Here is a 60,948-nt window from a genome sequence, read left to right on the forward strand (position 1 = left end):
CCACGCGAGCAGATGAAGCGCGCTCACAGCCCACAAAGGTCTGTTCACCGCTTCGACCGTAACACCGAGCTCAGTTTGCTCGTAAAGCCGAGGTGAAGCCGAGATGAGCCAAGGTGAGCCTCTAACTCCAGGGATGAACTAGATGAACACACAACATTTCAATTTTCATTTTAAAACAGATCTTCAGGCTCGTTGTGTTTGCTCGCCTCTCACAAAACACGTCATTTGCTTCTTTTGCTAAATCTACAAAAAAATGAAAAAACACAGTTTGACCTGAAATAGTGGCACCAACAGCTGTTAGCTGGAAACTTACCTGATCTCAGCGTGGTGTGCAGTGTGTATCTGACAGTCACGTCTTTAAGAAACGGGGAGCAAAGACCTGACGGTCGACAGGAGGAGGTCAGGAGGAGGACAGGAGGAGGTCTGGGACAGGAGGAGGTCTGGGACAGGAGGAGGTCAGGAAGACGACAGGAGGAGGTCAGGAGGAGGATAGGAGTACGACAGGATAGTAGGAGCAAAGACCTGACGGTGATCAGCTGATCGTCGACTGAAGCCTCATCAGCAACGGTCAGGAAGACATTTTTACTGAAGAGAGACAGGAGGAGGACAGGAGGAGGACAGGAGGAGGTCAGGAGGACGACGGGAGGAGGTCAGGAGGAGGACAGGTGGAGGACAGGTGGAGGACAGGAGGAGGTCAGGTGGAGGACAGGAGGAGGTCAGGAGGAAGACAGGAGGAGGACAGGTGGAGGACAGGAGGAGGTCAGGAGGAAGACAGGAGGACAACAGGAGGATGACAGGTGGAGGATAGGAGGAGGAGAGGGGAAGGACGACGGGAGGAGGTCTGGAGAAGGTCAGGAGGAGATCGGGAGGAGGACAGGAAGAGGTTAGGAGGAGGTCAGGAGAAGGTCTGGAGGAGGTCAGGAAGAGGACAGGAGGAGGTTAGGAGGAGGTCTGGGACAGGAGGAGGTCAGGAAGACGACAGGAGGAGGTCAGGAGGAGGATAGGAGTACGACAGGATAGTAGGAGCAAAGACCTGACGGTGATCAGCTGATCGTCGACTGAAGCCTCATCAGCAACGGTCAGGAAGACGTTTTTACTGAAGAGAGACAGGAGGAGGACAGGAGGAGGAGAGGTGGAGGACAGGAGGAGGTCAGGAGGACGACGGGAGGAGGTCAGGAGGAGGACAGGAGGAGGTCAGGAGGACGACGGGAGGAGGTCAGGAGGAGGACAGGAGGAGGACAGGAGGAGGTCAGGAGGACGACGGGAGGAGGTCAGGAGGAGGAGAGGAGGAGGACAGGAGGAGGTCAGGAGGACGACGGGAGGAGGTCAGGAGGAGGACAGGAGGAGGACAGGTGGAGGACAGGAGGAGGTCAGGAGGAAGACAGGAGGACAACAGGAGGATGACAGGTGGAGGACAGGAGGAGGAGAGGTGGAGGACAGGAGGAGGTCGGGAGGAGGACAGGAGGAGGACAGGTGGAGGACAGGAGGAGGTCAGGAGGAAGACAGGAGGACAACAGGAGGATGACAGGTGGAGGACAGGAGGAGGAGAGGGGGAGGACGACGGGAGGAGGTCTGGAGAAGGACAGGAGGAGATCGGGAGGAGGACAGGAAGAGGTTAGGAGGAGGTCAGGAGAAGGTCTGGAGGAGGTCAGGAGGAGGTCAGGAGGAGGTTAGGAGGAGGTCTGGGACAGGAGAAGGTCAGGAGGAGTAGGACAGGAGGAGGTCTGGGACAGGAGGAGGTCAGGAAGACGACAGGAGGAGGTCAGGAGGAGGATAGGAGTACGACAGGATAGTAGGAGCAAAGACCTGACGGTGATCAGCTGATCGTCGACTGAAGCCTCATCAGCAACGGTCAGGAAGACGTTTTTACTGAAGAGAGACAGGAGGAGGACAGGAGGAGGAGAGGTGGAGGACAGGAGGAGGTCAGGAGGACGACGGGAGGAGGTCAGGAGGAGGACAGGAGGAGGACAGGAGGAGGTCAGGAGGACGACGGGAGGAGGTCAGGAGGAGGAGAGGAGGAGGACAGGAGGAGGTCAGGAGGACGACGGGAGGAGGTCAGGAGGAGGACAGGAGGAGGACAGGTGGAGGACAGGAGGAGGTCAGGAGGAAGACAGGAGGACAACAGGAGGATGACAGGTGGAGGACAGGAGGAGGAGAGGGGAAGGATGATGGGAGGAGGTCTGGAGAAGGACAGGAGGAGATCGGGAGGAGGACAGGAAGAGGTTAGGAGGAGGTCAGGAGAAGGTCAGGAGGAAGACAGGAGGACAACAGGAGGATGACAGGTGGAGGATAGGAGGAGGAGAGGGGGAGGTCTGGAGGAGGAGAGGGGAAGGACGACGGGAGGAGGTCTGGAGAAGGACAGGAGGAGATCGGGAGGAGGACAGGAAGAGGTTAGGAGGAGGTCAGGAGAAGGTCAGGAGGAGGACAGGAGGAGGTTAGGAGGAGGTCTGGGACAGGAGGAGGTCAGGAAGACGACAGGAGGAGGTCAGGAGGAGGATAGGAGGACGACAGGATAGTAGGAGCAAAGACCTGACGGTGATCAGCTGATCGTCGACTGAAACCTCATCAGCAACGGTCAGGAAGACGTTTTTACTGAAGAGAGACAGGAGGAGGACAGGAGGAGGACAGGAGGAGGACAGGAGGAGGTCAGGAGGACGACGGGAGGAGGTCAGGAGGAGGACAGGAGGAGGACAGGTGTAGGACAGGAGGAGGTCAGGAGGAAGACAGGAGGACAACAGGAGGATGACAGGTGGAGGACAGGAAGAGGTCAGGAGGACGACAGGAGGAGGACAGGAAGAGGTCAGGAGGACAACAGGAGGAGGACAGGAAGAGGTCAGGAGGAAGACAGGAGGAGGACAGGAAGAGGTCAGGAGGACGACAGGAGGAGGTCAGGAGGAGGACAGGAGGAGGACAGGAGTAGGTCTGGGACAGGAGGAGGTCAGGAGGAGGACAGGTGGAGGACAGGAGGAGGTCAGGAGGAGGAGAGGAGGAGGACAGGAGGAGGTCAGGAGGAGGACAGGTGGAGGACAGGAGGAGGTCAGGAGGAGGAGAGGAGGAGGACAGGAGGAGGTCAGGAGGACGACAGGAGGAGGTCAGGAGGAGGACAGGAGTAGGTCTGGGACAGGAGGAGGTCAGGAGGAGGACAGGTGGAGGACAGGAGGAGGTCAGGAGGAAGACAGGAGGAGGACAGGAAGAGGTCAGGAGGACGACAGGAGGAGGACAGGAAGAGGTCAGGAGGACAACAGGAGGAGGACAGGAAGAGGTCAGGAGGAAGACAGGAGGAGGACAGGAAGAGGTCAGGAGGACGACAGGAGGAGGTCAGGAGGAGGACAGGAGGAGGACAGGTGGAGGACAGGAGGAGGTCAGGAGGAAGACAGGAAGACAACAGGAGGATGACAGGTGGAGGACAGGAGGAGGTCAGGAGGAAGACAGGAAGACAACAGGAGGATGACAGGTGGAGGACAGGAGGACGACGGGAGGAGGTCAGGTGAGGTCAGGAGGAGGACAGGAGGAGGTCAGGAGGAGGAGAGGGGGAGGTCTGGAGGAGGAGAGGGGAAGGACGACGGGAGGAGGTCTGGAGAAGGTCAGGAGGAGATCAGGAGGAGGACAGGAAGAGGTTAGGAGGAGGTCAGGAGAAGGTCAGGAGGAGGACAGGAGGAGGTCTGGAGGAGGACAGGAGGAGGACAGGAGGAGGTCAGGAGGACGACGGGAGGAGGTCAGGAGGAGGAGAGGAGGAGGACAGGAGGAGGTCAGGAGGACGACAGGAGGAGGTCAGGAGGAGGTCAGGAGGAGGACAGGAGTAGGTCTGGGACAGGAGGAGGTCAGGAGGAGGATAGGAGGAGGTAAGAAAGACGACAGGAGGAGGTCAGGAGGAGGACAGGAGGAGGACAGGATTAGGTCTGGAGGAGGTCAAGAGGAGGACAGGAGGAGATCTGGAGGGGGACAGGAGGAGATCGGGAGGAGGACAGGAGGAAGTATGGAGGAGGACAGGAGGAGGTCTCTGACAGGAGGAGGTTAGGAGGAGGACAGAGGAGGTCTGGGACAGGAGGACGACAGGAGGAGGTCAGGAGGACAACGGGAGGAGGTCAGGAGGAGGACAGGAGGAGGACAGGAGGAGGTCAGGAGAAAATCAGGAGGAGCTAACTGGAGGGGTCAGGAGGAGATCGGGAGGAGGACGGGAGGAGGACAGGAGGAGGACAGGAGATGCTGCTTCAGACTGAAGTCGGTCATAGCGAATATTCACTTGGATTTTTAAAAACTGCATTTTTGTCCAATGTGCTGTTTTTCAGTCTCTGCCCTTTTTTCCTTTTTCATTCAAAATCTGCAGAAATTAAGATTTTAACGATTTATTTATTTATTTTTTCTTTTCAACAAATTTAAAGTGAAACAACACAAAACACTGCAAACCACAACACAATAAAATATAAATTAAAATATGCAAAACAAAAAGAAGATGCACATTCTCTGTCATATAGATCTGGGATGATTTTTTGGGGAGATTGTTTTCCTGCTTGGAATTGCATGCATAGGATCCGCAGCTGAAAATAATTGTGGATGATACCTTACCTTTGTTAGCCATTCCTCGCCGTCGGTCCCCTGACCGTGGTCGGGATACGCAAGGGGAGATGCTTACTCCAGGGCCGAAGTTTTGTCCTCCTTCAGGGTTAACTCCCTTCACTTTTGTGGAGTAGTGAGGCAGGCAGAAATCAGCCGAGACACCCGGGAGTACTGAAGAGATGAGGCTTTAATAACGGTACTGCACATTTCAAAACACACTGCATAGGCTGTAGCCTGTTAGAACGCTGCTCTCGGTCGCCGCCTCTACCCGTGACATTCTTTTTCGCTCACCGCGTTTCCTCACACGCATGCTCACACACACATCGCATACACTCCTCACACAGCACCCAGCCACACACACGCCGGCAGTTCCTGCAACACTACCCCCACTCTGGATGGCAATTAAACAATAGTTCCACTCCAGCATTGTAATGCACAAAATAAAACATTTCAAGTGCTGTAAAGTAGAAAAGAAATTACACAACTGTAACTATTACATGGCGACTATATATAATAAGAATAACTAACTTATCCTAGCATCTAGGAAGGCACAAATACAAATGGATAAGTGCATGTAGATAACCCCGTAGGTTCTTCAGATACTTTACTCCCCCTTTTTTAATGTAAACACTGGCACAATGAAAAATATAGCTCTCTTAAACCATTGTAGCTAACACTGTAGGAGGCTGAAACGATTTAAACTTGAACTGAATCTTCAGTCCTACTTGGAACTGTCCATGGTAGATAAACCAAGCTAAGTAACCCACACCCCATACCGGTCTGGTGCTCTGCGCCGACGAGTTGGTCACTGAAACTGTTGGCCCAGATGGTCTGGCTCACCCACCACACCCCCACCATTCTCGTCGTTCACTTCAAAGATCCGGCTCTAAGAGACTTTTCGTTCGCGACCGACACATCACTGGTGTGTGCGCGCGCGTGTGTGTGTGTTAAACCCATGCAGTGAGGATTCAGAGCAGAGAGTCAGAGTTCAGGTCCACACCCAGCACACGCTGGCCTCTATGCTTAATTACACGGTGGGACTTTGCACGCTGCTCAGCGCCTCTGTGTGAGGAAATGTTCCCGCAAACAGAAACTTTTGAAACGTGCGCAGAGCACGGCTCACTTTTACAAACACCAACCTTAGAGTCCAAAATGATGTGCGTCAGAAATGCTTTGATTCGCTTCCAGGTTCTAATTCTCATTCACAGCAGGACAGCTACAAAGTGCACACACATGGCCAGAGTCCAAGCTAGCACGTTCGACTTAATCAAGGCCGGGTGGAGGGATTAGCCCTTTTTCTTAAACTGGGTTTGATCTCATGCACAAACGTTTGATGTGAACACAGGGTTCAGTTTCCTGGAGTTTCTCTGTTCTGAAAGGGTTCAGTTTTGGCTCTGGAGGTGTCGCTGTGCTGCAGCCACACGACAGAGGCTGTCAGGCAAATCAGTGCATGTTTGCTTATGTCCTGGTAGTTCCTCACACTCTGGTGGTCAAAGACAGAACTGAAAGCTGCTCCTGAGTTAAACCCTAAGCTATAAAGATACATTTATCATTTCTTATACTGTAACAGTCCATATAAACCTTTGATGGGCTGTTGCTGTTTGAAGCAGCCCCTAAATGACCAAAACAAACGTTCTTCTTTATTTTCTGGCTGTTTGCAGCCCTCTAGTGGTTGTACGTGGAACTTCAGCTGAAAGTGTAGACATTTAAACCACTAATCCTTTTCCCGAAAAACGAACGTGCAGATAAACACTGACGTTCAGGCTTGATGTAAGCGCACATTATTCATGACCTCTCCGCCATATTGGTTAGTTAAATGCCTTAGCAGTGACCAATGACTCCTGGTTAGCCGTCCTGACAGCAGACTCTGATAAGCACCCAGAGTCTTGCAGGCCTTGGGATCTGGTCTCATATGAGCAGCTTTTATGACATAATTATAGATCATGTGGTGTGAAGTCAGGGAGGGGTCAGGGCTGCATGCCCCATCAGCAAACAAACCCAGCAGCAGTGACACACGGTCCGCTTGAGTTTCTCCACGTAACATGAAAGATGCTCAGCCTGTGAGTGTCTGACTTCATCAGAGGGTCTCTGCACTTGATTTTCATGCTAACATCATGCTTACATCATTTACACTTAGCATTTATCAGCCAGTCAGCGACTGCACGGAAACCTCCGATTGCTAAGGAAAAATGTGAATTCTCCACCTGGTTGCTGGAAGCGGTCACAGGGAGGTTTAGTGCTTCTCCAGCCAGCTGGAGAATCCTTATTTTTCCGGGCCGACCTGTCCGGTCTCTAGGCCTGTCCAACAGCTGACGTCACCTGGTTAGTGGTGAAAACCTAAATTTAAGAAGCACTGCTCATGAGAAGAAAATGTTTAAGATCACTTTGATTTGGAGGGGGCGGGGTTTATAACTTTTACCCCAACCTGCCACCAGAGGGCGATTGCCATGGTGTCCATCTTTATATACAGTCTGTGTTTTCAAGTTTACCCAGTCAGGAATAAGGAGAGCCGCTGGGTGAGTTTGCCCTCCTCGGTGACTGTCAGGCTCCTCCTGCTCTTCCTGAGCACAAACACTTGTAGTTATGCAACAGGCAGAAGTCTGTCTGTGAACGCCATCTGCTGTGGTAAACACAAACAGAGCAGCTCACATTTCCAGCGTGCAGCGCTCTGACACGCTGGGATTTTTCCACAGCTCTTCCCATCTGCTAAACTGGGCTGTAACACACCTCCATAATGGTTTTCAGGCAGTTCACGGAGGACTGGCACTGAAAGTCAAAGAGTCTGGAACTTTCCACCACAAAATGGGTGAAAATGAGCTCAGCGGGTTTTTTGGGTTTGACGTCAGTCCCTCGTCCTGTCTCCGTTTCCTCTCCTGGTCTCTGTTCCAGCACCTTAACTCTGCATCAGGGAACGTGTTTTGCTTTCGGATGATTTGCACGCTTGTTGCAGGCTTCGTGATGACTTGTGTGTTTAAGGAGCAGGTTGTGTATTTGGAAACGGCTCGGCACCTTTGATTTGTATATAATTTGGAGTGAATGTCATAAATACGTCATCATGTGGAAGCTTTGTGTAGTCTGACAATAAAGTTTGAAAAAGTGTTGTGATGTTGACTTTGTTACAGCTTCGTGCCTGCACTTCACACCAACAGTAATAAACAACAGTCACAGTCAGACCAACAGGCTTTGATTCTAAAAACTTTATTAAAGCGAGTCGCTGAGACATTTCCTCACAGCTCTGCAGCTTCTCAGAGTTCAGAGAAATAAAAGCGTTTAAAAAACTAACTAATAAACTCCCACAGCGCCCCCCAGCGGCGGCCCCCCGAACAGCAGCCTGGAAACCACCAAGTGACGTTTGGGAAGCGCAATCGCAGCGAGACAGGAAGCGGAAGAACTTCAACGTAAGAGCACTGGGTCCTCCTGCGCTTTCTGCCGCCTGTCCTCAACTAAGGAACCAGCAGAGGGAGCCCAGGGCTTTGTTTTCACACAGGCGGGTGAAAGGAAGAAAAGTGACAACACGATAAATCACAAAGTCTGAATATATTTAAGTATTTATACAATTATAAATACAAAACCTTCTGTTTTCTTTTTCGTTTTATTATCTATTTATTTAATGAAAAAATAAAATCCAATAAAACTTTGTTTTCTAAAAGCACATCGAGTCCTTTCACAGGAAAACAGATTTTTAATGATTTTTACTAAAAATCATTATTATCACCAACAAACCGAGAGAAAACAAACAGGGAGACACTGTTCTTATTAATATCTGATGAACACATTCATTTCCTCCATTCACTGGGATCCATGTTTAACATGTTTCAGAGCACAGAGGAGGACAGCAGTCACCGTCTGGCTTAAATGAGTAGAGGACACATTCGTGGACACAGATCCTTGTTCACTGCGCTGCTGTTTACAGTTTAAAGTCTTCAACAGAACAAACACTGCTAACTGTACTTTGCTGCTCGCTGTCCTTGAAAAGCAAGAGCTGACACGATCCACTCAGTAAATGTCCTTTTACCTGTAAGCCTGGTTTAGTAACCTGTCCTAATATATTTGTGTTGTATTTATTATAAGGGGCAAAGGGGTGTCAGCCCTGTGCTGAGAGGGCTGTGCTCATCCATCCGTCCTGTTCTAATAAAGACACGTTTCAGGAACACCTGTAGTTCACTTTTATTCATATCAGTGAACAAACACACGTGTTACTGTAAGGTGAAGACCCCACAGAGTTAATGCAGGACAAACGTTCACTCGGATTCATTGATGAAGTGAATGCAGGACTACATGTGTGTCCTTCTCATGAGTGGACACACATGGATGTGAACCACACCTGTTTGGCTGAGCCAAAACAACCGCAGCAGTGATTCGAACCTAAAGTACTCTGGATACTGTTACTGTACAAATACTATTACATGTTTGTTGGTCAGGTGTCCTGTAGGAAGAAAACACTTGAATGTGCATGAACGCGTTTACATGAGGACAAAGTGACTTCAAGGGAAATACAAATCTTCACATTTTGATGTCTGTCAGTTATTTTGTTCATGAAGTTTTAATTTATGAATTTTTGAGCAGATGGTGTAATAGGTTGTAACTGTATCGAAGTGTAAAGATATAAAGAAATACATTTAATGAGTTACAGTGAAAACACGACTTTCAGTTTTTCTATTCATAGAAATTTTATTGTGAACAAACGGAATTTTCCGTTTTAGAGTTGAAGGAATGTCCGTAAATAGTAGAGAAATTCTACGGAATCTTCTGTTTTACCGGAAAAGTTCTTGAACTTCAGTAAAAGATCTACGATTTTTTTTTTTACCCGAGCGAGGCCGCATCTGTCCACGCCAGTATAAACCACAGCACAGGATCCACCCACTGCAAATTACCGACAGTGCACACTGACAACCCCAACTGCGACTACACCTCCCAGCCACCTCCTCCCAGCTTCCCCGACATTAAAACACCCCCCAACCTTTCCCCTGAACAAGCATCCTTTATATGCATGCGCGACGGGATCTCAGAGACAGCAGCTGATCCGGCGAGGTCTGGAGTCCCGACCTAAACACGGCACCCATCCTCCCCTCCTCACCCCCGAACATAACACCCTTTCCATCCAGCTGGATCGCCGGTGTGGTGCCAGGGTTGGTATCCCCAGACAATTTGTTTCCCCTGCGTCAGGAGCGCGTACAGGGCTGTCCAAATCACGGATGAACACTATCTGTCATTTTTAGATTTAGTTCACAAACACTTCTTATAAAGACGTATTACTGCTGAAATATTAGCGGCGTTGGCTCTTTAAACAGTAAAGTTACAGGATACAAATAAATATGAGCCACAGTGTGGAAATGATGCGCCGCGTGAGAACTTTTAATGCATCATTTTCTCCTGTAACCCACAAACACTCATCAGTGCGCGCTCCCGACGTACGGGAAAAATTCTACCCTGGCACTCCGACACGCCCACGCATGATGTTAACCACTCAGTTCCTACTGTGACAGGTCCACAGTTCATCCCGATCACATTACAGTAATTTAATAACATATTATTAAGATACAGACAACTAGATCCAGCTTAAGAAAAAAAAGTCCACCGAGACCAGTGTAGAACTGTGTCGGTGCGGGAGGCTTTTACTTTGAAGGGCGTGGCAGGAAGCGGTGGTAGGTTTGACGTGGAGAGCTGAGAGGAGCCCGTCTGCGTCACAGTGTAAGGAGAGTTTCTGGGAGCTGCTCGTCTTTCTCCGAGGCTGTGGAAGCTCCGCTCCGGGCAGACAGGAGGTGAGTGACCGGGCAGAGGGCCACCGAGGCCGGCCGAACATGTCCACGACACCGCTGTCCGTGTGTGGCTGTGTCGGTTCCGCAGGGAGCAGTGACCTGCGGGCACTCCGGGGCCGGTTTATGGTGTTTAACTACCGACTAGTACACACCAGCAGGGGCCAGACTGTGGAGCTGACACCGACCAGCCGCGTGAAGTAATAACAACAACAATGATAATAATGATAATAATGATAATAGGGATAACTGACTGATCAGAAAGTCAGTCAGAGTGGACGTGGGTGTCCGTGGGTGTCCGTGGTCACTGAGACTGTGTGTTGTGTTCCTCTGAACAAAGCGCTCATTAAACTAATCTGATTTTGCCTTTTATTGTTTTAAACGTGGGAGAGTGGACAGGTTTCACCGTGGGCTCAGATTATCATATCACGATCTGTCACTCTGACAAACACCACGCTGACTAAAGCTTCTGTAATGTGACTTAAGTGCACGAGACTGTCCAGTTATTATTGTTGTTGTTGTTGTTGTTGCTGTTGTTGTTTAGCAGCACGGTGGCGCGGTGATTAGCGCTGTTGTCGGGTCTTTCTGCGTGGAGTTTGCGTGTTCTCCCCGTGTCTGTCGCCAGTCTGGTCTGTGTCAGACTGGCGACCAGTGCAGCGTGCAGGGTAACTGGGAGGCTCCAGCCCCCTGTGACCCTGACAAGGATCACCAGAAGTGATGGATTATCGCTATTGTCACTGTTATTGTTGTTGACTGTGTTGTGTGTTTTTCACGTGTGGTTTTTCAAACACCATACAGTAAACCTTTGATGTCCTGGTGTTTCACGCTCATGAACCGTCCTCATCGTGATGTCTTCACTGAAAACAGGAACTGGGAGACTTTCACAGCGGTGCTGAGGCTCCCAGCCTCTGGACCAGACTCGGGGTCCTGAGCGTGTTTCCAGTCAGTCTGCACGGCTCCTGTTTTTGTAAAAGAACGTCAGTTTTTTCTGCAGCTCCCGTCTGGTGAACACTGAGTCAAAAGTTCACCTTCAAGCTTTAACTCTGGTTTCTAATAATGTGGTAGAAGTGATGCACGTGGGAGGATGTGAGAGTGCTGAGGCAGCAGGGCTGGGCTCAGCGGCAGAGGAGGAAGAGGAGGAAGAGGAGAGAAGGTGCCAGGCTTGCTGTGATGTCATCATTCATGCTTGATGCAACATGTTGACGATGTTGCCCACAAGTCTGAGAGACAACTTTTGTTTCCTGCAGGCCTGAGAGAAGCTGCTCTCACAGCATTGATTATAGATTATTGATTATTGGAGCTGCTGTTTCTGTGACCTTCGGCGGGTGGAGCGTCCTTCCTCGCGCCGCTCTGGGCTCTCCCGGCTCGGGGACTTCCCGTGATGCTCTGAGCGCGTCCTCTCCCCTCTCTCGCCGTTTGCAGTGCGTCGCTAAATGTTGTCTTTTTAGTGTTTCATCCTGTTTCCCTGCTCTCTTCCTGTGAAAAGGGGTTTTCCTCACCGCTGTCTGATGGTGGGGGTTTTCTGTCTTCAGGATGAAGCGGCTGCAGTTGGGCAACTAACTGAGTTTATGTTTAATTGACTGAAAATCTTTTCTCGAACTGAAACAATCCGAAACATTACAATCGTCTCGTCGATGAGATGTAAATGTAGATGATGTTTCGCTGCAGCTGGACCGCGTGGTGCTTCCTGGCTCTCAGCGCGTTTGCCGACGTGACGATGAATCCTGCCCACCTGTGACGATGGCCTGTCTGCCTCTGCTGCTCTGCCTCAGCTTGCTGCTGCACTCAGGTGAGTCATGTAAAAGCAGTCAGGTGTTCAAATACCGTCCTGCCCCACCCACACACAGGCTGATACCTGTCAGGTATACTTTGGATCCTCGTGACTCATCAGATTGCCTCACATATTTTCCCTTTTCTTCCTCGCGCAGAGCTCGCTCATCCGCCTCCCGCACCTGTTAACCTTTCTGTCGACTCGCTGAACTTCCGCCACGTCCTCTGGTGGAAGCCCGGCGACAACACGCCCCCTGGGACAGAGTACGGGGTCTTTGTGAGGTAATTTGTCCGCCGTCTGTCCTCACGTCCTGTCACTCTCAGCCTGGTAACATGAAGACGATGGTGCTCACATCAAACCCCAAAAAGCCTCTGAGCTCTGTGGGTGATGTAGAAACACAAAGTTCAGACGCTTGAAGGATCAAGTTAAAGCTCAGCTGTGACTCCAGGCTTTTATTAACACACACACACACACACACACACACACACACACACACACACACACACACACACACACACCTGAGATAAAGGACAGGATTAAACACCTGTAAATAAAAGTGTTGCATCAGCTGCGTGTTTTTGTCAGATGCTTCCTGTCGAAGTTCAGAACACGATATTTTTTCTAAAGGAGGGTAAAAGTCCCCCCGTAGCCTGCTGGGAAATTCCACTGTTGCTTCTACTGTTTTACCAAAAGAACGATTCAAAAATAGATTTCCTGTTTTATTTTGTAACTCACACAAGTTTGTCTGCACTTTTCTTCAGATCAAAGAAAGAAATGAAACAATAGAATTATTTCATTTTTAATTATATTGTAATTATGCAGCTATACAAAGTTAGTTAGTTACAAGTTTTTTTGTTCATATTTTATAAAATAAAAGGAAACAGCTTCATTTTTGAACAGATTTCATGGAGACAGACGTTCTGGTCTTTAGACCCGGTGTCGTGTCCACGTGTGACGACATCAGAAACATTCGAGCCAAACTCGTCGTGACATGGGAAACATAAGCAGCTCGTTCGTACGCGTAAATAAAAAGACAAAGTGTGCTGTGATCGTGAGACGATGGAGGATCAGGTGTGTGAGTGGGGGCGTGACCTCCATGCAGGTTTATGATGTGTGGTAAACATGAAGCAGCCCTTCCTGCTGCCTGTGATGGCGTGCACGGCGTGCTCTGTGGGACGATGAGCCGCCGTCTCTGAGTAACTGCTGCACAGAGATCAGCTGGTCCAGGCTTCAGGGAGCGCTCCTCTCAGGCGTGGAGGAAACCCCTGATAACAGACGCACACAGCCTCGAGAGCTTGAACGCAGCTTACAGCTGTTTTCCATTTACCCGCACACACACACAAAGATGTTCTAGCACACAGATCGTGGTTATTTTGGAGTGCGTGGAGATGAAACGGGAAGTGAAAGCAGAGCAGCGTGCTGAGGTTTGTGGGGACCTCTTCAGACCAGGGTCACCAACCTTTTTGCCCTGAGAGCTACTTTAAGGGTACTGAGTAATCCGAGGGGCGACGTGTCTGACACAGAGCTCACCTTTAACATTCTAATATTATCAATAACAGATATTAGTGTGTGTGCAGGGACGACTCACACACTGACAGTGGGAGTTCTCACAGCTGATATCTCTGAACATGTTTGTAGGAAACCATCAGCTGATATGTAACCATGGAGACTGCCCCACGTTTGTACACGTCCTTCATATTTAAATGAATCTTCTAACATTTGTACCGATCACCAAATCTGTTGCATTTCCGTCATTTTTCACGTTTTTGTACAATGTTTGACTTTGATTGTTTGGGCCGCGTTGCTGTGGTGATGATCTCCTGCTGGTGAACCGCGACCTTTAATCTGCTCACGTTTTCAGTCAGCTTCACTGGCTCCTTCTTCTTCGTTGGTGGAATATCTGCCTGGGCGGGGTGCTTTGTCTCTCCTGGGTGGTTTGTTCACAGAGAGCAGCTGGGATGGCTCTGACGCCGTTTCAGTTTCAGCACTCATCGTGAGGGTTCGCTTTACGTTTGCAAGGTTTAACACGAATACACTGAAACTGCTCGTGGCTTCGTGTTTTTCAGCTAGTTCAGAAACTGATCTTCCTCATACAGCGTCCTCGTCACCAAACCACAGCCTGTGGGTCCAACGAGTCTTTATTGTCTTACAGCTAAAACGCAGCAGCATCCGGCCGCCTTCCTGCATGTCTTAGAAATGATTTTCAGGTTTCACTGAGTCTTCAGAGCCGGCGTGCTGGCCTCAGGTGAGCCAGCTTCAGGCCTCAGATGGGTTTCCATCAGGATCTGAACGAGCTGTCAGAGGGAATAAAACCTGTGACACGTGGTGCGTTCACTTGTCCTGTTTTAGCTCTGAAATATTGGCGTTGTGTCATATTCCCGTCTTAAGCACCCTGAATGCATCATCTTTTATCTGGAAACACGTCTACAGGCCTCAGCAGGTTAAAGGTCACAGCCTCGACAGCACGGCTTAGGTTTGAAAAGCTGCGTCTGAGCAAAGCAGCAGACTTCTGAGCTTTTTAATTAACATCTAAACTCCTCTCTTATTCATGAATGGTAACCTGACAGTAAACGTCCAATCAGAAATCAGCTTTCGTTTGAATCCAGGACCAGCTGGATTCGAGACATGAACAGCTCATCGTCGCTGTTTGAGCAAACAGTCGTCACACAAAGCAAATGTTTCTTTTACTGTTTTTGTCCTTCTGATCTAAAATGTTCTGTTTGTCGTTGTTCAGTGAGGAATGGAATGAGTGGGAACAGCAATGCAACATACCAACGCAGCCCCAATGCAACCTAACATCTGGAACATCAATGCCGCTGATGCTACCAGAGTGGGAGTCCCAGTATTACCTGCACGTCAAAGCGTTCTTCAACCAAACCTGGTCTCCAGAGTCCGGAATAACAGATTTTGTCCCTTACAAAGAAAGTACGTCAGCATGAGCGTCTTCTGGGTTTCACACTGGTGCATTTGGATTTAAGTGTGTCCCACAGTGTTAGTGAGATTAGTTTGTATTCAAAGATGTCAGCTGGGTTTGGTTCAGTGTGTCTGTGACTCATCTGGTACTTTGCAGGTACACACAGTAACTTTACAGACTCAGTTACTCTCTAATAATCCAGATGCATCAGGCTTTGATTGAACTAAAATCTCTGGACTGGTTGAATCTTTACCAAAAGGTGACCGTGTGTTTTCTTCTGTTTACAAGCTAAATTAGGTCCTCCAGAGGTCTCACTGGTCGGATATGAAAACTACATCCAGATCAACATTTCACTGCCTTGGACTGATGACCTGCCAAACTTTCCCAGTATCCAGCAATATTACGGAGCCAGTTTCAGAGTCTCATTTCGGATCGGAACCGATGGAGAAATCAGGGTAAGACATCCATTTCATCCCAACATCAATGTGCAGATTTAGACCTCCATCCATCTTCATCCGCTTTATCCGAGGCCGGGTCGCAGGGGCAGCAGCCTAAGCAGAGAAGCCCAGACCTCCCTCTCCCCAGCCACCCCCTCCAGCTTATCCGGGGGAACACCAAGGCGTTCCCAGGCCAGCCGAGAGATATAATCTCTCCAGCGTGTCCTGGGTCTGCCCCGGGGCCTCCTCCCGGTGGGACATGCCCAGAACACCAACCCCGGGAGGCGCCCAGGAGGCATCCTTGTCAGATGCCTGAACCACCTCAGCTGGCTCCTTTCGATGTGGAGCAGCAGCGGCTCTACTCTGAGCCCCTCCCGGATGGCCGAACTTCTCACCCTATCTCTAAGGGAGAGGCCAGCCACCCTTCGGAGGAAGCTCATTTCTGCCGCTTGTATCCGCCGCTTGTATCCGTATCACTACCCACAGCTCGTGGCCATAGGTGAGGGCAGGGACGTAGATCGACCGGTAAATTGAGAGCTTCACTTTTACACTCAGCTCCCTCTTCACCACGACGGACCGGTGCAGCGTCCGCATTACTGTAGCCGCCGCACCAATCCGTCTGTGGATCTCCGGCTCCCTTCTCCCATCACTCGCGAACAAGACCCCGAGATACTTGAACTCCTCCACTTGGGGCAGGAACTCATCCCCGACCTGGAGTGGGCACTCCACCCTTTTCCGGCTGAGAACCATGGCCTCAGATTTGGAGGTGCTGATCCTCAACACCAGGGGCTCTGCCACCAAGGAGTTGTTTAACTGCCTCAGTGACCTCGCCTCCGGAAATTGGCGGGTCATTCCCCTCATCCCCAGACTCTGCTTCCTCCTCGGAAGACGTGTCAGTGGGATTAAGGAGGTCCTCGAAGTATTCCTTCCACCGCCTGACAATTTTCTCAGTCGACGTCAGCAGCGCTCCGCCAGCACTATGCACAGTGCAGGTAGAGACGCCTGATGCCTGACGGTTTGCCAGAATGTCTTCGAGGCAGTCCGAAAGTCTTTTTCCATGGCCTCTCCGAACTCCTCCCACACCCGAGTTTTTGCTTCAGCCACTGCCCGATAGGATAGATTTAGACCTCAGCTGGTGAAAGTCTTCATTCTAGAGTTCCTTTAAACCTGTTTGAGGCTTCAGTCACATGGGCCTACAGGCCGGTCAGCAACCTCTTGCCATCCTGTCCCTGAGCCAGGGGTCGCTGACTGGTGTCCAGGCGCGGCTGTAAAACACATACAGTACATATACGATATAAAAATGGAAATGCAGCCAATCACAGCAGGCTTCTGCCTAAAAGCAGGTGTCAGGTTGATTGACATGAGGAGACTTTGACTTTGAGAGTCACCTGTCAGAGCAGGTGTTGTACACCTGGTCAGGCCTCCAAAGGTGTCTTCATGGCCGCGTAGAGGTCAGAGGAGAAAACGATGCTGAGGATCACAGCAGTGGGTCGTGGACAAATCCCAGATGTGATTTTAATGACACGTTTCCTCCTTCTTTGACTTGCAGACGCTGGAAACAGAAAAAAAAAGTTTGACCCTTGAAAACTTAAAGAAAGGGGCGGAGTACTGCATACAGGTGAAGCTCAACACCAGAAAACTAAACAAGCATGAGCCGTCTGCCTGGAAGTGCACCTTCACCACAGCGGTGGACCAGCAGAGAGGTGAGCTGATGTGCAGCCGGTAAGGCGGGCGTTGTTGCTGAATCAGAGCATAATGAGCTGCCACAATTCATCTGCCTCCTTATCTGTGTAAATATGCAGAGGGAGTAATTACTAACACATGCCAGGGCTGCCCCTCTCGCCAGTGGGACTCCTCCCCCAGCCACCTGCTCCACCCATCCCTCCCACAGCAGAGCCACAAACCACACCCCTCCGCTGTACTTCGGCTGGTTCAGACGGTCGTCTGCATGGAATAATGTGTGTCTGTGTGTCTGCAGGCCTCACTTTAGGTTTGGTCATCGGCGTCCCGATGGTTGCCATCTTCATCGTCACGAGCTGCCTGCTCCTCCTCTTCTACACGGGAGTCATTTGTAAACTGAAGGAAACTGTGCCCAGAGTTCTAATTGTAAGAAATCCAGTTTCATATACACTCTAACACCTGTGGTTTGAGAGATTTTATAATGATGTGTTTACTTCTGCTGTGAAGTTGAACATCGCCTTCATTTTCATCCATGAGCGTCTCTCAGAGGACAAAGTTCAAATACTTTGAAGCTCCACAGTCGTAAAGCTCCTCCAGCATATTGTGATTTGCATTTCCACAAAAGGACCAAAGTCCTTCAAAGGTTAAGCAAATGAGTCAGCTGAGCTGAAAACTACTTCTGTTTTGCCCTGCTGCTCCATGTATATCTTGCTTCAGTCTTAAATATGATCAACCTATCTCTAATAACCAGCTGTGTACCACAGGCCTTCAAGCTGGCTGTAGTTAAACCTTTACTCAAAAAGCATCTCTAGACCATCTCTAGATCCTTGAAAGAGTAGTTGTCAAACAGCTAACAGATCACAGTGACTGTCCCCAGAAAACAGCTTTGGCTGATGTGTTTGTCCTGCATACTTAGACACAGCTGTGACTCGGTGATACTCAGACATCTTCAGCAGAGTTTGCCTCTGTTCCACCTTCTCAGAGCTTCTTTCTCTTCTCTTTGTAGACGGCTCTAACCAAAGGCTACGTCCTGACCCCGCAGCCCACCGTCCCAGATCCCATCTCAGTTACCTCGGAGACCGGGGAGCATAACAATCACACAACATCACCTTCTGCCAACATTGACGATGTCTCAGAGGACGACGATGATGGCAACATGCACTATGTGAACAGAGCAGTGGATCTCTCCTCGGGGGAGAGCTGCTGCTGTGAGGAGCTGTCTGGCAACATGTCAACGAACAGCGAGCCAACGGCAGCACTGGACGCTGGAAGTTCAAGGTTATTTGCTAAGGTGAAGGTAACGGCGCTGCCTGCAGAGTCTGACGAAGGCCAGGTGGAGACGGAGGTGGAGGGAGCGCAGCTCTGTTTGGTGAAAGAGAGGAGTCGAAGTGGAGTCTGGGGACAAAGTCAGGACGAGGAGGTGGTGAAGTCCAAAGAGGACAAGGAGGTGCGGGACATCTCCGGCAATGTCAACCTGTTCTCAGTCACCCTCGCCTCAATGGCTGCACGCGATGAAGATGAGGAGGACGTCACAGACTTTTTGAAAGAGTCCAGCCTGGAGGGTTTACCTGCCACAGACTCACAAACTGAATCAGATCACCTGACACCTCAAGTATTCCCGACACACACAGACCGCACTGCGAGCAGATGTGAAGGCAACAGCACGGACACGCTAACTGAAGAGGAAGAGGAGGAGCTCTCGCCCTATTTGAGAAACAGATGATACTGATGTGTGCCGCTCTGAGCGTCCATGACTCGCAGGTTCTCCTCGTGTTTGTAGACCAGCTTATTATTTGGTGCTGCAGGTCAGAAGCTCTGCAAATGAACCAGCCGGATTTTCTGTGTCCGACTTTTTGACTTGTTTGACTGTGAACGTAAAACTGATGCTGCCAAATGGGGTCCAGACACTTTTTAATGTTGTTTGAAAATTAAACATAAGCATTTTAAGAAAATCAAAGGAAACTGTGACATTTCTCTTTCTAATGTTCTTCATTAAATATAGATTTTAATGTTTGCTTTTCTCCTGGTTTCCATTCTCTGTACTTCATAATTAAGTTTTGGTCATCTCACGCTGGGTCTCCTCTGTCTCAGACAAACTGTTTTTGCTGCAGTGACTTTAAAACTGCTGCTTTCTGATTGGCTGCTCCTTGTAAACAGAAGCTGGCTGGAGCTTCTGAGACGACCATATAAGGGTATACCCTCCCTCTGATATAATACAGTCTCAGGTGTAGAAAAAACTGTCTGCAGAAGAGCCTTTGACTCACTTGTTCATACATTGACCAGTGTTTCATATAAACATCCATGGCTGGAACAGAAGATACGTGAACAGAAATTAGCAGAAAAAGAATAATGTGATAATTATTACATTTTATTTTTTAATTTTTTAAAAAATGAGTCCTTAATGATTTTTCCATGCTACCTTACATTGGTGTCATGGGTTTAAAAATTTGACTTAACTCAAAATTTTGATTTAGTAAATTGAAATTTTGACTTACGTACCTCACAATTTTGGGATCAAACTACCAACCTTCCACTTAGCAGATGAACTGCTCTAACACCTGAGCTACAGCCACTCTGTACCCCATGCTAATATTGTTGCTAGCCAAATCATAATGCTAGTGGATTTCCAGATTACTTCAGCAGTATGACTGTTGACATTTAATAATGTAATCGGATTAAGCAAAGGTCTGCAGTGGTTTGTTGCAGCAGAGTTGTAACATGAAGGCAGTTTATTCCTACATTAGAATGTAAATGGGAACTTTGTAAGGGCAAAGATGGAGGTTAGCACAACTTCCAGAGGATACAAAATCAGTTTAAAGGTTTATTTTGAGACAAACCTCCAAACCTTTCAATCACATTTGACTGCTGATGTTATTTGTGTGGTTTTTATGTCTCGGTGACCTCTGGACCTCTTAGAGAAAAGTCACAGGTATATATCAGCTTTTTGTTTTTTTAGTGAAGCAAGAACAAGGATTGTACACAACATGGCTACAAGATATGCACTTTCAATCAAATAAATAAAATGAGAACTTACTAAACTTCTTTGTGTTAAAAGGTTTCCCTGCATTTTTGGTTTTCATAATCTTAAGGGTTTGAAAATAAGAAATAAAATCGTTATTTTATTCCACTGTGGTTTGTTGCTGTGGTTATAACATGACCTGCTCGTGAAGCGCGTACACGGATATTTAAAACTAAATGTAAACCTCAAATCTAAGGAAAATAACCACAAACTATATCACATGACTTCTCAAAGCTACTGGGAGCCTGTCAGGTAAGCGTCCGTGCTTCCACAACATCACGTGATTTCCTATCACCGACTTCCCGCGGTGCTGCATTCATGACCGCCGGTCTAACGAGATCTCGTGAAGAGACGGCGTTATAAACCGTAAAGAAAAAAAATATCTATAGATATATATTTGCTACACCCGATTTCAGGGACGATGTCCCGTTAAATCAACTGTGACGGTATATTTTATTGCGTCTGTCCGGTTGTATTTAATGCTGTGTGTCAAACGAAGTTTACACTTTATGATTTGTCAGACTGGTCAACAACAAACTCAAACCGACCGAGTGGGAAATGTTTCTAAGTGTTGTTGCTGTGTCATTGTTGGGTGTGATGTCGCTTTGATCAAAGGAACGACACAGGAGCAGGAGAGAGTTCGCGATTACTGGAGGTCCTAGAAGGCAGCGGGGCGGCAGCAGCGTGTTTCGGTCCTGTGACAGCGCTAACGGAAGCATATCGGGACGCTCACCGGGACAGGTAACACGCACGGACTCATTGATCGGTTACTACCAGCCTGGAGCTTTGATCTTTTACCAACACAGAGGGTGCTAGCCCGTTAGCCTGTTAGCCCGTTAGCTTGAGATGAGGAGGAATTTCCGGCGAGTGGGCGGTTTGAGAAAAACACGAAAACTTGAATCTGCGGACCAGTGACGCTTCATGGGGGCTTTATCTCTCCGTAACAGGTCAGCAAGTTAAACTTATCTCACAGTCTGTACTTACAGGGAAGTCTGAGGCCAAATCAGAGGCTAACAGAACCACGGGGGTGTCAATAAAGGTTTATTTCAATGTCAAAACTTTATTAACTGTGTTTAACTGTAAGACATGAGACAGAAAGTAAAAGCGTGGGTCTGAAATTGCACTTTCATCCCTGCTCAGAAAGTGAAAGCAGCTGCTGTCTGTCCGTTGAGGTGCTGATGGAAGCTCGGCAGATGTGCTCCAGCTGTCATGACCGCTCTCACCTGGATGCTCTCATGGCTGCCTCTGATCCTGCCAGGTGAGCGCGCACTCAGAACCACGTGATCTTGCCTCTGCGTATTTCTGGACTCTCCGTGTCATAGTTCAGGCCGTTTCCTCTCGGAAACCACCTGAGTGTCCCGGCTGGCTGACAGCCTGTGGTCATCCACTCACCGTCCCCTGCTTCCTGTTCCTTTGTCATGTAAAGGCGTGTTATTCAGTCAGACCCGAGACCATGAAATCATCAGGAAGGAGTTGACTGAGCCCAGAGTAGGCTGCTCATGTTGTCACAGACTTGTGTCCAATCAGGCTTTTCAGACGTAGAGGCTGCAGCCGTCTTTAGGACACTATATTAGCAACAGTTTGCAGCTCTTCTTTCCAGAGGTTTAGGAGTGTTTATGGGAATTTTGGACCATTCAGAAGAACATTTGTGAGGTCACACTGATGTTGGACGAGAAGCCCCGGCTCACAGTCTCTAACTCATCCCAAAGGTTTTCTTTCGGGCTGAGGTCAGGACTCTGTGCAGGCAGGTTCTTCCACAGCTCATCCATGTCTTTCTGCACACCGGTGTGCAGCCATGTTGGAACAGCCATCTCCAAACTGTTCCCACAAAGTTGGGACCATGAGATGGTCTGCTGAAGCATGAAGAGTTCCTTTCCCTGGAACGACTGACGGTGGGGAGATGTTTGCTGGGTCTTTCTTTCCTCCCACAGTTCCCACACATACAGATCTCAGCTCCTCCCACAGCGTGCACATGTGCAGGAGCAAAGCTGGAGTTCTGTCAGGCGTAGAAGAGCTGCTGCCTGTTTAATAATTATGTAGAGTGTAATGTAGAGAATAATAATTTTATTGTTTTTCTGCTGACATTTAAGATGTTTCATTTTGTGCTGCGGGTCAGATAACTCATGGTGCTGGTCTCCTGCTGACCTTTGACCTTCCTCTTCCTGTCTGTGTTCCAGCTGTAGGTACCCTCCCAAAGCCCGTCAACATCTCCCTGACATCACTCAACTTCAGTTATGTACTGAAATGGGAGGCGGGACCAGGCACACCTCCAGGGGTCTCCTATAACGTTGAATACACAACTGAGAGGTGGGTTTACCTTCACACACTGACAGCTGCAGGTGTGCTGATGTCACCTGGTTGGTACCCTGATGATAGTCTGCGTTGTCTTCAGAGGAGTTCTGACATGTTTCTGGCTCATATTGGCTCAGGTGATCACGAACACTTCCTCTGAGATCTGATGTTTCTCTCCTCTCTGGTCATGAAAGGAAACATAGCTGGAACCCGGTGGCCGGGTGTGAGCGTGTGCAGAAGCCTCTGTTTTGTGACTTGACGGCGGCGTTCTCCGTCCTAACAGAGACGTACTTAACAAGGGTTGGACCTCAGCTGGGAGGCCAGGTCTTTGGAGACCCGAACGAGACCGGGGTCCCATTCAAACCCATCGGTGAGTGTTGAGTCTTCAGCTCCGGAGACGCCACGTGTTTGTTATTTTCAGCCCTCAGAGCCGTGTGTGGGCGTCATGCGTTGTTTCTGATTTCTGCAGAACACCTGAGCCTGCCGCTGCTTAGCGTGGCGCTCAGCAACAGAAGCCTGAGCGTGGATCTTCACCCTCCGCTGGAGCGCCTCAGGCAGAGCTACGACATTCTCCATTACGAGCTCCAGATCAGCAGCAGCAACCCGGATATGATGGAGGTACATGAGAGAGGGAGACCAATCAGAACCCCCAGTTTGAGTTTCACCTCCGCAAATAAACGGCAAAGAGGGTCAAATGTCACCTCAAGCAAAGTATAAGGAGGGAGGAGCCTGGCCTACAGGCCTGACACGGGACTGCGAGTTACCTTTCAAATCACACAACACTAACTCCACTCTGGACCCGCCTACTTTGTGTCGCTGTGGTTATTTTTCTGCTCACTCTCCGTGTCCGCCGCTTCCATTAATGTTTCCATGGTGATCCAGCTGTGGAATTCTGTCCCACTGTTATTACATTTCTCTGAAATGATGCTCGCCGTGCGTCCTCACCAGCTGCCGATGAGCATAAGAGCGTACCTCGCACAGTAACCGTGGTGATACCTGAGCGCTGGCTCGAAGCGTTAGAAACAAGTTTACTTCCTGCTTTCATCTGTTAGCTCTGAGTGGATCTTTATGGGCAGTGACGTACTCCTGAACCTCTGGGACAGAAAGTGTGGCCCAAGGCTTTCAACGGTTTGAAGTCAGTCATGAGTCCACTCTGATTTATGATAAATGTTTAAATATTTTCCTAAATGTAAAAAGTCTGTAGGCTAAGAGCAGGCGTCACATGAGAGACCTGCTGCTGTGTCAGTCGGAGTCTGTGTGAGCAGGACGCCTCCTGTGCTGATAATCTGTGCCTGTGTGTGCAGGTCATCAAGACTGAGTCTCTGAAGAGCTATAAGTGGGATCGTTTGGAGCCCGGCAGGCGGTACTGTGTCGCCGTGCGATTCTGCGACGAATTCGAGAACATGTACTCCAACTTCAGCCCGCCTGAGTGTGCTACAGTACCAGCCATCTTCTCTGCAGGTACACGCACACACACACACACACACACACACACACACACACAGTGATTTCAGTTACCTCGCTGTCAGGTGGAAGATGGGTGAAGCTAAAGGAGCAGCATCATAAACACTGCTGTTAGCCTGCAGTGTCGTTCAGGGCGTGCGTGTTAATAACTTTACGTCAGGACTCTGTGGAGCTCCACGTTTTTCAAAGCTGTGCCAAGTTTCAGCCCCCTCAGGTTGAACTGTGAGATACAGCGTTTGTGTGTTTGCTTATTTAGTTTTACTCACTGGAAAAATCAAGTGGACACATGGAGGTGATAATAAAAAGCTTTTAGTCCACAACATTCATGCTGAGCTTCTGTTGTGATTGTAAATGCAGGGAATTCCCCGTGAAACACACTTCCCACGCTAACCTCAGGGAATCTGACTGATAAGCAAGTCACGGCTGGAAACAGCAGTGCTGGTACTACCTGTAGTAGTACTACATGTACTAGTACTATCTGTAGAAGTACTACATGTAGTAGTACTACATGTACTAGTACTACCTGGGTCATCACACTTGTGTGGTGAGGAAAACAAACATACCCAACAGCGTCGAGGAAGTGTTTTCTGTTTTTCAGACGCCTACGTGTATAACCTGGAAAAGTTTGATTCCTTTAACCTGTAGCTCCTCACAGACCTGCGCAGACAGAAGGTCAGAGGTCACATGGTTTTCCAGGGTCAGCCTGACTTGCTAACGGTCCAGCCTCGCCAGTTCCGGCGGCGTTGTTGGAGCTGACGACTGTAGCACGATGTGAACGTTTAAATGTTGCTGTTTTCAGGCTGTTGAGACTGATGTTCATCTCTAAACTCGTTGTGTTCCTGCGTGCAGACCCGCTGATCTCGGGCATGTTGTGCTCGTTGGTGATTATCGTCATGTTCTGCATCTTCATGCTGATCTTGACCGGGTTCATCTGTCTGAGACGGAGGCTGCTGCCGTCGGTTCTGGTAAGTTCTGAGTCAGAGCATCACACACTGAACACGTCACCAAAGGAAGACGATTTATTCTAGCATCTGATTCCTTCAGGTTTCTGTCGTCAGCGCTCGTAGGTCTGTCTGATGTTCGACCTTTGTTGTTGTTTCACAGTTTCAAAGAACGCCATCTCGATGCGTGTGACGAGTGGCTCTTATTTTGAAAGTTCAGTTGTTTTCAGCTATAAGATAAAGTTTCCATCCTGTACCCGCACCGCTAACTGGACCTGACCCTTCACCATCCAGCAGCAAACGGGTCAGAGGTCCTGAGTTTGAGCCTTTGAAGCGAACTCGAGGACGCTGGTTCATGAGAACGTGATACGATCGTGCTGTGATAGTCACGTAGTTTCAGTCTCACTCCTGTCACTTCTCATTGCTTCATCACAGCAAAGTGTTTTCCACTCGAACAGATCCGCGTGTCTAAAGCACCAGAACGATCTCATCAGAAATATTCCCGTTGATCTGCAGAGAACACGAGTGGGAACGTGTGAAGAGTTCTTTCTTTCTGTGGTTTCACATCTCTGTCATCTCACATCCTTTGATACGTGTGAAGCATAAATCTGAGTGCAGATTACACCATCAGATGCTTTAACTGGACTCTAATGTGGTGGAATCGCCCAGGGTCGGGCTCTCTGCTACAGCTGGAGTCGCAGGCCAAACAGTTAACGTGCTGTTTGCTGTTTGTGGTCGAGCGGCGAGCGCTCAGCGTTTTCTGAGTAAAGACACAGGAAGAAACAGCAGCAGGCGGAAACTCTGCCAGAGCTGCGGTTAACGGTGGTGTACAAACAAAGAGAGACAGCTGCACAGACTCAGGACGCTGCTAAAGAGCTCGCACACACAGTCAGAGCGTGCAGGCAGGATGTGCTTCGAGAGGTGAAACACAGCCATGTTTTTACAGCTCGTACCGCAGTGAAATCCCATTTGCTCCCAGTCACAGCAGCGCTGAGACCCGCTCGGCTGCTCGGTCACCGAGCCGCTAATCGCTCCATTCATAACGTGCCGTGTTATTCCTGGTGTGGAGATGCCAGCAAACAACTTTTAATATTCCTGCATCGGCACAAGCCGTCCATGTTTAAAGCGCTCACGAGACTAAAGTGTAATGTTTGTCCACAGAGATCTCACAGTGATTCAGTTTCACAGTGTCTCACGTCCCTCTGGTCACATTTCAGACGCTTCATGATAAAAGTGATGTTTTCATATCAGGGCTGAGAGCTCAGAGCTGGAACGCAGGAAGAACCCGACCCCGGCCCGCTCTCCGTGCAGTGTTCAAAAGCTGCTTTTAAGTTTGGCTTTTATTTTCTGCTTTGACCTCGAGCCTGCACTCAAACGTTGGCCAACCCTCTGAGGTGAAAGCAGAGCAGCGTTTCTGTGGTTTTGTGAGTGAGTGTTGTTTATCTGAAAGTTGAACGTCTTCGCCGTCTATCCGGGACTCCGGTGTACCCCGGGGTAGTGTTCTCGGCTCACTGTTCTTCTGAGTTTATCACAACCCGAAGCAGCAGAACGCCGGCCAGCGGCTGCTTCCTCTGTGCAAAGGAAATGTTATCACATAAAAACTGGTGAATATTTAAAAATGTGGCCTGAGGAGCCGCTGGTTCAGTTTGGCTTTGAACCCAGTGTAGAAATGTTCATCTGGGTTTATTCTTGGTGTTGTCGTTCTGCGGTGTTTGCTGATATATGTCTGTGTTGGCGTCTTGGCTGAACTTGCTATGGAGACTTGGTGATGTGAGTCTCAGAGCAGAGGCTGTCCTGCACAGGGAAACACTTCCCATCAGGAAGTCTTCTCTGTTACCTGCTGTGAGTCGTTATCTCGTCTTCTCACGTGATTATTTATCTGTAAAAACGTTCGTAACCACCTGTTTGCTGGGATCTAAAGGTCGTGTGGTTTATGAGCATGAATGAACCCCGGGCTTATTTTAAAGACGAGCTCCTGTTAACGCGTCGGTGAGTGCCGTGTGACTCGTCGTCACCTTTAGTTTGTGAAACCTTGAATTCATCTGAGTATTTTCTTCGTGCAGACAGCGTGCTGGGATGGAGCAGCTGTGGGCGTCCTTACAGTTAACCTTTTTAATATTTGTAGTGTCTCATGCGAACGGGGGGATCAGCAGACGCTTTTCATGAAATAGATGCAGTTTCATGTTCCATTATTAACTGCCTTTAGTTAACCAAGATGCAGAGGGGGCTTTCCCCTGCTGTGTGACCAACAAACCAAACATGAAGTTTGGAGGGTTTGGGTGCTCACCAACAGTTTCTTTCCAAAACACGGCGCCGTGCCCAGCTCTCTGCCACACCGCACTTCTTTTAATGTGATTCAGCTACGTTTCCACTGCTAGGAAACACGCAAAGGCCACGCGAGCAGATGAAGCGCGCTCACAGCCCACAAAGGTCTGTTCACCGCTTCGACCGTAACACCGAGCTCAGTTTGCTCGTAAAGCCGAGGTGAAACGAGAATTTCAGCTACAATCTAAACTCGTTATGTCATAATTTCATTTATTCATACTTTTACATAATAAAGTAATGCGCAAAAGTCTTGAGCCACCCTTTACAGCAGTAAATGGCCTGTATTTATACAGTGCTTTTCTAGTCCCTAAGGACCCCAAAGCACTTTACATATGCAGTCATCCACCCATTCACACACACATTCACACACTGGTGATGGCAGCTACATTGTAGCCACAGCTGCCCTGGGGCGCACTGACAGAGGCAGTGACTTATGGGAATATTTCTGAGGGTCTCCTTCGCACACTCAGATCTTTGCACCTGACGTGTTTAAAGCAGGGCTCTAGAGTGCGACCAATTTGGTCGCAAATGCGACCAAATTTTTCAGTGGTGCGACTAAAAAAAAATATTTGGTTGCACCTGTGCGACCAACTGTTCGGGTAGCAAAGAAAAAAAAAATCTGCAACCTTCCCTGTGGTCAACAACAGACACACGTTATGCCCCTATCGTGGACTAAACCAATCAGAGATAGTAAGGGGCGGGACCTCTCTGATTGGCCGTGGTCCAGTTGAAAGTGCAGGTGGAAGTGGGAGGTGAGTAGCTTGAATAAAGCGATATCAATTCATTAAATCCTGAATCGACTTTTAAATATAACTGTGTTTTGCCAGAAACGCCAGATTCTCAGATCAAAGCTCACAAAACCATTTCAACAACAACCAAACAGCAGATGAGAGCAGGTACACGGATTCCACACAAAGACGTAAACACAGAACGGACCCGACGCATCAGAATCAGCTTTGTCTTTCTCGGCTTTCTCACCCGACGGCCCGTAGACGGACACGCTGTCGGAGCTCAGCGATTCTGATGCGTCCGGTCCGCGCTGTGATTACGTCTTTTTGCGCTGATTCTGAGCTGCAGGTTTTGTCTCTCCAACCAAAATTCACCGAGCCAGCAGCAAAAGAAGCAGCAAACTGCGCTTCACATTTGATCAATGTCCTCATGAATTTTGCTGTTTTGCTTCCACATTAAAATCACACTCCATGCACAGCTAGCTCTCTCTCTATCTCTCTCTGTACTTCAGGAACAGTTTCCCGTCTCCAATCTCTGTTTTCTGTATTATTCAGTCGCTTATTACCCACCAGTCTACCGTTGTTTACAGCGCTGTCGGCTGCTGTCTTTTTCTTTTCTTTTTTTCACTTAAATGACCTCGGACAAGAAAGCCTATTTTTTCTGTTGTTCAATACTGAAGAAATTTAAACTTTATATGCAGAACATTGTAGAATATTTTTAAGGTTATCTGCTATAAAAAGCCAGACCAGGAAAATCTCCTTCATGTTTTTCTGTGTTTTATTCTCGGTTACTTTCACACAAAGGCATCTGCTGTGATGTTCACAATTCTGATGAAGTCAGTACTGATAAATGATCAGAATTATAATATTTCTGACTGTCTGAGGCTAAGTTGAATCGAATCGGGACTTTGAAAACCGGAATCGAATGGATTATAGAAATCAGTGATGATACCCAGCCCTAGTGAGCAGCCTAGGCACGACAGAAGTGGATGTAGCTGTAATAGGAAAAGAACTATTGCTAACTTTTCTGTTAAGTTAAGGCCTGATCCTTCTGAAATTCATAGCCAGTGCTCTGACACGGTGTCATCAATCTTTGAATGCTGAAAAAGCACAGTGTATCCAGAAAAACACATTATATTATATAAATTATTATAAAATTTGTGTGCGCCTAACTTTTGTGCCGGTACCAGTACGCCCATGGCAAAAAGTTAGTCTAGAGCCCTGTAAAGGAATGTTTTTAAAATATATTTGACATTTAACTCTGACCAATGAATAAAAAGGCGTCTAACTCCAGGGATGAACTAGATCAGGGGTCGGCAACCCTGGGCACGCGTGGCACAGCTGGCACGCGAAGGGTTAACTGATGGCACAACCATAGCTGGACTGGTGATTATTCGTTTTTATGGGCCGATGTTTTTTGTTTTTTTTTTGGGGGGGGGGTTGTAACGGTATAAACAATGAAAGGTGGTGGATTGGCCAGATGCTGGCAGATGTGTAAAAATAACTGGCTGTGGCGGAGCTACCACAGAGGCCAGCAGGTGGATGAGAGAAAGGGGAGGCGGGAGGAGGAGAGACCCGAGGCGGCCGCCGGTCCGAGTGTCAGGTGAACTTCAGGTAAGAAGTTATGACCTGCAGTCTATCTGGGTCAGATATGAACCAAGTTTAGGTGGAGTTTATTTTAGTTATGCTGACTTTTTACAGTCAGTTACAATAACTCGTACTGTGTACTAGCTAGCATGACGGGGTTTCTGTACAGCTGCGTGGGTGCTTTGTATGAAACGCCAGGACTGCCATAATGAATTAATTAAATACACCATGAAATGATTAATTAAATAAATATTTTTGACACATTTAATTAATTATTTATTTATTTCACATTTTAATTAATTATTGCTACATTTAAATATTTATTTAATGGTGTATTTAATTCATTCATTTTGGCACAGTTGACTCCTTCAGGTCTCACCATGAAATAATTTTATCTGTCAGCCTCACCCCCAAACTCAGGGGGCGGGGCTAACGCTGATCGAGTCAAAACCATTGCTTTGGCCTGGTGGCCATTGTTTTTAGCACACAACAACCGGCATGTGGAAACTAACAGAACTGAACTTTGAAGAACCTGTTTGTGTGTCACCAAATACCGTTTTAATATTTTTTTTAGCGAGAATGTAGCGGTTTAATCTTAATATGTCTGATCGGTTTGTCAAGATACAGCCTCTTTGCAAAAGTGCTTTGATGATTTCGGAGATGTCTGCCCAGTCTCACGGCAAAGCGTGGGACAGACCCGCTCGCCTCGCCTCGCAATCGAGCTATTATTACCACCGACAAAGCGCAGGCCCCGGTACACAGCTGTAATAACCCCCGCTGACACTGACTTCCTTTACTGAGGTTATATTTATCGGGGTTTTATTTCCTGATGTTCGTCATACGTGTTTCAGTCGCAAATTCTGAATTATAACTAACATTAAAAACATGTTTAAGGAGGAGAGAGAGCAAATAAATTCGATTAACAGCTGATCTTCGGGTTTTTGTTCAGTAATCAGCGTGACCTGCGTATAAACGCATAAAAGAAATAACGTTGGTGTTTCCGTCATGTAGTAACTGCTGGCTTTAACTGTACAAAGGTTGTTCGACACTATGAAGCACATACAGACTTCATGATGTTGGGCTAATATTTTTATTGTGAATATTAATCATGAGGGTAAACGGACCTGTACACCACGGAGCGAGGTCAGCATATCCACGATATCTTCAGCTCTGAGTTAACACAGAGTTTCCCAGCTGACTAATCTAACGGTCATCTACGAATATGTCACGGGTCATATCAATATGATTTTACAGAAAATCATCCTTATTACTGCCAACTATTCCAGAGACGTGAAAATCTACAGCATAAAGAACAAAAAAATATAGCAGTCTAACAACACTGTAACAGAGATGAACCGTCAGTTTGTTGCAGATCAAAGTGGAATGAAAGTGATTGGTTGAACAGGTGTTCGTGATCTGTGTTATCTGCATTTTCATCAGCGTAAGAGACTCAGCAGCAGATTAGAATAACAGTTATACATTTAATAAATCACCAAATGAGTACACGCAAGAAACGAGCAAACCTGTTCGGACAGTTTGAGTTTGTGTTCCCTCAGCTACAGACCACGCGCCGGTAGAATTGCACATAAATCTAAATGTTGATAAGAACAGAACGTGTAGGTGGAGACTAAGACCAGAAATTTGTATCAACCCTAAAAGAGGATATAAGATATTTGAACGAGGTGAACGTTGGATCTACGGACAGGCTGGCCATTGCATGGGATGCTTTGAAGGCATGAATTCATGGAAAGGAATAGATGGATGGATTCCCGGCAGAATTTTATCATAAATTTATAGATTTGCTATGTCCATTTCTAACTGAAGTATTACATGAAGCTTTTGAATTTGGACGACTCCCTGCAAGTTTTAATCAGGCAGTAATGTCACTAATTCCAAAAGGCGACAAGGATTTAACTGATCCAGGTAATTACAGACCGATAAGTTGAATCAATGTGGATCACAAAATTCTGTCAAAGTTTTAGCAAAGAGGTTGGAGGTTGTACTAGCACAAATTATTCATCAAGATCAAGAAGGGTTTATCAAGAATAGAGCTGCGTCTGATAATATGAAGAGATTACTACACCTGCTGTGGCTGAGTAGAAATAACACAAATCCTGTATTTGCTATATCTTTAGATGCACAGAAAGCTTGTGATAGGGTGGAGTGGAACTTCCTGTTCATAGCCCTGGAAAAGTTTGGAATAGGTGACAACTTTTGCAGATGGATGAGAGCCATATACTCGGGCCAGAAGCAGATTGGGTACTTTCTCCTTTTTTTAGCATTTCCAGATCAACACGTCAAGGATGCAATTTAAGCCCATTGCTATCTTTTTAGAGCCATTAGCTATTCACATCAGAGAAAATGCAGAGAGTAAAGGTGTATTCGGGGAGGCAGAGAACACAGATTGTTCCTATAACCAGATGATGTTCTGGTATTAAACCAAGACCCAACTAATTCTATCACAACACTATTAGAGGTGATTAATACATACTTAATGTTTTCGGGGTACAAAATGAATTGGCATAAATCAGAGGCGATAATTAACTAAATTATCAGGGACTGTAACATCTAGTCTTTTTACTGAATCGGCTGTCCCAACACAAAAAAGAAGGGGGGCTAGCCCTGCCCAATATACAATATTATAGCATCTCTTTTGAAATAGCTAGATTAGGCAAACATTGTGCAGGAAAAAACAATATAGATTGGATTTTAATAGAACAAGAGCTTGCATATCCAATCACACCAATTGATATTTTGTCACAAAAAGTAAATAATGAGGGTAAGACGCAAAACCCTATTTGGAAATTTTCAAAATGGTATGGTTGGAAGTGCATAAGAAATGTAAACTTATGCCAAATGTACAGAAGTATGCCCCCTTGTGGTGTAATCCTAAAATTAAAATTGGTAAGCAGACAGTTTACTGGACACAATGGCTGAGAAGAGGTATCAGAACTGTTAGTGACCTATTTGAAGGGGGAGTTTTCATGTCGTATGAGGATATTAAAAATAAGTTTTGTTTGGAGGGTAACAGTCATTTTTGGAAGTATTTGCAAATAAGAAACTGTTTAAAAGGAGGAGTTACAATAACACATGAAGGTAACCCGAGAGAGAATTTTATGTCACTACCCCTATTACTATGCAAAGCTGCAAAATGGTGTAATATTTGCCCATGGATTAAAAATAATATAAATAAGAGCCTGAAAAAAATAGGGATCTGGGGCGTACAATGGATGAAGGTAGATGGGATTCTATATTGTCAAACAATGGATTATACATTAGGGAAGCCAGGGAGAAATTTATTCAGTACAAAATTCCTAATAGATATTATTATACTCCTTCAAGGCTGTATAGAATGGGGATTGGTAGAGAGGACTTGTGCTGCAAATGCCAACAAGCCAAAGGTACTGTGATACATGGCCTCTGGGAATGCCCGCTGGTTTTTCCAGTTTGGAACACTGCACTGAATTATTTGCAGGGGTGGACACTTTGTAACCTACCCAGATCACCTAAATTATGTCTGCTAGGAGACAAAGGAGAGGTGCCGCAATTAAATAAACACCAGTTTAGAGGGTTAAGCACTGCAGTGGTAACATGTGTCCGTGTCATTTTGGAACACTGGATGGACTCCAACGCTTAAAAGGATTGGGAACGTTGCATGAGGAAGCTTCAGTGGAACAGTGGGACAATTTCTGCACCTACATGTCTACCTGACTTGGACATTTGAGCTTAATGCAACAGATGTTGAAACCTCACTGTTTTTGTTTGTTCGTTTGTTTTTGTTTGTTTGTTTTTGTTTGTTTGTTTTTGTTTGCCTCTTGCTTTTGGTTGTTGCATTTTTGTATTTGTTGTTATAAAATGCAAAATCTAATAAATACTTTCATTATTAAAAACACAGCAGAGGTGTTGATCACAGGTGTAAAGTATTAAAACAGGAATGCAGTATTAGTATTTATACTTGTGTCCCTCCAGCACAGAGTACTTTAAATCTCAGTGTACTTCAGCCTGGTGTTTAATGTCAGCACGTCTGATTGGTTCATGTTATTGACCGTTCATCTCTCTCTTTGTCAGACAACCATCCATCACCTGGAGGAGGCGGGGCTCAACGATCCCTGCATCATCTCCCCACTGAACATTGAGCAGACGGCGCCCTCTGCAGGCAAGAAGGGAAGCAGCTGCTCCTCCTCGGACGAGAGTGATGAGGACAGTGAGACGGAGAGCACGAGCACAGGAGGGGCGTACACACAGCGGGCGGGCGCGAACCTCCTCTCCTCTTCATCCTCTTCATCATCATCTTTGACTCAGCCCAAACCACCGCCTGTTGTCTCCTCCAATCAGGAGCCGTACTCTCAGCGCAATGCCCTGATTTCAACAGGAAGTCCTTCCAGAGCTGGGCTAGAGCTGAGGGTGGGCTGTGGAGGAAGACGTAAGGAGGAAGAGGAGAAGGATGTGAACCTCCTCACATTAACTTTCGGCAGGGTGGAACAGGAGGAAGAGGAGGAGAAAAAATCAGACTTCATTGTGGAGGAGGTGGCGTTTGACTCAGTGCTCGCCGAGGAGGGCGCCACAGAAACTGTTCATGATGAAGAGGAGGAGGAGGAGGTCTGTGGATACATGGGGCGCTCGGGTATCTGACAGAGCTCTTTAAGGTGCCTGGTTATCAGGTCCACGTCTGGGTTCATGTGGGCCAGGGTTTGAAATGTTTTCATTTTCCCTCCACCAGCAGCGGCGCAGACGTCGGCCATTTTTATTCTAACGTGTAGGTTCTCACCTCTTTGCTGATGTTACTTATTTGAATCTGTCCGTCAGACGGCTGAAGTCCAGAGATCGTCTCATTGTTTCAGATTCTAGTGTGAGACACCCGCTGATGCAGGAGGTCCAGGACGTCCGTCCCTGCTGCGTCTCTGGAGATGGCGACTCAGCCGCCTCTAATGGCTAACGTGAGGTTAGCATCTGGTCTCCGCGGTGAGCAGGTAGAGGACGTCCCGTGTTAGGGAGGCGATCTATCTAAATCTCATGTTCCTGTTAGACTTTAGGTTGTCTGTGGACTTTGAAACATGTGAGCGCAGCACTGTAATAATGTTGAGGCCAGTTCTGAGCAGGTTTATTTTTATCTCCTATTTTAAATAAAAACCAGTTTGTTTGTTTGTTTTGTCAACACAGCTGTGTTTGTTGGGCATTCCCAAACTCATCCCAGTGCCCGGGTCGAACTCTAACCCACACCGAGTCTGAACAAAATGTTTCATATTCAGCCGTGCTTTGGATTATTACTCATGTTCGCATCATGTGATTAAAGCAGAAGGCAGTTAAAGAGCCTCTTTGTTCACCTGTGGGGGGGACGGTGGGGAACAGGGAGGCTTGGCTTTACACTGAGAAAGACCTGCAGCGACACCTGGTGGACTTGCTTCAGTATGACAGGCGTAATGACCCGGGCGTCTTCTGGATCGACTTCTTCCCCTTTGGACAATAACGTCTCTCATCTGCAGACTTTGTCCATCAGCACTGAAACTCTGACGTTTGTAAAATGTTTGGTTACTGTGATGTGTCTGTGTTGGAGAGCTGCTGCTCTGAGCGCTGGTTGCGTAACCAGCTCCGTTAGTTTTGGTTTTTATTCTTGTTGGTGACAGTAAAACAAACTGAAGCACAACAGAAAAACAGAATCGTAACAAACTGAAGTCATTTCCTGTATGTTTCATGTCAGTGACGATTAGTTTCTTTTTCCTGTAAGGACCTCTGTAATCAGTGATGTAGAGCTGACTATCTCTGAATCAGTCTGATTGATTGTTGCTGTTGGTTTTTGCCCCTCTGGTCTCTGGTGGGCGCTGCTGGACATTTTTTACGATTTTTAATGTTTTAATCAGGAAGAAATAATCTGACAGCAGATGAAATGACTTGATTCTTATGTGTGTCTAAAGGCAGCGACTGTTATTATGGGCACGTCTGTGTCTGAACTCTTCATCATGTCTGATCATGAACGTGTCTGCAGCGAATCAGCGTCACACAGCCTGCTTATTCGCTTATTTTCATTCACATAAAGCACATCATACCTCTGTAATGCACTCATACAACTTATTCAAACAGTGTAATCACAACATGTTTGTGCCATTTTTGCATGTGAGCCACTTCATTTCTATATTGATCAAAAACAACAAGAAGCCTCAGATGTTTTTGTACAGACTCGCGCTTCAAACCAATAAAGGTCTGAGACGGTGCTGCTGGCGTCCTGTGTGCTCTGTGATCAGGAGCTGGAGCTGTAGTGTGAGCAGGGAGGGACTTCTGTGGAAACAGAAACTCAGAGCTGTACAATAACACATGCCCCTGTGCTGCCCTCCCCTCCCTCTATAGGTTGTCCTCAGCCCCACAAACAGCTTATCAGCCGCCTTGAAGCAGTCTAACTTTGGCACGGTCCATGGACACACGATGGGGCTGTGGATGCTGCTGCTTCTGCATTTACATCTTGGTAATGCTCACTGGGGTGAAGGTGGGGGGTTACTGAAGCTTTCTGTTGTTTTTTCTGGTTTTTTACACCTTTGCATTGAAGTTTGTGTGTATTGGAGGAAAAGAGTGAGTGTGGATGTTAGCAGGAGAATTAATAATCATTCTTATTTCTACTGAAGCACTCATGGACTTACAGGAAATGTCTGATTTGAGCTCTCAGCAGGTTTACAGCTTGAATCAGGGGTGTTGAATCTGTTTCTGGGGGAGTTCAAAGGAGGAGGGGGTCACAGGAAATCAGACTGGTAGTGAAGGAAAAACTGTGACAGTTAAAAATGACGTATTATATTAATAACATTTTAAATAACTAATTATCATTATTATTTGTTGTAAAATGTTACTTCTGGTTTCATTTCTCTTCACTTCCTTAAACTTGTAGAATGACTTTTGCTCATTTGCCAAAAAACTGACACAAAATCACAATATAAAAGTTAATAATGAAGTTTACTGACAGTAAAGTGTGATTTATTGCTCAGATTTTCTATAATATTATTGTTCTAAAGTCTCTGGACCTTGATAATGGTGCCATGAAGGTGCGATAAGTAAAACTTTCAGCTGGATCTTGAGGCTTGGGTTTGGTCCTTGTGCATTTCTGTTCTTAGGTTTTAAAGCAGCCTGTGTCGAGTTAATGTTCAGACACTGCTGAAGGAAGAATTTAGACACTTAAAGTAAAAGTTCTGAACTTATTTCAGATTATTTATATTGTCATACATATCTTACAGTGTTACATGCTATAATACATGTCAGGTTTAGCTCCCTCCCTAGTCAGTGTAGAGATCTGGCTGTTAAGTGATGAGTATGAACTAGGGCTGCCACAAACAATTATTCTGATAGTCGACTAGTCAGCGATTATTTTTGTGATTAGTCGACTAATCAGATCATCATCCATTGGACGTAAAACGAACAGCTTATTGCACCAGCAGCATCTGCTCTTATAAAACTATCATTAGCTTACAGCTTTAAGTGTTTCAGGTATGTGCTAACTAAAAATAAAGACAAGATGATAGTTTATTAAATTTTAATGAAATCTGCAGATTGTTTCGGTGAAGTTTAATAAACTCCTTGCTATCTAAAATATAACAGGACACCGGAGTAAATTCTCGAGCATCTCACACTTCTGATAATCAGCTGTCTGCTTGACGTTTATTCAGCTGTGTAAAAGCTATAACTTTAATCTCAGCCAAACCGATTTACTCAGGAACAAATAAGACAATAAAAAAAGCCAAACAATATAATTTTTAAGTTATCTAAGTGACTTATATATCATGTTTAACCTGAGTAGCGAAAGACAGCGTGGGTTTGAAAACGATCTGCCGGGAGTCCGGTGTTCTCACGGCTCTAGTTAGCCTTGCCCCCGGCTCGCTATCGAGCTAGTGGGTAACAGACGTCTCCGAAAACGTCGGAGCGCTTTTGAAAATATGTGGTGTCTTGATAAACTGAGCAGATATTTGAGGTTTACACAGCTACATTCTCGCCTGAAAATATGTTAAACGTTTATTTTGTGACCCAGAAAGAATAATAAGAGTAATATTAAAACTAACTAGCTGCCGCCATTGTTGGAAACTGAGCTGGGCTGCGCTATGAATTCTGGGACACAGCTTCTTCTTCTTCGGGGTTTAACGGCAGCTGGCATCCTTGTACATGCAGTGCTGCCATCTTCTGTTTCAGTCCGTTATTACACTCTTAAATCCCGCTACTTATTCCTGCGTCTTTTGTGATCTTACAAAGCTTCAAACGACGCGTCGACTATTAAATCAGTCGTCGACGATTTTGATAGTCGACGTAATCGTGACTAGTCGACTAATCGTGGCAGCCCTAGTATGAACCCTGAGCCAGGTTTATTAAGGCTGTTGTGTTTTTAACATGTTTTGTATTTTGTTCTAATTAATCTGAACAAGCCCCTAAAAACAGTCAGTGATCACTGTCGGCCTCTCTCGGTTTTTACCACCACTGTTTATTTTAAAACTCAGTTTTTAAACCCTTCTGATGTAACTCCAGCCCAGCCCATGCAGCAGTATATTAACTAACCTCGTATTGTGGATGGATTATCTCAGTTGTTCTCCTGACTGAAGTTTGGTCCGTTTACAGCATCCTGCCATGCGATTACATTTGTCTCTAACCATCAGGAACCCTCATGTTAACTTTTATCGAGTGGAAAAAAGTTAGCGTTCATCCTCCAGCTTCACTGTGTTTATGTTATGCTAACATAGCTGTGTAGCTAGCGATCACGTAGCACATCATTATATACCAGCTAGTCCAACTTCAGTAACCCTACAAACGTCACTGCTGTTTAGTTTTCTGTCTTCAGTTATGTTGAAGTAATAGCAGAGCTGTTAGCAGGAAGCTAGCGAGCTAACTTCCTGCTAACTTCTAACTCTGTTAAATATAATAAATCCTGTTTTTATGGATGTTAAACTTAATTGTTACACCTGGTAAAGCAGCAACACTGATCATTTTATTACAGATGAAAGAATTTAGATAGTTTGTAACTCTCAGTGATGGCGCAGTGTTTGTTTGGCTTTGGGACCTGAAGCGGAGTTTGGACCCGGAAACAGTTAATGATGTCAGACTCAAAGAGCGGATACTGGCCACACAGGAAGTCATCGCACTTTGTAGCTGATGATTGGCCATTAGCGGACGTTGCAAGCTCTGGTTCCCTAGGTAACCATCTAAACTACTGAATATACTTTCATGTTAGTCACTGTTCTTTGGTCCAAGGGGGAAAGTTTATCTCTGGGACACACCCACTGGGTCTGTGGTCATGACGCTGCTGCTGGCCACTTCCTGTATGGAAGTGAAACAGATTTTTCAGATCGTGTTAATGTCCGTTATAATAATGTAACAGCAGTCAACTTACCGCTAACCGCTGTCACAGAACCGCAAACCACAAAGAAAAGGTCCATGATCCAGATAAAGCAAACAGTCTCTGAACGGCAGGAGGTTAGCTACGCACTGCTGATCAGCACGCAAAGAGCCACCCATCTGATTTACTCCTGAACATAAACGGCAGACTCGTCCTTTTGCTTACTTTTTGTCTGGCTCGGTGTAAGTGATCCCTGAATTAGTCACCTGGAACGTCACTACCTGTGACGAAACGCTGACTCTGCTGTCATGTGTATGTGTTTCTTCCAACAGCCTGCACTGCATTTATGTAGTAGCCACTTGTTTGTGGCTCAGGTAAGTTTCATTTCCCTCTCAGTCTGTACTGAAGTGCTCTTTGCTGTAGGTCTCTGAACAGTCACAGCCTTTTATAGCGGTGACTCTGTGATTGAAGTGCAGAATCTCAGCTTTACTTCACGGGATTGAACAGGAATATTACTCACTTAGTTGAGAGACTACAGACATTTCTTTGCACAGTTTCTGATTTTCAGGAGATCAAATGGAGCTGCTGTTTCTCTGTAAATGAAGCGGGTGAAAGGTCTGGAGGTGATCCAACTGTCCGCATTCCCATTTGGAAGCTCTTTTTGTAAACCCACCCTTCCCAAACCTGGAGGTTTAATCGTGATCATTTTGAATAAAGGCTGAAGGTAAGTGACAGAGTCCACTTGTCCAAAGTAGGCCAAAAGGCAGGTCAGAGCAGCTCTGAGTGAAACATCCGTCGTCTCCTGTGGATGTCTTTAAATAACTAAAGAACACTGTCATGATCCAAGCACATCATACAGACACCTGACAGACACACTGTGATGTATTCCCATCATGAAGATGTTTCCTCATCATCATCTTGATGCTTTGAACCCGGATGTGACAAACGAGCAGGTAGATCTGCTCTACCGTATCGATTTCAAAATTCTCTTGCTTACCTTTAAAATTTTAAATCGGCTCCCAGGTATCTATGCGATCGCCTCCATTTGTATGTCCCTAATAAGGCACATAGATCTTCCAATCAAATGCTCCTGACCCAACCAAGGTCTCGTCTGAAGTCCAGAGGAGGTCAGGCCTTTGCTGTCGTAGCTCCCAGGCTCTGGAATAACATCCCTCCCTATATTCGTTCCTCCGAGTCCATCCAGTCTTTAAATTGCATCTTAAAACGTGTTATTGTAGTTTGGCTTTTGATTCAAACTAGTTGGTTATTTCGTGGCTAGTTATGCTGTTTACCTTATTGTTTCTTGTCCTCCTTCTAACTGTTTTTATTCTGTCTTATGCTATTGCTCTGACCGACTGTGAAGCACTTTGGTCAACTTTGTTGTATTATTAAGTGCTATAGAAATACATTTTGATTTGATTTGATGTCAGGACAGAGGGACGATGCAGTTGTCAATCAAATGTAGCTCCGCCCTATACCCTCCCTGTTTTCAGGTCCTTTCTTACTCCAGTGGGACCATCTTTTTTGAGTTGGAGGCTTATGTCTCACAGACCTCTATGCAATCAGACTTCATTTCACAGCCAGAGGAGTCGGCCCCTGCTGGACATTAGAGCTTTAAGCTTTTCTATTTCCGACTTCTAAACTAGTTTTGTGAAAAGTTCCTGCAGCTTCAGCTTCCCTACATTTCTCACCCACATTTATGATTTCAGCTTCAAAGTGTCAGGATGGTGATAGTGAACAGCTTTAAAGCATTAATTTCTCCGATCACGCTGGGTTAGTCCAGCTTTCACATGTGAATAAATATCTGACCATTCAGGTCACTGCGTTTGGCCACACTTGCTCTCGTAGCTCAAGTCACACAAAGTTATAAACAGTAAATAATCCTGCATCCCTCAGATTCACAGCTAGCTGCTGCTGCGGGTCAGTCGGCTCTCTGAATCAGTACTCTGCCTCCTCAGATGTGGTCACAACTCTAATAAACAGGAGCTCAATCCTGAAACCCGTCCGAAGGCTTCGACTCGGGGATCAGAATAGGAAATCCTCCCTGCTGCTGCCTGCTCCTGAGCATCGGACAAACCAGAATCTCTGTTTCTTCCTTTTTGTGTTCAGGAACATCAGGACAAGCTCATCATTGTTTCATGCTAACATTACAGACAAATTCACGTCTGAAAAATTCCGAATTTTGAGTCAATCTGTGTGTAAAGGCCTACGATAACAGGAGTCTTCCTCACATTGAGTCTTCCTCACTTGACTGGATGTTGTAAGGGGGGTTTTCTTCACCATGGAAAGGATCCTGGGATCATCCCCCTCTGTCTCCTGTGGATGTCCACGATCTTGTCTTTGTTCTCTCTGTGGACCAAACTGTTAATGAGTCCTCAGCAAATGGTCCCTCGCACTATTGGATGGATGAGTTTTGTTTTTGAAGAAACAAAGATATATCCACTCCTGTGTAAGAAACAGTGTTAAGTACATTATCCTGTTATAAAATAGTGGATTATTCCACTCCTTGAAGTCAAGCTGAGAGTTTGTACTTCAAATGCGTTTTGAGAGGTTCATTTTAAATCTGCAGAGCCGAAACTGTGTGAGTACAAACACTTCCTGTCTAAGCATACAGGAGGATTATTTTAAAACTTTTTTATATCCTCTTCCTTTCTGTAGCAACGGGCGTTTCCCTTTCTGCACCCTCCAGCGTTTCCATCTCTTCCATCAACTTGGAACACACACTCAGCTTCCAGCCGGGCCCTCAGACCCCCTCCGACGCCCGATTCATGGTGGAAGTCGTCCGCTCCAGGTATTCAGAAAATCTGATCAGAGATTTAAGCTGTCTCAAACAATTCAGAGTGTCAGGCTAAATTTAAAGGCTTTCACTGGTCTTTTTAATAGAGCAGTTTGGACAGATCGCTTGGTCTTGTTTGACACGGCAGAGCAGTGATTAGTGATTAGTACTATCACAGCACAAAGGTTAAAACCAGCCAGTGTCTCCTGACTAACCTCGTATTGTGGATGGATTATCTCAGTTGTTCTCCTGACTGAAGTTTGGTCCGTTTACAGCATCCTGCCATGCGATTACATTTGTCTCTAACCATCAGGAACCCTCACGTTAACTTTTATCGAGTGGAAAAAAGTTGGCGTCCAGCAAAAGTTCATCCTCCAGCTTCACTGTGTTTATGTTATGCTAACATAGCTGTGTCGCTAGCGATCACGTAGCACATCCTTATATACCAGCTAGCCCAACTTCAGTAACCCTACAAACGTCACTGCTGTTTAGTTTTCTGTCTTCATTTATGTTGGAAGTGATAGCAGAGCTGTACGTTTGAATTTTCCAGAAATCTCTCAGTCAGAACATGCTATATCATGTTTAGGTGGAAGCTAGCGAGCTAACTTCCTGCTAACTTCTAACTCTGTTAAACGTAATAAATCCTGTTTTCATGGATGTTAAACTTAATTGTTACACCTGGTAAAGCAGCAACGCTGATCATTTTATTACAGATGAAAGATTTTAGACAGTTTGTAACTCTCAGTGATGCCACAGTGTTCGTTTGACTTTGGGACCTGAAAAGACGGAGTTTAGGACCCAGATTACTCCGTGAGGCCCCTTGACTACAGTTGCCGTAATCCCCTGATAGTTCATCAAGCGGTGCGGCTTCATAGCGTACCAAAGTCGTTCTAAAACATTTTTAACAGATTTTTGAGCGCCGTGTACGTCATGAAATCGGTTCCAGGTCAGTAAGCACAACCAGAGTTCATACATAAGGAGCACTGATGATTTTTGAGAAAATTAAAGGATTTTAAGTGCGCCTTATGATGCGGAAAATACAGTACATCAGAGACTGTGTGGTTAGCTTTGTAGTCAGAAATGTAAAAACGGCGCCTGGGAATGACTCAAGTCGATATTCTAGTGACGATGTCCCAGAAACAGAAGCAGTTTCTGTGTTATAACATGAATTCTTCACTGTACTCTTGGTTTCTCAGTCCCTGAGGTTTGGCATCTCCTGGGCTGAAGGTGCTTCTTACTAAAACGTCAGGTCACAATAATGTCAGTAAAGTTAATTTCAGCCTCGTTTGATCCTGAATGATATCTCCTGTGTTTGTTGTTTATTTAGCTCCTTTGTTCAGTAAGTTTCATGTTTCATTTCTGTTTCTGAGGCACCTCTAAATACAGAGTCAGCACTTTCCTTTCTGAGTAAATGTAAACTTTCATATCTATTTGAAGGCAGATGTGAAGTTATTTATTGTGGATGACGCACACGCCCACAGCTTCATTCATCTGTGAAAGGTTTATTTCCCAGGATGACACAGTAATCTGTCTGTCTTTGTGTTTTGTTTTCTTCAACATGAAGAAAGCAGTCGTGGAAGCCGGTGCCGGCTTGCGTGGCACTGAGGGCGGGACAAACATGTGACCTGACCAGAGCCTTCAAGGACCCGTTCGACCACTACGTAGCTCGCATCCAGGCCTTCACGGCCACCCAGAGGTCCAGCTGGACGGTATCGGACAGCTTCCTGCCGCTGTCAGACAGTGAGGCACTTTAACACGTTTCATTACCAGTTTTATGATGAAAGCATGAGCGTGTGATGGAGAGCCAACACAGCACACTTGTACCTATTATTATGTCATATTTGTTGTAACCTTACAGCAGTGTAAAACGATAACTCCTATAAACACAGGTTACATCAGTAACTCCACCCACCATCTTGCATTTAACACCACAAACATCATATTTTTCTGGTTTTGTGGTTGTTTTATCAAAGCTCGCCCTGAGCCAGGATACGTCGCCGTATCCACGTCATGTGACTGTTCGTGCCATCACCTGTACATTCCTAATGATTTACCTTCATCTTCTTCTAATCCTGCTCACAGCTTCGTTAAACAGATGTTACACGGTCCCATGACGTTTTCCTTTGAGAACAGTTTCCCTGGTTAGAAATCTCTTGAGGGTTTTTCTTCTGACATGAACTAAAATCATCGCCTGTGTTTGTGTCGCTGTACTGATTTGTGTCCAGTCTCCTTCCAGCTGACTGAATTTCTTCTTTTTTCCTGTAGCTGTGATTGGACCTCCTGACATGGCGGTGTCTGGATGTGGGAACTGTTTAATCCTGCACCTCACACTTCCTGAAGTCTTGGCGAGCGAGCACCTGAAGGACAGCCACACAGACTTAGTCTTCCACGTACGACGAACCCGCGACGGAGCGGAGGTATGTCGGCCGTACACTCAGGCTACGCCCACCAGCACTCGGGTATTTTTTGAAAAGGGGGTTTCCCCCGTTACCCCCAAGAACCGCTTTGAACATGAAAACACAAAATATGAGAAAAGTCAGGTGAATATTTAAACCTAACGGTACAAGAATGCAGACAAATCAGAAGCTGCCCCACCATCATAAAACCAGATAAATGCACACTTGTTTGTCTTCTTTCAGTTTTTCTGTAACCCAGGACCCCATTTACATGTGGACAAAAGGCCAAAACACACAAAGACTGAGACTTTTCTAAAACAACCTACAAACTCTGCCTGTTGTTTTAGAGATTATCTTGTAGATTTTGTGTGTGTGATCACAAAGGTGTCCCTCAGAAAGTTCCTTACATGTTGATCCAGTTATACAAGCTTTTCTTTAATGAGTGAATCTTGGCTTTTATTTTATAAGTAAATCTTGTTTTTTTTGTTGGTATAAAATAACTTTTCTGATTAAAGAGAATTCAGTGATATTTAAGTTTTGTAAATCATCGCAGTGTTCAGAAACTAAAAGTGTGATTGTTTAAAACACAAATTGAAATCTAAAATAATTTCGTGACTCGTTCAACGATAAATGAAAACAAATGAATGAACATGTCAAACACGTCTTTTCATCAGGATTTGAGTTTTGAACCAGCATTTATTCAGAGTACAGTCTTTACTTGTACCACTGCAAATACAACAAATACAAATATTTTACCAACAAAATAATTTCATGACTAAACTTTCGGAGCGCTTCGGTTGTCTCGGCGCTGTCACACTAATCTGAGTTCTGCAAACATGCGTGCGTTTAAACGGTACTTCCTGTCTTCCTCCTGTGGCTACACCCACAGCGGTTTGCATGTGGTTGTGTTTCTGGTGTACTCGACAGTACAAAGTTCCTGCACACGTCTGTGAAGGAGTACATTTCCAGATTTTTATTAGTACTTCTCTCACTTTGACTTATTACAAGGAAATGTTTTATAATCTTGTGAAGTTCTCATGGTTCATTCAAATGTAGGTTTTTTGTTCTTGGTCATCATCATGTAAGACGACACAGTTTTCCATGGAAAGCAAATTTTCCTACATTTCAGCCCTGCTGTTAATGAACGCTGAGGCTCAACATTTAATCTTCCACCTTAAACAGGAGCTGACCATATCCACACTCCTTTAGCAGCACTTCTGTGTTTTGTGGAAAATTTGAACTTTTTGATGCTGAGACGAACCAGCCGCAGAGCCTCGGATCCTCCCGCGTCACGCACACCTGCGTGTTGTAACGGAGGCCGTTTACATGCTGTGAAACTCTGAGCCGTGTGGAATACCAAGAAATCACAACGGCAAACCCACACAGCAGCTCGTCTGAAAGCTCGCTACGATTATTAAGCACCTCGCGGCTTGGAGAGGCGCCGCTGACGTTTTTCACTCTGTGGTTTTTGGCAGCGTCTTCCTCTCACCAGCTCACATCTGCCTGTGTTCGAGGAAACGCTGAGCTTCAAGAGAAGAGGGTCAGTCATCTCTGCGAGCTGGAACATGTCGGCTGGAGGAGATTGAACACACATGATTTACAGATTCTTCCTCGATAAGCAGGACCTGAAAGTCACATTGAAAGTTACAGAAAAATCCCCCGCTTACATGTCCTGGTAGGCAGGATTCATTCACTTTGTGGGGGATCAGGGTCAGCTGATACCCCCTGATCGGGGTCAGGAGTTAACAGGTGAGACAGCGTCTGGAGGTTTGGGCTGCAGGTGTAGAGCTGATTTATAGCCTGTATCACATTTACACAGGAGGCGCTAACACAAAGAGCACGTTCACACGCCCCAAAATACATCTGTGACCAAAATAAGCATAATAAACAAAAACCTAAACAAAACGTTATTATGAAGATGAATATATTCCTATTTGTAGCAGTAATAGTGATGTTTCTGCACATTTAGTATCAATAAGAGTCAAGCTGGACAGCAGATCTGTGGCCACGCCCACACATGTGATTAATACTCTGGGTGCTTTAAGTGCAGCCACTTACTGTCTAATTGTCGTCGTCCACGTGGAAATGCAGAAGTGTTGGCCAATCAGAAGCCTACATCAAAAACATGGCGCATGGTCTGGTGTCAAAAAAAGGAAGTAAAGGTGCGCACGAGGCACGGCAAGCAGCTTTCAAAAGCTCCGTTTTCACACATAGCTTTCCAAACCATCTTATATTTATGGGGAAAATAACACATTTACAACAAAAATGGCAAATTTTCAGTACAAATGTGAAACGTTTATGAGAAAAACAATAAACTCTTCAGCATGTTGGGAAATGTGTCGTATCCTGCAGATTGTAGCAGAGCAACAAACTAACAACTATTCTGGCTTTGATCAAATACTTATTACAAATAAAACTTTAATGTATGACTTCACAGTATTTCCTGTAAAACTAGGATGAAAATAATTCACATATTGAGCTAAAATCCACTAAAACAACACTTAATGTTTTCTTCACAAGAAAAATAAAAGCAGTTCAAAGCAGTTGTAGCAAAAACACAGTAAATACATAACAAACATTAAAGAAAAACACTTATTTTGAGGGTTTTGGTGAAAAAACAACTTTTTCCACCACAGTCTCAGTCGGCTCGTTATCTTCTGATTGTTGCTGCTGGATGTGAGTCCTCTCGTTCTCTGTGTCCCTTTTGTGAAAAACTTCTTGGTTATGTTTAATCAAGAAGACGTATGTGGTTACGTTTATAAAATTATAGTGATTTGTTGTTGCTGTCTTCATGGGTACTTAAAGGTTTAAAGCTCATTAAACCAGGAGGAGATGGTGCCGTCACCGAGATGATCAGCCCACCAGCAGCTGGGCGAAGGCGGGACACGACCTCCTTAACCTCGATACTCACTAATGCTCAGCTTTGACAGCTGGCAATAACTCCACAAACACAGAATACGAGCTACTTAACGAGCTGCAACAACAGCTTACTGAAAATATCCCTGTGATGGAACTTTATAAATAGATCATGAGCCACACGACTTTCATCGGATTTATGTCCGAGTACACAAAATGAACATTTTCTGCTGAAGTCGACATCATGAGATCCAGGATGGAGTCGTGTCACACTTTCACATAATGAGTAGTGAGTCCATCCTCAGTGACCCTGAACTCTCTAAAATGTTCAGGTGTGAACACAGTTTGTCCAGCAAATCCACGCCTCACCTGTGTGGACTTTTATGTGACACACACACATATACAGTACTGTGCAAAGGTTTTAGGCAGGTGAGAGAAACTGCTGTAAACAAAGAATGCTTTCAAAAATCAAAGAGTTAATCATTTATTTTTATCAGTCAGTGAATGAACAAAAGAGGAATCTAAACCCCATCGGTGTTTGGTGGGACCCCTTTGCCTTCTTCTAGGCACACTTGCACACCGTTTCTCGGCTGGTAGGTTGATCCAAACACCTCAGAGATATAAGCACAGACCTCCTGTGGATGTGGGCTTCCTCTTTCTGTCTCTGATCCCAGACATATATGAGTCCACACAGGGCCACCTCTGGCCCAGATGTTTCTGCGCTCTGTAGCTCCTCATGTTAGCGGCTCAGTGTGTCGTTCTGCTTTACTTCCTGTTCTGATCAGCTGCTGAGCTGCAGCCCTTCCTGTCTTTGGAAAAATAAAATCACGGTTGTAACACAGGAAGTGATGCACTGTACAAAGTACAAAGTACAGTGCCTCTGCACCAGTTTGTTTGGAATGACAAGAAATGGAGGAAAGAGCGCCACCTGGAGGAACTAGTGGAGAAGCCACAGGTCAGGTAACTACATAACATAAACCTGCCTGCAGAGAATCAGAAATCTGTGAAGGTTTGGTCGAAGGTTTAAAAGCTTCCTGACCTGCAGGTTTTCCCGTATTGTCAGTTTCCTTCTTCTGTGTTGGATCAGGCTCTGCTTTTTTAACGTGCTGCACTTCTTTGCCTCTACATGTATTTTTAAAAAGCCCACAAACCAGAACATTCAGTCTTCACCTTGTCCAGCTTTTCATCAGCTGTGTTCATGTGCACGTGTTTAAGCTCAGGTCCACAAACACTTTGGAGAACACTCTGATTTTGGTGGACGTGAAGCTGAGCATCAGGACTTTTCACAGTGAATCATCCACACCACACAGCAGCAGATCCATGACCAACCTTTGATGGGGGATCTCAGGGTTGGCTGAAGTGTGGTCCATTTTCAGCATCTTCTTCCTGTCACATGATGACGTTTGTTTCCGCCTGTCGGGACCGTCAGTATGAACTTTGTCTGTTTGTGTGTTTCAGTTCACGCTGCATATGCCCTACTCTGAGGAGACTGTGATCAGCTACCTGCAGACAGGTGTGGAGTACTGTGTGACCGCCTCCGTCAAGCCTCACTTCTCCAAAGCCATCCCGAGTGAAGCTCAGTGTGCCTTCACCAGCCCCCCACCCAGAAACTCACGTATGTGTGGCTGCAGACTTGCTCTCCTGGTTAATGCCGTTTCAGTTTAGTGAGCTAAAAGACGACAGCTCTAATTTTCTCTTGTTTTGATGTATAAACAGCTGAATTAACCCACTTTACTGTTTATGACAGTTTTCTTCTTCTCTTGCTTCTGTAGTACGTCACAGAGGGGGTCAAAGCCCCGCCCACCAGAGCATGAGACCCAATCGGAAAGAAAGTTGGATTAAAGAGGGGGAGGAGTTAAGACAGCTAGTTTCAGGGTCTGGTATAAGATGAAGGAGGAGTCCAGACACGAGCCGATGCTTATTACAAGTTTATGATGGCGCTAAAGCTGACCTGATTGTCCACGGTGTGACAGGAAGACTCTGTCCACACGCTGCTGTAGCTTATTTGGAGTCTGGTGATAAAGAAATCCTGTTTGTGCCACAAAATCATGTTTGATAAGTTAGAATATTTATTGAATGTAAATATTCTCACTGCTCAGAGACACGAGGAAACTCCAGAGTGTCAGTTTTGAATTGAATGTAGTATGTAAGACGCGCCTCTGTGATTAGCCTAGCTCTCCTTTTCACATGATGTCACATTCGTGCGTCCGGCACAGCCAATGGGAGCTCGGTTTTATTACCGTGTATGGACACATGCGTGTTCACAGACCTCACGCCCTGATGAAGGCACACGGACCGTGTTTGAAGACTGAAAGAGGAACCTGGTTTCAGAGCGAGCGCTTCCTCTCAGGCATGTAAATGTGCAGGTGGAAATCTAACACCTGCACCCTGTGTCTCTTCCTCAGTGTACATGCTGGTGGTGCTGCTGGGGGCCTTCTGCGCGCTGGTGTTCCTCCTCATGGCGTTGGTCGCCTACGGCAGCCGGCTGACCTTCAGTGTGCTGAAAACGAGACTTCCCAAATCTCTGGTAACAGCGACTAATCAATCAGATTTAACCAGTTTATCAATCATCTGATGACACAAACAGGCTACGTTTGATGCAGTCCACAGAAAGTCACATGACACTGTGGGATCAGTGTTTAGCCTCTGCTGCTGTTGTTAACGGTGTTTTTATTTCAATGCTGGTGTCTGCATGTACTCGTGATCAGAGCTGCTGTGACTGAGCAGAGGTCAGAGTAAACAGTCCCGCCCTCTCTTCCAGTCATACGTCATCCTCTACCGGCGAGGAAGCGCTCCACCCGGACTCTCGCCTCAGAGCTCACATGACGACGGCTCGTCTGACCGCCTGAAGAGGAGCCACTCGGAGAAGTCTGTTTAGGTGGAGCCGGCGGAGCGGGTGTGGGGGTTCAGGTGTAATGATGTGTAACAAGTATTTTATGGATGATGTCGGTTGGCATCTGTTACACCACCGCAGTGGATTCTGGATCAAACAAACTTTGGTTCAGTGGGCTGAACAAGCTCAGATCATTTTAACTCTGCTGCCTATTCTTAATATTTGTATAAAAGTCCTGCTCTGTTTGCTCTGAGCCTGAAAATGGGGAGCGTGTATAAAAATGTCAAACTCCTGAACAGCTGATGCAATCCTTCAGTCTCACCTGGACTGTTTGAGTTCAGATCATCATCATCGCTGAGCTGACACGGTTTCCCACAGGGACACGTCCCACAACAGGTCGTTCCCATCTTTGTCTGACCTGTGACGATGTAATCCTGACAATAGTGTCTCCTGTAAATCTGAATAAAGTCTGTGTCTATATTTTTATAACCTGGAGCTCTTCTTCGTCCCATTAATCGAGACAGGAAGTGAAATTTTCATAAAATCTCAGTGTCGTTACTGTGAGTTTATATGTGAAGCGTTACTGTGAAGTGTTCCTGTATTTCCTGTTTTCTGTGCTAAATAAGCAGACCCACGCTTTTTTCATTTAAAGTCAAGTTTATCTGGTTTTCAGGGGAGTGAAGGGTGGATGCCTGTGCAGCCTTCTCCACCCATATTTGGAGTGAACTTTGAATGTGATGACTTTTCTTTGATTGTTTTCTTGATTTGTCTTTCTTTCATTTTTAAATAAAGGAAACTGAACTCTGAGAGTCTGATGTGAAGGTTTGTGGATGATGCTGTATTAATCACACTTTGGACTCACCTGTTTAAAGCAGGTGAGGACGAGCTTCCACAAACTGAGATCAAATCCCTCGAGGTCACAGGTCAACCTTTGTGAACATAACCTAGAATCATCACATTTATAGCTCAGGTGCATCTAATGGGAGGCTGCCTGTATCTTTAAAGTGCTCTTGAGCAACAGTTCTTCAGCTTTCTGGAGCTCCTCTTTGGACATTTGCACAGTCTGAAAAAAGACTAGACGAAAGGAACTGATATTTCCTGAATGTATGTTTGCCATCCATCCATCATCCATCTTCTTCCGCTTTATCCGGGGCCGGGTCGCGGGGGCAGCAGCCCAAGCAGAGAAGCCCAGACCTCCCTCTCCCCAGCCACCTCCTCCAGCTTATCCGGGGGAACACCAAGGCGTTCCCAGGCCAGCCGAGAGATATAATCTCTCCAGCGTGTCCTGGGTCTGCCCCGGGACCTCCGCCCGGTGGGACATGCCCAGAACACCTCACCCAGGAGGCGCCCAGGAGGCATCCTGGTCAGATGCCCGAACCACCTCAGCTGACTCCTTTCGATGTGGAGCAGCAGCGGCTCTACTCTGAGCCCCTCCCGGCTGGCCGAACTTCTCACCCTATCTCTAAGGTGTATGTTGTTTGTATTTATTGTTGTATTTGTATTTTTGTATTTATGTATGTTTGCATTTTAAAGGAAATACGATACGACTTTATTGATCCCATGGAGGAGAAGTTTGTGCATTGCCACAGCTCAGGTACAGATAGCAGAAGAACACAAAGAGTCTGTGAAGGTTCTCAGTCATCCAGGTCTTGGACTTTTTTTTTACTCGAACAGCTGCTGGATTTTTTTTAGTGGCATTATTGAGGAATTAGGTCGCATTTGCAACCAAACTGGTTGCACTCTAGAGCCCTGCTCTGTACAGCAGTAGCTGAGGTTCTATGTACACGCATGCACAGTATGTGTTATGGATAAAGGGCTGTGGAAATATGCAAGTAATAGCTATCTAACAGTATAGACATGTACATGCACACGTCCATACAAATGTAGGAATCATTTAGAGTGCAGCTCTTCAGTACCGTTGTGCTGCAGTATGAACAGTACAAACACTGTTAGGCCTGCTGTGCTCTGTTTGTTTGTCCTCTGGGGTTTTCTGAATTTGAACATCTGCACGGCCGTCCCGTCGCAGAGAGCTCTGTCAGGTTTCACCTTTATGCTGAGCCGGTGTTTGAGCGTGGCAGACACGTCCTCTCCAAAGCTCGGAGGCCTCGTCTGACATCATGGTGTGATGACAGACTGCTGACCTCCTTTCCAGCACAGCTGTTTGTGCCACTTTCACCATCCTCTGGTTTCCTCTCTGCTCTGGTGCTGCGATAAATTGATGAAGCTCACCTACAGGGACTTTTCCCTCTTGGTCGTCCTGTATGTTTAACTTTTGAGGTTTCACACTTTTGTAGGAGCACTTTGTCAAGGTCGAATTTCACAGGAGCTCAAACACAGCAGAGTTTGAATGAAGCAGGGGCTGACTGCTGTCTTCTACAGGGGAGGATGCTCACACCTCATCATCAGGTCACCACAGGTGCAGAGTGGTGATGTGGTGAAGGATGGCGGTCTCCTTCAGCCTGGTGGTGCTTCCTCTGCAGGACCTCATTCAGGTCTTGAGCGTGGCTCCTATCTTACAGCTCATGCTGTGTGTGTGTGAGACTGAGTGTATCAGGGATGGAATATGCTCTCTGAATACTCCCCCACTCTTGTAAACAGATGTTCCAGACCAGCGGTGTACCAAAAATGCAAAAATGGAGTGCACTCGTAGCAGTGGTGAGACGTGCGTGGATGGAGGTGTTGCAATCCATGGCGACCGAACCACAGGGTTCCAGGTGAGGTCATGGCCATCGATGTTTTTGGACCCGGCCAAGTCCTTCTTCAGCTGTCTCAGTGGTCGATGGCTGGACTACACATTTGCCACAACCTTCCTCGCAGCGCTCATGAAACAGCTTCCCCAGCTCATGAACGGACGCGATGCTGTTTTGATCCTGAGAGACAGTTACTTCTACATCTGCATCATCACTCTCAGCGCCACTCTCCCAAAACTCTTCGTCAGGCTCAACATGAGCTTCCTCCATGAGGCCGCCTCTCTCTGACTCTCTGTCCAGTTCAACATCCAAACAAGGCAGAGGGTGACGTCACACAATGCACTGGCACAAGATGGCGCTGCACATGCTCTAAAACCAGTAACCAGTAACACAGCACCTGAGCGACGGTCCACAGTTCACTGAAACCTCCTCAGAAATGCTGTCATGAAGACATTCTTAATGAAGGGAAACAGGAGGAAAGGCTGAGGCTGAAAATGACACCAGAACTGGACTGAAGGACAGAGGAACAGGTGTGATGGAGAGATGGATCCACATCATGGTCAGTGTGTACGAGGAGGTCAGGAGGAGGTCCAGCAGTGAGAGTCTGCAGCCATCTGTGAAGCACGGTGGAGGCTCTGTCATGGTTTCAGGTCAGTCAGTGCTGTTGGAGATCTTAAACTGATGAATTACAGAGTCTGATCCACCACGCAGGAACATCTGGAAACATCTGACTGGCAGCAGCTTCATTTTTCAGCACGCCGATGATCCCAAACACACTCAAAGAGCAGTGAAAGCACACAGGAACACACACGAGTCATGGAGTCCAGTGTCGAGTGGAGACTGCTTTGTTCCTCCTGAATTGGAGGCCTTGTTTCTTGAAGAGTCAAACACCATCCCGCTCATGCAGCGTTGTAGAGACATGCAGCCAGAGCTGTAAAGCACTGTGGGTGAGCCTCATCCACCCGCGTACCTTCTAAGTCTCTAAGCAGGCCTTAGCCATCACTCGTCATCGCTCGCTCACTGTGTTATCAGTTAAATACAGGGACCAAACAGTGTGTGTTTCAGGCTGCAAACATGCTTATCTGCTGGGAAGCTTTAACATGGGAGTCTGCGGGGACGGGCTCGCTGCTTCCCCTACTGGACGTCAGAGGAACTGCATGTTTTGTGCTTCAGTGCGTTTCCGTCACCACGAGTGTGTGAACAGATCCTCACAGCATGACACACACACACACACTCCTGCCTTCCTTCCTTATGAGGCCCACTGTCATAATGACTTCAACCACAGACTGACCCGAGCCTCAGCTTGAACACACCGCGAGTCCGAACCCCCACCGCCCCCTAAAGCTGCCACCTGCCCACGTGACTGCACACTGTAAAAAGTAAGTGTCGGTGAAAACGTTGAGAAGTGTTACGGTTCCGTTTCGGAATAACTCGGTGCCTGTTGGTTCGTCTGCCTGTGACTAAGCAGCAGACATGCGCGCTGTCACATAAATAAACCGATGTATAAATAAAGGCACGTGACACCCCGTGTCCGCGTGCTCTGGGTGAACCCACACTTTTTCCAGCGCGCTCTGATTCCTTGAAGCCTGACTCGTTTCTGCGCACACGCCAGTTTCGCTTCCGCGTACTTCCCCGCCTCTTGTTGCCATGAAAGCTACCAGGAAACACACTGCGTCGTTCACGCACACACACTCGGAGCCGGATCACAGCACTCTGACAGCGGGGAGCCTGCCGGGGACATGGCAGCCTCTGTGTGCGCCTTCATCCTGGCGCTTTACGCACTGTGCGGCTCCGCAGGTAAGCACACCTTTACTTTAGAGGGCAGGTGAGGAGGAGGAGGCGGTCTGACGCGGAGGGAAAGGCAGCCCAGAGCGTCTGGAGCTCAAATAAGAAAGCTCAGCTAGTGACGAGTGTTTAAACTAAAGCTGTGAGCTGAAACCCAGAGCACAGTCTGCTCTGTTTACTCAGTCAGACAGGTGAACTTTGACCCCAGCATAAGAGACAGCAGTGTGTTTTAGTGTCAGCGAACAGCGCTCATGTCTTTGTGTTTGTGTCTGTGCTCAGCCGGGTCAGGAGGGCTCAGCGCACCCACCCACGTCCGACTGACGTCCTACAACATGGACCTGGTGCTCAGGTGGGATCCACCTGAAGGGACCGATGTTCTGACCTACACGGCCGAGTACAGGTGAGTCACCGGCGGGTGTGACAGCTTCAGGTGATCACAGTTCAGTGTCAGAGAACTGAGTCACTTTCAGTTTGAATGTTTACCTTCAGGAGGGCGAGTGTGATCATCACACTGTAAGCTATGAAACGAAACTTAATCTTTGGGTCTTACTCGTCGCTGAGTCGGTGGAAAATCAAAGATTCCAGAGCAGCTGGGCTCAGAAATGGACGTTATTCTTCCTCCGAAGAGTCCGATCACCTCCGAGTGTTTGGGAGCAGGTCACACTTCGCTTTGTCATATTTTTAGTTGCTCTCTGAATCAGGGATGCCAAACATGAGGCCTGGGGACCAGCACCGGCCCACCAGAGGCTCCATTCTGGACAGTTCATAAAGTATTATGAAGAAGTTTTAACTGCAGGACACTGGCTTGGAAATACGTGGAAAGTTAAAATATTCCTAGATCTTTATAAACTACTGACATCATACAGAATGAGTGCACGTTTGCTCACTCCTGCCAAAAATAAAACATCAAATCAAAGACTGCAGCAATAAAACATCCGGTGATGCTTTCTCCTATGAAACCCTTCGGTCCACGATGCTGCAGAGCTTCAGGTCCTGCTGTGATTTGTCCCAAGTAAGGAGCAAGCCTTTTCCCAGGGTCTGCATGGACTGAAGGAACAGTGACTGCAATAAAGCCTGTGAGCGGAGGATGTACTTACTCTGTTCAGGCGACATAGAGGAAGTTAGATAAACTGTCAGTAAGATAATCCATGCAGAATGTGAACTAATGAAATCCGATGTGGCAGATCCACAGACCGCCCCTGAGAAGACCCGCCTACCTTGATGTACTCACGCATGCGAGCAAACCTGACCCCCCACGACAAGCCCATGACCGTCAGATTATGAAACGCCACCCTGTTCTGTTCTTCCCACCATGTCTGTGTCCGATGGGCTCCTGCAAAAAGCTCATTATCTGCAAACTGACACGCCGCCATCCCTGTATGAGGAAACAGCTGTACCTCCAGGTGAAGCGCTGATGGTGCCTCGCGATGAGGAGACTGAAACGGCCGTGTCCAAAGAAGAAGTACAAACGCAGTTATGGAATCACAACGTCACAAAAGTTACTCATCCAAGAGCGGGGGAACGATTAGTTCCAGCTGTTATTATAGGAGAGATCATTCTAAGAAGAACGGATTTCATGAGTCTGTATAAATGTGCCCTCGTGTCCAGGATCAGGAGTTTTTCCTGCAGGCAGTATAAATTTGAACCTGATGTCTTTCTGTAGGAACAAACATTTAAAACTCACCGCTGAGTAAACCTGGCTAAACCTTCCATCACACCTGGATTTACCTGGATGCAGAGGTGCGGCGGTTATTCTGTAGAACGCCGTGCGCTGATGAACAGTGTGTTTCTTGCAGACTCGTGGATTAGTCATGTTTTTTCTCTCCTGTTGAGATGTCGAGTAAAACCGTCACAGGAACATCTTCGCTTCTTTGTGGGTGTTGACCTCTGACCTCAGCCCCTCCTCCCTTCGCTGTCAGATCTCGGCTTTATGAGGTCGATCTGATGAAGACTTGCATTCAGGCAGAAGTCAGGAGGCGGAGTCATGTTCAGATGAACAGATTAAACTGTGGTGCGTTTGTGGAACCGACACAACCGCCGTCATGTCCAAACATAATCTCAGCATCTGATTGGTCAGGGCACAGCCTTCCATCTGTGCCCGGCTCAGGGAAGCCGGTGGCGTTCCCGGGTCTTCTTTGCGTGGACGCAGTGATGATCCTGAGCCCATGCAGATGTGTCCATCCAGCTGTGTGCGCTCTGGAAACACCCGGCCTCCCTCTTTAGTTGGCAGACGTTGAGGTTTACACTCTTCTCCAGCCTTTTGTTGCAGCTCGTCCAACTTTTCTGAAAAAAGATTCAAAAGCGGTGTCAGTGTCAGCACTCGATGTGCTCCCTTTGTGCGTTTTCAGATGATCCTTAATGATTATTTAAAAACAGTATGCACATGCTCTGAAACTGTGAGGACGCCGCAGTGACTGCAGACCGGTTTAGTCCTGCTTTGCATATGAATCTGTGATATCTGCACCATCAGTCCTGCTGTTCCACATTTCTGAAAAGCTGCAATCAGATCACTTACAGGAAGAACAGCACCTGCCTTTCTCATGCTCTCCGGCCCATTGAAGGCATTTTAATATGTGGGAAAAGTGCTGGTGTGGTTTGTGAGGACCGTGGTGAAATCGAAGCTGTTATTGTTGCGGTCCAGGTGTTCACACAACAGAAACGTCCTCTTATCTGCAGCGTCTCTGTTCTGGGAAACGCCTCGACTCGACTGACTCGTTAGAAAGCAGACGCACGCTTTTCTGTCCCGATGCACAAACGGTGAACGTGGCGTTCCAGCTTTGATGTAACCAGCACCGCCAGCTCGTGTGAGCGTTAGTTTCTTTGCTTCGCGCCGTCACACGTCCTGCAGGATAAAGTCGTGAGATCTTCTTGAACAGCGGTCGTGTTCCCGAGAGGAGAACATCTGTCTGAAATCACACCTGTGACGCCATCGCTGTGTTTCTCTGTTACAGAAGCTCAGCAACTGGATACAACAATGGCTGCACAAACACATCAGCCCTCAAATGCGAGTTCACCTCCTCCTCCATCACCGTGCACGGGAGTTACACGGGCAGAGTGCGGGCGCATCGGGGGGCCGAGAGCTCCAGTTGGGTGGAGAGTAACGTCATTGAGATGGACAGACACAGTAAGTGAATCTCGTCATATGTGCTGAGCTCGTTTGTCTCTGATCCAGTAGCGTGACACAGAGAGGAAAACCGACTATTAGCCGATGACGAGCCGATGGGCGTCGTTTATCCCACTGAAACTTTTGCCTGTTTGGCACTCGGGTGGAAATTTTAGCTCTATGTGCTAAAAAACCAGCCCATAGTGATTGGAGAGGGGATCTAACCCCTGCAGTTATCTGCATTTGAAACTATGAAATCTGCAGGCACAAAGCAAGACTTTTGGTTCTGGGAGCTTTTGGTATCCTCTCGTTGGCCACTTCTACTGCACAGAGCTGAAGCTTTTCCAGTTGTGCCACATGTGCTCCACAGTGGGAAATTGGCTGCTCAGTTTTGTTCCAAGCTTCCATGTTAGTGGATTTCCAGGCCAAGACCTTCACCTCCGTCGTCTGGTATTTACAAAGGAAGAGGAGAAAGGCTAATAAAAGCTAAAAAGCCAGCTGACAATTATAAGCAGCAGATAATAACCCACACAGCTCACAGCTGACTTGTAGATGATAAAGGTTATTTTCCCTCGTGTAATGTCATCATTGATCTAACAGAACAAGTTTTGGGAGGTAAAATTAAAGATTGGTGAACGAGACCATTTGGTGGCTCTCAGAGAAGCTTCCTGAGATCAGGATGGTCCCCTTCAGCTCCTGTTCAGACTGTGGCAGCAGCTGTGTGGGGAGTCTGCAGTTATGCAATGACTGCTTCAGCAGGGGACGTCTGAAGAGCCTCGCTGAGCTGAAGACGATCAGAAATGAAACCGTGAGCGAGCTTTTCAGCATCTCGCTCGTCAGAGCTCTCACCGTCGCTGACTTCAGTCCAGTCAGAGTGAAATCCTGGTTTCTGTGTTTCTGTCTGTGTCCTCAGTGAAACTGTCTGCCGTCATGGTGGGAACCTCCCCAGCTCCAACCACACCGGCGTGACAGAGCTGTAGCAGATGGAGTGGACTGTTAGAGAAGCTGCAGCTTTTTATTGTGGTTGATTTTGTCCAATAAAAACGTCTCTCCACATCTGTCCCCCTCAGCCTTCATCGGTCCACCTGATGTGACTCTTCATGTCACTGGGACATCTTTGGAAGTCAGCATTAAAGACCCAGTGTTCAAGCATTCAGAACTGAGGGAGACGTACACCTCGGCCACCTATAACATCACCTACTGGAAGAGCAGCTCGAAGGAAGAGGTGGGAACGCCGGTTTGCAGTTTTAGCTTCTAATATTATTAGAAGCTAACATTATGCCAGCTAATATTAGGCTCCAGTGTCCTAAAATCACACTTTCCCTCTGATAAACAGTTTGATTACGTCCTCATATCACACGAGAGTATGTTCACAAAGCGTCTGGGTGCAACAATGTTAGATGCACAAGTAAAGTTTCATTAAACCAGCTAAAAGCAGCAGAACAGCATTGCTAAGGACACTTAAGCATAAGCTCAACAACTCATGGCTGAGCTTCCCTGACTTGTACTGGCCTCCTGTCACAGAGCTTCACAGCCTCTTTCAGATTAAATAACGGTGGCGGCGTCTCGCCCACCATTGACAGCTGAGGTAAACGGCGCACTGACAGCCTTCCACAGGCGTGGAGGTGGACGCGGTCCAAACAGCAGCAGGAATACGGCCACAACCGTTATGATGTACAGTCCAAATTTCATGTGTTTGATCTCTCATAGAAGCATGTTTGTCCTACAGCAGCCACCGTAGTTAGAGCTATGCACTTAAGGTGTGAGGGGTAAGAAACTGGGCTGACTGCAATCTGCTGACAACTAGTGATGATATTTTACACACTGTAACTTTTAAAAATTCAAAGAGTGAAAACAGTGAAATCAGCTGAGCTCCTCTGCTGCCTCCTACAGGTAGAAACAATGAGTGACATGATGCAGGACCGAGTGGTTCTTAGTGACCTGGACCCGCTGAGCGAATACTGCGTCCAGGTCCAAATCATCACCAACATGAACCCCAGACCGGGCGAGTACAGCGACGTCGTCTGTGAGCGCACCGGTGACGGTAGGCACCGCCGTCAGACGGCCGTCACAATCGCTGAAGGTGTTGCTGATGGGCTCACCTGCTACTGCGTGGTTTTCTTACAGTGGATGCAGCTCCGTGGGTGGCGGCCGTGGTGGCGTTTGTGGTCATGGCTGTGGTGGTGGCTCTGGTGGTGACTCTGGTGGTCTACTGGAAACAAATCTCCAAGTTCCTGTGCCCAGAAGTCGTGCTGCCACCACACTTTAAAGAGGTGTGTGTGTGTGTGTGTGTGTGTGTGTGTGTGTGTGTGTGTGAGTGTGTTCTTTAATCTAACACTGACCTTTCTGCCCCGCCCCCTCAGTCTCTGCTGCTGAATGATCCCAACTCCATCTACCCAGTCTCGCTGCCCTCTGAGCGGTGCGACCACGTCAGCATCATAGCAGACCACAGGACTGAGGAGGAGGAGGAAGGAGGGTGCAGCACTCAGCCTGATACCTCACAGGATGGGGGCTAGGAGGAGCAGGAGGAGGTGGGATGCACTTTAAAGACTCTGAGAATCGGCCTCTGACTGTGAGGTTTTAGAGCTGTGAACTCTGCAGCGGTGAAGTGATGAAGACGAGCAAGAACAGGTGAAGCTGGCCCAGGTGAAGCTGGCCCAGGTGTCACGCTGCTCAAACTGAAGTGAGAGCGTGGACCCTGAAGCTGTTCCCACGGTCACAGGCTGCTGTTTATACTTTAATAGTTTATTCATGTCAATGTAAATGTTTTGCTTTCTACTGGTTTTTTTAATGGTTTTAATGGTCGGAGGTTAACCGAAGCCTCTGCTGTTCCTGCTCGTAGGAACCAGGTGACCCGATGCTGGGCTGTACTGAGACAGTCTGGCTCTTTTACTGCTCTCAGTCTTCGTAGCCCAGTTTAATTACGTGTTCAGTAACTGGATTACAACATAACTACATGTGAAGGTGTAGCCCTGCAGGCTGTGTGTTTGGGTGTAGTAATAACTGACGTGGGGATGAGGTTGGCTTGGGTTTGCCACCAGCTGCCGTGAGACCTCGCCGTCCTCTGCTGTTTCCAGCAGGTTCACCTTGGATCTCCATCAGGCAGGATTCGGGCCGTCCAGCAGAACTTATGATGAAGAAGTGTGAACACTGTAAACACTCTGATTTATTTCCAATAAAAGTCTTTGTGACGGATGAAATGCTTCTGATTGTTCTTCGCTACAGAAACACGTGAAACATCGTTTTAAATCAGACTCAAACTTGGCTGCTGGTGTTCCAGATCAAGTGGCGTTGGTCAAACAGATGTGTGGTAGACTTGCTTTTCAGGAGCCACCACCAACAAACCAGAAAATAAACACCAACGTTTCAGAGCTCATCACAGCACAGAAACAGCTTTAGTGAAGGTTACAAATGATCTTCTTATGGCCTCTGACAGTGGACTCATCTCTGTGCTTGTCCTGCTAGACCTCAGTGCAGCGTTCGATACTGTCGACCATAATATCCTATTAGAGCGATTAGAACATGCTGTAGGTATTACAGGTACTGTGCTGCAGTGGTTTGTATCATATCTATCTAATAGACTCCAGTTTGTGCATGTAAATGGAGAGTCCTCTTCACACACTGAGGTTAATTATGGAGTTCCACAGGGTTCAGTGCTAGGACCAATTCTGTTTACATTATACATGCTTCCCTTAGGCAGCATCATTAGAAGACATAGCATACATTTACACTGCTATGCCGAT

At 46.8% G+C, this 60,948-nt stretch overlaps 4 protein-coding genes across 5 annotated transcripts; all 4 read left to right on the forward strand.

Annotated features, from left to right (window-relative positions):
- The first annotated feature begins 11,992 nt into the window (after positions 1-11,992).
- LOC146370140 (uncharacterized) lies at positions 11,993-19,129 on the forward strand. Its single transcript, XM_084954618.1, has 7 exons — positions 11,993-12,102; positions 12,242-12,365; positions 14,819-15,009; positions 15,287-15,453; positions 16,985-17,138; positions 17,414-17,541; positions 18,122-19,129. Exons 1-7 carry the CDS (start codon positions 12,054-12,056, stop codon positions 18,836-18,838), a joined length of 1,530 nt encoding a protein of 509 aa, XP_084810744.1. The 5' UTR covers positions 11,993-12,053; the 3' UTR covers positions 18,839-19,129.
- A 1,328-nt stretch (positions 19,130-20,457) lies between these two features.
- Positions 20,458-35,680, forward strand: LOC146370141 (interferon alpha/beta receptor 2-like). 2 transcript variants are annotated; one of them, XM_084954621.1, is made up of 8 exons: positions 20,458-20,875; positions 21,275-21,392; positions 22,312-22,441; positions 22,621-22,796; positions 22,896-23,044; positions 23,731-23,887; positions 24,740-24,855; positions 33,540-35,680. In XM_084954621.1, the coding sequence occupies exons 2-8, from the start codon at positions 21,344-21,346 to the stop codon at positions 34,101-34,103; spliced, it is 1,341 nt and encodes a 446-aa protein (XP_084810747.1). In that variant the 5' UTR covers positions 20,458-20,875; positions 21,275-21,343; the 3' UTR covers positions 34,104-35,680. The 2 variants fall into 2 exon arrangements, with proteins under 2 accessions (XP_084810747.1, XP_084810746.1); XM_084954620.1 differs by having other exon boundaries at positions 20,459-21,081.
- Positions 35,681-35,790: 110 nt separating this feature from the next.
- LOC146370142 (interferon alpha/beta receptor 2-like) lies at positions 35,791-50,434 on the forward strand. Its single transcript, XM_084954623.1, has 7 exons — positions 35,791-35,928; positions 41,425-41,557; positions 43,107-43,282; positions 43,808-43,959; positions 48,253-48,409; positions 49,200-49,321; positions 49,556-50,434. Exons 1-7 carry the CDS (start codon positions 35,889-35,891, stop codon positions 49,670-49,672), a joined length of 897 nt encoding a protein of 298 aa, XP_084810749.1. The 5' UTR covers positions 35,791-35,888; the 3' UTR covers positions 49,673-50,434.
- A 3,145-nt stretch (positions 50,435-53,579) lies between these two features.
- Positions 53,580-60,405, forward strand: LOC146370143 (interleukin-10 receptor subunit beta-like). The gene is made up of 7 exons (XM_084954622.1): positions 53,580-54,114; positions 54,382-54,502; positions 57,054-57,226; positions 58,276-58,430; positions 59,099-59,249; positions 59,333-59,478; positions 59,569-60,405. Exons 1-7 carry the CDS (start codon positions 54,057-54,059, stop codon positions 59,719-59,721), a joined length of 957 nt encoding a protein of 318 aa, XP_084810748.1. The 5' UTR covers positions 53,580-54,056; the 3' UTR covers positions 59,722-60,405.
- The last annotated feature ends 543 nt before the right edge of the window (positions 60,406-60,948 follow it).

The sequence above is a fragment of the Perissodus microlepis genome, chromosome 16 (assembly GCF_051167445.1).
Source record: "Perissodus microlepis isolate ML-2025 ecotype Zambia chromosome 16, ASM5116744v1, whole genome shotgun sequence".
NCBI lineage: Eukaryota > Metazoa > Chordata > Actinopteri > Cichliformes > Cichlidae > Perissodus > Perissodus microlepis.

Bases quoted from the DNA above. Each gene is read 5' to 3' on its own strand.
- LOC146370142 (XM_084954623.1), top strand. From the start codon at position 35,889: ATGGGGCTGTGGATGCTGCTGCTTCTGCATTTACATCTTG. The intron at 35,929-41,424 runs GTAATGCTCACT...TCCTTTCTGTAG, and splicing joins GCTTCTGCATTTACATCTTG to CAACGGGCGTTTCCCTTTCT. The intron at 43,283-43,807 runs GTGAGGCACTTT...TTTTTCCTGTAG, and splicing joins CTTCCTGCCGCTGTCAGACA to CTGTGATTGGACCTCCTGAC.
- LOC146370140 (XM_084954618.1), top strand. From the start codon at position 12,054: ATGGCCTGTCTGCCTCTGCTGCTCTGCCTCAGCTTGCTGCTGCACTCA. The intron at 15,010-15,286 runs GTACGTCAGCAT...TCTGTTTACAAG, and splicing joins TTTTGTCCCTTACAAAGAAA to CTAAATTAGGTCCTCCAGAG. The intron at 17,542-18,121 runs GTAAGAAATCCA...TTCTCTTTGTAG, and splicing joins CTGTGCCCAGAGTTCTAATT to ACGGCTCTAACCAAAGGCTA.
- LOC146370141 (XM_084954621.1), top strand. From the start codon at position 21,344: ATGACCGCTCTCACCTGGATGCTCTCATGGCTGCCTCTGATCCTGCCA. The intron at 22,797-22,895 runs GTGAGTGTTGAG...TGATTTCTGCAG, and splicing joins GGTCCCATTCAAACCCATCG to AACACCTGAGCCTGCCGCTG. The intron at 23,888-24,739 runs GTACACGCACAC...TCCTGCGTGCAG, and splicing joins ACCAGCCATCTTCTCTGCAG to ACCCGCTGATCTCGGGCATG.
- LOC146370143 (XM_084954622.1), top strand. From the start codon at position 54,057: ATGGCAGCCTCTGTGTGCGCCTTCATCCTGGCGCTTTACGCACTGTGC. The intron at 59,250-59,332 runs GTAGGCACCGCC...GTTTTCTTACAG, and splicing joins CTGTGAGCGCACCGGTGACG to TGGATGCAGCTCCGTGGGTG. The intron at 59,479-59,568 runs GTGTGTGTGTGT...CCGCCCCCTCAG, and splicing joins TGCCACCACACTTTAAAGAG to TCTCTGCTGCTGAATGATCC.